The sequence below is a fragment of the Chiloscyllium punctatum genome, chromosome 12, assembly GCF_047496795.1.
Source record: "Chiloscyllium punctatum isolate Juve2018m chromosome 12, sChiPun1.3, whole genome shotgun sequence".
Lineage (NCBI taxonomy): Eukaryota > Metazoa > Chordata > Chondrichthyes > Orectolobiformes > Hemiscylliidae > Chiloscyllium > Chiloscyllium punctatum.
Window position 1 is genome coordinate 34,484,535 of NC_092750.1, and position 72,089 is coordinate 34,556,623.

At 40.4% G+C, this 72,089-nt stretch overlaps 1 protein-coding gene across 1 annotated transcript; it reads right to left on the reverse strand.

Moving 5' to 3' along the window:
• Positions 1-1,051: 1,051 nt before the first annotated feature.
• On the reverse strand, positions 1,052-29,477 carry wnt5a (wingless-type MMTV integration site family, member 5a). The gene is made up of 5 exons (XM_072582311.1): positions 28,517-29,477; positions 19,022-19,152; positions 17,380-17,627; positions 14,025-14,317; positions 1,052-3,284 (listed from the first exon to the last, which is right to left on the reverse strand). Exons 1-5 carry the CDS (start codon positions 28,520-28,522, stop codon positions 2,826-2,828), a joined length of 1,137 nt encoding a protein of 378 aa, XP_072438412.1. The 5' UTR covers positions 28,523-29,477; the 3' UTR covers positions 1,052-2,825.
• Between the last annotated feature and the right edge of the window lie 42,612 nt (positions 29,478-72,089).

A 72,089-nucleotide genomic window follows, 5' to 3' on the forward strand; every position in this document is an offset into this window, starting at 1 on the left:
TTACAATATCTGCTTTATAAATCTATGTTAATGGATATTTCAAGACCAGATGCAAGTACCTTCTTCCAAAATGCAGCAGATCAAATTGAAAATACAACTGATAGTGTAAGCTAGAAATATTGCAGCTTAATAGAATTAAAAATCACACAACATCTGATTATAGTCCAACAGGTTTATTTGGAAGCACTAGCTTTCGAAGCACTGCATCTTCATCACCTGAAGGAGCAGCCCTCTGAAAGCTAGTGCTTCCAAATAAACCTGTTGGACTAACCTGGTGTGTGTGATTTTTAACTTCGTACACCTCAATCCAACTCCTCCAAATCAACTTTAATAGAGCTAAGACCCAACTCAGGCAGATCGATACGTCGGCGGGCTTTGCTTTTGATCGGGCTACTTGAGGTGAAAATCTAGTAACGCAAGTAAGAATGGAAATAGATGGACAGATGGCTGTGAATCCAGCCTCCTGCACCCGGGACACCGCCCTATTTTGAAGGATCAGAACATAAAGGAGGTCTTTAATAGTGTTATCCTTCATTCAGTTCATGTCTCCCTATCTCCAAATCAGTGAAAGGGAAACAACTTTCAAATACAATGACAAACACATTCCGTTTCTTCCTCAAAATTGACAAAGTATATTAAAAATAAATCAAGACAGGCTTTGTGAGGTACTATCAGGACAGATGCTGGATACTCACATTCTTACTGTATCAGTTGTATATTGTAGAAATGACAAATAAAAGCTATTCTACCTCTAAAACCGACAGAAATTGTGACTCCCCCTCTCCCAAATAACATCCTAAAAGATGACACGTGTGACCACCCAGTCCTGCAACTAATGGCATTTCCCATCGACAGGTGAGAGGATTCATTTCCTCTGAATCTCGAACATTATACTAATGATTTAACTGGAAAGGTGAAAATCAATTGAAAAGCGTGTTTAGGTGAATTAACATGGATAACCCTTGGAAACAGTTAAGAACAATACTGAGTTCGTGAAAGGATTTTTTGAAACAAACACAACTTACTGCATGGGAATAGACAAACAATAACATTTGGAACTATAGCAGTTTTATTTCCAACATTGAAAATAACTCTCCTCATAAATAGCCATTAAACATTAAGGGGTGGTATAACGATTAAGGTTATTCAATGAACTATAATCAAGTACTGTTCCATAGTCAGACCACCAAAAGCATACAACATAATACACTAGATTAAAGTTATCCACGGTTAAATTAATTGCAATGACATTTTTGTTACTGGCCTGGATTATATCTATTTTTGCAACATTGTACCGTTATAATTGAAAAAAATCCACTTTGAAATGTACAGCACTTAAGAGATGTTCAATGCATCGCTATAAAGACACGCTGCCAGAAACTGTGGTACCACAGAGACAAATATTGCCCTAACAAGATAGTCACCAAGTTACCATATTTCCCACGTATGCAAGTTCTACGCTAACCCAACACGACAAAAAAAAGTCTCCTGTTTCTTGGGAACGAACGCAACACAAACTATAAACCAATTCAACCCCCAAAAAATACCCTAACGTTTTATGACATGGGAATGGTGCGGTGCACAAGTGCTGTTTGTAACAATTTTACAACTTAGGTCAGTGCAACATTCCAGGGAACTGAACCACCTCCCTCCCCCGTCCACTCCCAAACTGTTCGGGGGTTGGAGGAAGACACACATCCTACAAACATTAGCAATGTCCACTTTGCGTGACATTCCACGGATTTACAAAAGGAAAACAAATTGGACATGTTAGATGACTACAATTGCAGCAAATCCATTAAAATGCAGATTTAGACAAATCTAATCTAAATATAACTTGTAATAAATACAATTTAAATCGCTGATTGTAGACGTATATACAAAGTTGGAATATTAGACACCAATAAACCTTAGTTTGCCCGTAATATATAGTTACCATACCAGCAAGTCCTCCCATTTTCGACCTGCAGTTATATATCTTTTATTTTGGAGACTAAAATATTGCAATGAAAGACGTTCTCTATGTTAATGTCCATCTGTGCTACAACTCTCCCAGTCTGTGCATTGTGTGGACTTAACTGGTTTAAACACACAGAAACCAGACTGCCACCACAGCGAATATTTTCTGCAAAATAAATACATGGCAAGCCAGGAATTAAACAATGCTTTTAAATATTAGAAGGCGACACAGGAACCCAGGAAACTTCTGTCAAGTTTAAGTCTCGGGGTAGCCAATGAGTGATCGTCAGCAGAGTTGCCTTTTTAGTGAAATTTCTGAAGTGTAAAACTAGATTGACACATTTATATCCAAAATTAGTTCACTTCCAGGTTAGGTTAGGTTGGGTTGGGCTGGGGGGGGAGCGGTGCAGTCCCTCTCTTTAAAGATCAAGAGTGTTAAGAGCGTTCACGTTGTTTCCATGTTCAGATCTCAGGGAAAATTTTATCTCGTAAATAGTCAACACCAATCATTCCCTCTGGGCCAGTCTGCACTTGGAGAGATATCAAGGCGGGGCCACTCTTGAGTGCACGTTGAGTGTTGATCCTAGTCTCTAGATATTTGACAATTGAACAGACCCGTCTCCCATTACTTTCTAATTCCATATTAGTCAGTGTTTGGCGTTAAATGCATTTTAAATGGATCTTCTGTAAAGCTTAAAATGTACGTAGTTTTGCAGTTGTCATTTGATTTGATCAATTTGCTTTCCATTGGCTGAAATATTAAAAGGCAGTTTGTGCTTTGCAGCCCATTCCTAGGATTCTCGAATTTCTCAAGGTTTCGCTTTCCCTCTGTAGCTACAGGTTTTCTGTGTTTGGAGGGGTACCGGTTATTTGCAGACAAACTGATCGACAACCTCTGTGCACTTTTTGCACTTGACATAGCAGCACCAGTGGAATTTGCAGTGGCAGCGCTCAGTGCGAACCGTCTTGAATTGGTCATAGCCCCGACCACAACACATCAGCGCACAGCCGTCCATGCCCTCCGAGGTCTTGTTGCACAGGCGGCCTTGCGTGCCCAGGGAGCCGGTACTTTCGTTGCGGACACAGTAATCGGGGCTCTGGTCGACATAGACCAGGTCCAGGGTGGTGGGTGGGTTGAAGCGGCTGTTCACCTGTACCAGTTTGCCGCGGCCATTCAACCTCATGGCTGTGGCGCTGTCATATTTCTCCTTGAGCGCATCGCCAACCTTGCGGAAGTCAGCTAACTGTAACCAGCAGGTCTTCAGGCTGCAAGAACCCGACACGCCGTGGCATTTACAGGCCACATCCGCTAAGTTATAGACCATCTGGAAGAAACAGCAGAGAGGAAGGTGTTAACGTAAAGGGGAAAGCAGAGTTCAAGAAACAGTTCCTTTCCACCGCTTCACAACCCAGGGACTGTGACAGGACTGGCCAGACTCTGTCCCCACCAAACTCCACACACTTTCAGTAGCCCCAACCCTCACCCGGCTGAAAGACTCTGAAACACCTCTACTCCACATCCCTTAGATTCTCACCCCCACCTACCCACTCATTCAAGGGTATCCACTCTATCAACACCACATGCTCCGCAGGTCAATTCATGCTGAATATTGATTGGGGGTGGTGGTGAGACACCACCCCCACCCACCCCAGAAACATAATGAGATGTTGATTGACATCCATTAAACAAAATCACAGATCTATATAGCAATTCCAAATGGGAGGTGTTGTCAGTACAGAGAGTGGGACTTGTGCCCCTCAGTTGGAAGGGATCACATTCCCAGGAGCTACTAGACAAACCACTTGGTCAGCAGCTGGAGCAGTCCCAAAAGCTCCAAAACTGCACCCCCTCCCCCACAAAACCTGAAGCCCTGACACCATGACCCAAGTAAGTAATTGGTTTTGTGTGGGGAAACATCAGCTAGCCCAGCAGCAAGGGGTGTGAGGGAGGCAAGTTTTGGTGAAAAAGGTGGGTCAGTATCTGGAGGTAATGTCCTCAACACATACAGTACAGGGCAGCCCTTGAAGCACACATGCATGTTCTTTTCCATTTTTTAAAGCAATCTAGTTAAAAGGACACACCCAGTCCAGCCAGAGCCCAGGCAAAAAGACAGTTGATTTAAGAATGCAAACATAATATCTGGTTTCTTAACATTCCTCAACTGGCCATTAATAGCTTTTCAAAAATGATGTGTGTCAATTGCTTTATGGGGAAGGGGTCAGGGGCGAGCTGAAAAGTAGTGGACTAATCACCCATCATATTTTATGTACTGCACCTCCACCCCCTGGCCAAAAACAGACCGGGCGGAGGACTGCAAAATTCAGACCCTAAGAAACATACTTCCTACGTAAAATTTCTACCTAGTCTCTGTCACCTCAATCCTACTGACTTTCAGACAGACCCAGTCCTACAGACTTTGACACTCAGGAGATAGGTATTTAAAATTCCCAGAATCTTCTGAAAACTGAATTCAAACTGCAATTCTGACTGACACAACTCATACTGTCATAGGTTTTATATACGGCTCAGTATTTGGCACCGTCAAGATGTCTAATGTCTCATTCAGTCTTCGCAGAGCAAAAGATTATGAAAATCCAAAAATGCACTTCTTTATTGCAGTAATATTGATTGCGTTTTTAAAAATACTTTGATTAGTATTCTAGAAACTTGACTAAACCAATTTGTCACAATTACTGTCATAGATTAAAATAGTTCACGCACCAACCTAAAATAATTTTTTTTACATAATAATGAATGAACTTTAAATTCAAAAGGAAGAAAGTCAATTAATACTAGCTCTTCAAATTAGAAGTTAGTTGACCAATGCCTCTACTGAATCTCCTTCCAGCTCCTCAACATGTTTTAACACTTCGACAGAATCTACTTTCCCTGGGTGGATTATTTCAGAACTTGGCCATCAACTCAAGATTCAAATAGGTCCAAATGGGAGATTACCTAAAGTTACTGCAGTGAACAGCATCTGGAAATATAAATCCAGTAGTTTGAAATCTGTTAGGAATCTACATTTTAACAATCAGTGTTAAAACAGACAAGGTGCTGCATGAATGCATACACCAGTCAAATCATGTTGCATTACATTCGAAAGTAAGTGCATAGTATTGAACTGATGCTGTGTTAATCACAAGGTTAACTTCCATTATTACATGATGTCCCTGAAATTCACATTCAACAGAGGAGAGTGGTGCCAAAACATGAAAACAAGTACATCTCTCAGGAGGGAGCAAGGAAGAGTGATGTTATTAATGATTTCTTTAAAGCAGAGGCCTGATTAATTGACTAGTCAGTGATAAATTCCAAGGGGAACTGCAATTGCACTTTTAGCTCGACAACAATACGGTTTTAAAGCTGCAATACTGCTGGGTCGAAAAGTGACTGAAACAGAAACAGTTGCCAAGAGCTGAATGACAAAAACACTGCTGCCTGCATCTATATTAGCTGAATGAGCTTTGCTTCTACTGACATATATGGTCATTTTTTCAGTTATTCCCAGCCAACAGAAGTCATTTACAACAATAGTGATGTTGTTGTTCAAGGGACAACTTTAAAACAGTTGCATATGCACAATTCTGTACATTTAATACAAAAAAACGCACATTACAAATAACTATTGCATAAATTGATTTTAGAAATTAAGCTCTTGTGGAAATATTTAGATAGCATAGATTTCTGGTGGTCCTTTGGTCAACATACCTCCCACTACCAATGACATGAAACACTTCATTTATTTGCTGTTTGTGAGATTTGGCTATCTGTGAGCTGGTTGTTATGTTTACTATGATTAGACATCAAAAGTAATTTATTTATTGTGAAACACTTTGCAGCATCCTGAGGGAAACGTTAAAATGGTCGATTAATACAGGTTTTCAACAGCAATGGGAATAATAGTCAGCACCAGAGAACCACTTCAGCAAACTGCTCGTGAAAAGAAATGGGCCTCAAAGTTTTCAAACCTAAGATTAAAACATTTCAGGAAAATATTAGCTGTATCTAGATAATGCACTTGCCTGCATGTTTAGAAAAAAAATTGATTTGATTAGTAAACTAGCTGGAACTTTCTTGAATGGAAATTGAACCAGAATTAATATAAACAATGATTCACAGTGTGGTACTACAGAGGTAGATGAGCTGCTGCAGGACCAATTTTTTGCAAATCAAGGGAATAGTTATACTTTACTCTCATTCATTCTACATGTTTTGCATAGCTGTACTCCTAAGTCTAGGAAGACACTAGGAGGTCCAGTGACAAAAAAGTGCAAAGTTTTCTTGAATATTGTATCCCCAGGATATAACTTCTATGAGGAAAGAGTAAACAATGGAAATGGTCTTAACCATAATTAAAATAAAATTAGAAAGTTCAGTATTCATAGACTCAGAGCATGGAAAAATACAAAATTAAGGTGCTTAGTGGATACATCAAGCACTGTCTTTCAGTCAAATGATACCCAGTCTGGAATGATATTTAAAACATTTGAAAACTGAATTAACTTTCAGGTTGTCTCCCTTCTCCTTGTTGGAGAATCTGTGGAAAGGCTGGACTCACACAATTCATTGCTCAAATTAAGGTGGACAAGGAGGAAATTATTTTATGCCTGATTGTTTTATATGCTATTACTTTATTTCTATTCTATTACTTATCACTTTGTGCAATTCTTTTTTGCCATAGCACGGACATACCTAAATTTCAATTGCCCCAAGTCACAGTGAAAAGAACAAATGTGGCTCACTTCAAAATTATATATTATTCTCAAAATAAGAAGAGAATTTACAAAGGAACAAAAGACTAAACAAGTGGCAGCTAGAGTTAAACATTGGAAAGCGTGAGACAAATTGTAATAATTTCTTAAGGATCAAAAAATATGATTTATGAAGGAGAAAAAAGGAGCTCAGTATGTATATACACAAATCATGAAAGCTAGTGCACAGGTACTGAAATACCAATTAAACTTGGCCTTTATTTCATGTGAATTGGAAGACAAAAATAATGAATCAATGCTTCAGTTTTCTCGAACTTTGGTCATACCCCACCTTGACCACTGATTTTAGTTATCATATATGTTAGGTCAGGCTTTGCTATAGTGATGCATCTCACAGACCTGTTACTTTGACCTGATTTTTTCTGGGTTTTTTGCCTGCAGATTTCTGGAAAGACTAACTGATAATAGTGGAACAAAAAGAACCAAGTACCTTAATGAATAATAGGATGATTGCTGAACCTCTTTAACCAATGAGATTTAAAGACTGATGTAAAAACAAAGGAAGGGACTGAGAAGGAGGGTGAATTAGACTGGGAGAATTCCATGTCAGGAATTTTAAAAAAAACAAAGAAAAATTTCATTGGAAGAGAGGAAAAAGAGATTAAAATGAAAAATTAAAAGTAATACAATGTTTAACATACCTTAAAAGTTAAAACAAATTGTAGCTTCAGTAAATGACATTCCATGCTTATAACTGTTTAGCTCCTTGGTAAGAGGTTGACTTGGCAATCATTAACAATTATGACAACATTATGAGGCTGCTTTGCTATGAATTATTAGGCTTAAATTTCTCTGATGAGTTATTAGGCAATTAACAGAGAAATGCAGAAAATTTATCAAAAGCATCATCCAAAATATGCTATTTTTGAAATACTGTGGTGCAGTGCAAATCATGCAATAAATAGTTCTCCAGGAATCACTTACTAGTTCAACCCCCATTATAGTTTAAGCAAAACCTGACCCATTGATTTTGGAGGACAGCAGCACAGATTCACTGAAATGAAAGCCAGACTTAAAGGATTAAATTATAAGGACAGGTTGTATAAACTTGCTTGAGGTTTGATGGTTGAATTATGGCCTAAGAAAAGTTTTGAATTATAAGCAAGTTCAATAAGTTTATATTTTGGATAGTAAATTGGCACCATATCCATTCCTCGTCCCAACATATAAAATTATATTATCAAGGCCTAAATCTTTAATTATTAACCAATTTAGCTGTGTTATGAAAAACTGAAGAACAAAATTTAAAGCAATTGTTCCCTGAACTTCAAACAGGTTGTAATCATTGCAGGACAAACCTGCTTATATTGTAAGTAGATCACATCTTGCCCAAATGTGAAAATGCTCAGATCGATCTGGCGGTCTTTGTGACATAAATTTGCCAATCTTAACCTATGCTATTCATTAGACTTCAGAGGGTTTATTTTCACAGAGCTATATTTCCAAATATAAACAGTTGTTATTACAAAGTTTAAATATTTATTTCATTTGTCGAAAGTCTAAGTCTCAATAAAATTGCACTTCAGATTCAAGTATTCAAGCATTACTGAGTGAACTGATTTTTTTTAAGTGGTTAGCCTCTGTAGACTGAAACATCCTCAGATCTACTGATTAAAGACCGACACTTTAAAAATAATATCTTGCCCAGTTTCTCTACTGGACATGGAATAATTACTAACAGTACAGCTGTGAGTCAAACATCTAATGAAGCTGCAATTTTTTACTTTTGTGAAAATTCTAAATACCCAAGCTGCCTTCTGCACCTTCCAAAATGTCTGTATAACTCTCTGGGGACACAATTAATGCTGCTTCACAATCCGTCATGAGAAGTTGCACTTCTGAAAAGATGTAACATAACTTAATCATTTTTTAAAATTCTGAAACACCAGTCAATTTGCCAATTGGGGCTACATGTTTGCAAGTGGTGATTTTAGCTAATGTATGAACTTAGTACCTCTCCTTTGCTAGGTCAACACAACTGTTGTAACTATTAAGCTTGCAAGTTTAATAATTTCCAATAGGTACAAATTATTACATTTCTTGAAAAAAGAGCTGCACATGGAGCATTTATGTCCTTGTGCTTGGATAGTTGATGAGAATGGATTCCAAATGCTTGATTTATGAACACTGCATTACATCCCTGGGAATACTACAGGGAATTAAAAAGAAGCAGATTGTTTCCATTGCTCCTGGAGTTCATATTTACTGTGCTACCATAGTTCCCATTTATCATTTAAAAGTTTCATTAAACTGAGTTTTGTACCCAGATAAAGCACCTCAGTTTGATCAAATTGCAGTATCCAACAACCAATATGTAAAAATTCAACATCCATCACTTGTGTCAATCATTAGAAATTTGGAACTGCAAAATGTCCACATTAATAGAGAGCAGATTTGTGTTCTCTTTTGCATGCAGCAAAGTTGAATTAATGCTGTAATTTTATATTCAATACAGAAGCGGTCTCATCATACTGGATTGAAAAGGTTATAATAATAGCTTTCATATAATACATGTAAATCAAACATTGTCTTCTGTCACTTATCACATTTATGAGTACTTTGCCAAACTTGTGTTATTGAAGGCAGAAATTTGGTATTAATGCAAGTATTCACTTCTATTTGCAAGTAAAGAGTCCTGAATATCGATCAATGTGATATCATACTGAGTTACAATGCATTCACCATCTATTCAGGTATCTCCAGATTTTGGTGAGAACGTTTTGGCTGTGGTGCTCAATCATTGAGTGTATTCAAGAGAGAGATTGAAAGATTGTTAGATACTAATGACATTATGGGGTACAGTGATGGCAGAGGAAAAAATGATGAGGAGGTATATGATCAGCTATGAACTAGAATGGCAGATCAGGCTTGAAAGCTGCATGGCTTACTTCTGCCCCTTTATTTCTATGTCCATTGGAAGTCAATGACCCCTGATGAAGTGCTTTGTCAGGGTCCTTGAGAGAAGAAAATTGAATATAGCTGCAATATATCCATACTGTGAAATTTCTCAAAGAGATTTATTATCTAAAATAATATATTATGCATTATTAATTGCGTAAAGAATGGGTGTAGGCCAGAACCCACTAGACTCTAATCAAACATTAATCATTATCCTCAGGAAAGGAGAAACTGGAGATAATTCAAGAATATTCTACTAGTTCATGTTTTAATTTCTTATTTATTTTATACACAGATCTTAGCTAGCTTTGATTTATTTCTTAAATGCTTCTAAAATAGCGCTCAATATTGTGTATATTGAATTTTGAAGATGTAAGGAAACCGAATTTGAAATAATAATTTCTGCCTTAAGTGATGGATCACATGGAAAGTAGCTTATTCAGATTTTGTTTGGAACTGCAAGGGGTTCTTAAAAACGATGACATTTCTTTTGACAAATTTCATTCTATTTGAAGATTGGACATGTAACTTTAGATTTTTTTGTGAATTAGTAATCTTTCAATAATCAGGGGTTTCATTCCCATTCCCCAAACTCCACCCCCAGATACTTCCGGAAGCTCATAAACAGCAATAAGAAAGAAATTACAATAGTTACTGCTATATATTCATTGTTTGGAAGAGCAAACAAAACGCTCTTTTGCTATTTTCCAATGCCTCATTGAAAAGGAGCTCAGGTTATTTCATTTACAGGAACATTGAAATGTTTATATATTTTATATATGTATGAGATATAAAGCATATATAACATACATTCTATTAAAGCTACCATTATCCAGAATGGATGAACTCTCTTATGTCCCAGATAGAACACTACAACAACCTTGCTGTAGTTTGTACCGAATAGAAAATTAATTAAACTCAAGGAATCTAAGAAAATAATCCAATTAAAGGGTTGAGATGACCTAAACCATGAAAGAAAAACTCAAACCATCTTAGTCTTTTAAAGCAATCTTAAATTTTAACTCTTACAAAACCTTACTTATTTGCATATTTCAAATGACTACAACTAGGAGATAGTGAGGACTGCAGATGCTGGAGAAGTCAGAATCGATAAAATGTGGTGCTGGATAAAGCACAGCAGATCAGGTAGCATCTGAGGAGCAAGACAGTCAATGTTTCAGGCCCAGTCCTGATGAAGAGTTATGCCGAAACATCACTCTCCCACTCCTCAGATGCTGCCTGACCTGCTGTGCTTTATCCAGCACCATACTTTATCGACAAATAGCTACAAATGCCAAGTAGGTTATTTGTCAGTTACAAACATCTTTTTTTTAAATTGTAGTTACAAAGCAACTAAAAGAAATCTATACATGAGCCATTTCTACTCATTGGCTGAAAATGCAATTTTCAATTGACTCTGTATCTCTGTTACACTATTGGAGAAAGGGACTTCACACAAACTTTTATGTTATTATACAACTATCATACAATACAATTTCACTCCACCAGTCCCAAAAGCAATATCAACTTTAGCAATAATAACTTATTGATTAACTGAATATACTAGTAAGTTTGGGCTGCTTTGAAAAAAATACTTAAAATGACTGTCTGAAGTTTCAGATAAAGGCTAACTCCTATAAATACTCAAGACATTATTATACTTTAGTGTGTTATATTATTCAATAGAGAAGCATTTTGCCACTTAATGATAGATAGTAAAAATTACATATCTGGAATATAGGGGTTAATTTTGCAAATGTTTGCTTCAAGCAGGAATCATCAACACTTCAGGATGAGAGAATCGCTGGCGTGACATTTATTGCTCTTCCCTAGATAGCTTGATAAAGGTGGCAGTTGATCACTTTCTTGAGCCTGTGGTGAAAATATATTTTGTAGTAATTGGTGCAATTGAGTGACTTGGTAGACAACTTCAAAAAATAAGGTGTCAACCAAGTTGGTATGGGACAGAACTTACAGGCAAACCAGATGAGAATTGTGGGTTCTCTTGCCTAAAGAATATTAGTGAGTCAGTCCACCATATTAAACTATTTTTTTTTCTGATTTGCAGATGTTAAAAATCCCAATTCTCAAATGGCATGCTGGATGTTCTTTGAATCATTACTCCAGACTCCTGGATTGCTAATCTGTAACTCTGCAGGGTTACATTTTATGCAGGGAGAAAATCTTATGTAGGAAATCTTATGCATGCTCACTATGATTTCCATCCAGAATGGTCATGACATCATTGAGCTTATATCCATAATATCCCAATAAGCATTCCTGATCATTGACACTCCCTTTTCACATGCTCAATGTTTTACAATTAACATTTTGTGCATATCTTTATTTTTAAATTATTATTTTGTTCAAAATCATATCTCCCAACCTATTAGAAATCAGGGGCCTAAGAAGTTTAATTATGATATAGTGATACAAATAGGCACAGAAATGAGAAATACTAGTCTTTTGTCACTGACAAGTTTCTAATCATTGGCCTTGCCAGTGTAATAAAACTTTGAATAAGTACTAGAATAGGAAGAAAAGCATGATGTCAATGGATATAGTTTTTTGAAAAAAAGTGACTATTATGACAACTTACTCAAGTAAGCCTAGAGTTTACTTTATTAGCATTGGAGCATATCTCACTACCAAGGATTATGCCTGTCATTGTCAGCTTCAGACTGTATTTTTTGACAGCTGGCTATATGCATTAGTGCCCATGGAGACAAACTATAAACTATTTGCAACAGATGACAGGGAAATGTAAAAACATTTGTAATGTTCCATATGTTTAAATTTGAGCAAATTCTGTTCCTGCCAAAATCAATTCATGTTTCTCTACTTTTAAGAGCAATCAAAGCAGTGAGCTCAAGCCAGTGAAGAAGCTGTTGCATTTTAATAGTCTGCTACGCTTTTGCTCATTAGAAATTAACAACCTACAGGGCTGTATTAATTTCTATGGTTAGGTCTTGCAATCCATAGAACACTGCTGTACCTTTTATGGAATGTGCAGGCTTGTTTTATAATTTATCCTGTTGAACCTTTTTCTTCTATATTCCAACCCTAAGTTGTATATTAACCATTATTGGGAATAGCTGAACCAGAATTCTGAGTATAAGAATGTAGATAAAGTCATTTACATTATGACCTTTGTGAAATTATAAAAATCTCTTAGATTATTTAAATTAGTATTATTTAATTAAAGGCCCACAACTGAGCATACTTTATACTTAAATTGGCAAAAACTTTCATTTATACAATGGCCTGAAAATGTGAATGCTGAAAACCAACAAGAGATGCAAATTACTTACTTCCATAAAAGAATCCTGTCTCAACACAGGAAAAAGCAAGTTTCAAGGAGGGGCAGAGTAGATGAAGTTTTACTCTGCATCTGGCTGTGCTAAGCTGACCTAAGAGGGTCCAGTAGCAAAGTTGTTATGTTACTGAATTAGTAAACCAGAGACCTGAACTAATGATCCAGAACATGATCTCAGGTCCTACACAGAAGCTGGGGAGTTTAATTTTAATTAAATAAATCCAGTCTAAAAAGCCAACCTTAGGAATGGTGACAATTAAGCTACCAAATTAGTAAAAATCCATCTAGTTTGCTCATGTCTCTTTAGAGAAGAAAATCTGCCATCCTCACCTGAACAAATCCAGACCCAAAAAAATTTGTTGACTTTTTAATTGTTCATACAAACAAATTCTGCTGCTACATAAGTTAGCAGCATAATAGAAGGCCAATTATAAAAGTTTATTAGAGGTACTTACCACGTTATGGACATAATAAAACATTTATTCAAAATTTATGAATATCATTTGTTGTTATTTTTCTCCCATTATCCACATATTCTAACCTACAAGCAAGATATTCCTTGATTTGATGTGCAGCTTCTAATATGGGGGCAACAGTGACAGCAAATTTGCAGACAGCAAGATGCATCAACCTGTTAGTGAGACCTGTTTCAGGTGGTGTTACTTCTGGGAGAGATTTTAGCCAAAGAACTGGAGAAATCACTGTTCTTTGGCTAATGCTATGTGATCTCATGCAACTACTTTCATCTCTAAAATTAACAGGAGGACAATGTCTAACTTCTCATCTGAAGGACAGAACATCTGACAATGTAGCATTACCTCAATATCTCACTAAAGTCTCACCCCACAAATGGGGAATGAACTTTTTAATCTCTTGACTCACAGGCTATACATGGAGTTTAATTGATACTTTGAGATATTGTAAAATTGGTCACAAGTAATTGTGGAAAAAAAGTTATTTACAGCTAATTTTAAAAATGAAATCGCAAAGGGAAAGAAAAACTATATGAATATCTCTTCAATCTACTAATATATATTAATGTTCAATAAATTCAAAGAAGATAATATCACTTTACCCTTCTTCCAGCCTCGTTGTTATGAAGATTCATGAATGTCCTGGCACTATCATACGTTCCTTTCTGATAGATCTTCTCCCTCTCCCTGGCATCCACAAACTCCTTTGCAAACCGGTAGCCATATTCTACATTATCTCCACAGCCACCCCATAGCCAATCACGTGGTAAATCCTTGGGCCGTGCAGCACGACTGCAGCCACATGTAGCCAGCTCCCCTTCACGACAAGCACGGCTGATTGCATGCACCACTCCAGCTGCTGAGATCCCATAGGTGAACGCAGTCTCTCGGCTTCCTAGTGGGAATTATAAAAGGCTTCAATACAGCAGGGTAAATCAATCAACATTTCTTTTTAAAAACACGCACATTCAAAATCAGTCTGGTAATAATTCTTGCATATTATCATGGTTTATTGTGGAAGACCCAGAAGGCCCTCAGTTGTTGGGAAAATGAAATAATTGTGTTTAATACATGCTATACAAACAAAGGTGAAAACTCTTTCCATGTCAAAGCTATGCGACACAGATGACTGTCTCAAATAATTACAGTATGTCCCTGCGTTATATTAAAGAATATGTAGATTATTTCTATAGAATTAGCACATAATATTCGAACCTAGATCTTCTTGGTGAATTAAAGAAAAACAAATTGAAAATAAAACCTTAACAGAGCTTCTTGCAACTTTGCTCTAAAATTAATTTGAAAACTCCAACCATTGTATATATAGTTTGAGCTACATCATGAATAGTCAACTATGCCACGTGTTTCTCTTTTGAATACAACCAGAGGGCCAGACATAAATTGTGTTCAAAATGGTACCACTGTTAAGCAGTATTTTTTCATTTCAAATCAACACAGTCAATGCAGTAGGAAACATATTAGAATTTTGTTTTAAAAAATATTTGCTGTGATGAATATTTCCTTACATACATAAGAGTAATAATCTAATGTAGTTTTACTGGTGCAGGTGAAAATCAATCTAACACCAAGTAAAAATTTTAATCATAGTGATTTAGACTATCTGTCAGTAGCCTGATCTTAAAAACTGAAATTGACTTTTCAAAAGTCTACACAGAGCCAGTTACAAATTATATTACAGTACAGCAGTCAGTTTCTGAGAAAGTTAACAAAAACAAACTTGTAAAAGGTGCCTTAATTTTAAGAGGTTCTTTGAAGGCCTGCAAACAGGAGTAATTAGAAATTCACAATAGTGATTAATCTGATTTGGGGTGTGACCAATCTTGAAGATTTGGGGCTGCCTTCCAAATAGTATGTATGTAACACAAGTGCAAACAATTGCAGAAATTTGATTTGTACAGGATACAATTTGTATTTAAGATTCTTTGATCTTCCATTCAATTTCAATTGAGTTGCACAGGAGAGAACAGCATAACCTAGTGAAATCTCCTGCCTTCTGTTCAACGCTGTACCAAAAGTCCAATAAGAAATATATATGTCCAAATAACTGCTTAAGATTGATACAAGAATACATTCCATTTGTTACTAAAAAAAATTGTAAAGATTACTTGCCATTTTTCTTAATAAAGGTCTGGATTAGGTTTTCACTTGTCATTTTAAGAAGAAGGAACTTTGAATAAAGTGCTGATTTAAAGCAGGCAAGGAGCTTGTATGGTAGTTAAAGAAATACTTCAAGAGGCCACATAGAATCAGATACAGAAGAAATACAAAACAACTATGTAACTTAACACAAGCTAGTTTCTTTGCTTTTCACCCCAAGGCTCTTTGCCAGTGATTCTACACAATAGTCAAAGCTAAATTAAGAAAGAAAAGCAACAAAAATATAATATCAAAAAGTGTACAGAAGTAGACAGAAAATGATTCTAAGTCATTATATCATTACTTGCAAAAGAAATGAGCAATGGGCAATATATGTTCAGGTTTGTCATCAGGTCATGGTTTTCAGATTGACTTGCAATTTGTAGTAACATGCAAACAGGAATTGCAATTATTGCAGTTTCCAATATTTCAGTAAACTAGAACTATGGTGTCACTGGACACTGGCCAAGATTGGATAAGTGTACAATGGTTGAACGAGTGAAGAATACAATCCCTGCCCATAATGAAAAATGCTATTAAACCAATTTTACATAGGTTTGACTATGCTAAGGTTAATTAAGAAGAAAAAAATTGTGAACATTCAACTTAGTTCCATGACAGTTCTTTGAGCCTAGAAGTCAAGCCTGTCATAGTTTATAAAAGAAAGACATGTATTTATATTGTGCCTTTCATACCCTCAAGCCATCCCAAAGCAATTTACAGTCAATGAATTTCCCTTTCTGAAGCTGTGTCACTGAATGTATTAATATAGAAAATGCAGCAGGCAGTTAACTCACAGCAAGGTCCAAAAAAAAATGTGATAATGACCAGATAATCCTTAGTTTATGTGATGTTGTTGAGGGATAAATATTGAATGGAATTATAAAAAAAAGTGAGCAGACTTGAAAAATTAATAAATGTATTTGTTTGCTTCTAAGATTAAAAAATATTATATTCAAACATAAATAGTTTAAACTTTTGGCATTTTAGCATGGTTCTTCTCTTGATGTGGGTTATCCAAGGCCAACCCAAAACCAGAAGATGTAGCTGTCATTACCACATGTGTCATCCACGTCAACTTCTAAAAATTAAAAGTGCTTCTCTCAAATTGTGCAAAACATGTAGAATTAAAATGCTTGATGAGGTCAAACCCATTAAATGCATTGGGTTTTTAAACAATTAAATCATGAAGTGCATATCCCTGTTTGTTTTAGCTAACCAGTAACCAGTAACCAACTACGAGCAAAAGAGATTATTTCATCCAGATTTTACAAACATTAATACTTTTTCTAGCTACAAGGTGTACTTTGTACATATGGTCTTAGAATGTAACAGTGTCCTACTATTGGTGAGGTTTCTGACTGAACGAAATATTTCAATATGGCTGATGATATCTAATTAATTTGTTTATTATAAATATGATGGTAGATTACTTGTAGTTTACGTATTTACCAGTTCAAAATGTAGTTTTGTTTTAATAATGAGTTGCTGTCATTAAGATTTTTCTCATATGTGACTTCATGGAAAGATTAGTGATGATACAAATGCATCAGATTATTTAAAAGGAAATATAAAAGGCAAACTATCAAATAAAAATGAACAGGCTTTAGGTCATTCAAGCAGAAAAATAGTAAGGAGGTCTATTCAACAGGAATTGTATGAACAAAGGCAGATTTGTCACAAATTATATATTTCTGTAAAGCTATTAGAAAATGCAAAAATACTTGTACAAATGTATACATGGGTACACACAAACTACAATTTCTAATACAATATGCATAATTTTGGGGGAAAATGTACCTATCTGCATGACCCTGCCGAAGACAGATGTGTTATCAACAGTGCTGCAATTCCACCGCCGGTGTCTGAATTGATGTTGGCATTCCTTGATGCCAGTTTTAGCGCCCTCTCCAATATACTGCATGTGATCCCGGTACAACTGGCAAAGCTTCTTTTGGCCTTGAGAAAGCCCAGCCAGTTGGCTACACAAAGGCTGGGCTCCTATAATGTACACTTCTGGTATTTGAATGGGATTCATGGCTAAAGACCTGAAGTGGGGAAAAGAAAAAGTTTAGGAAAAGATGTCTTCTCCAAACACAATTGCCAAGAATTTGTCATTTAAGGGAAGATTTTGGTGAGGGAACTTGAGGATAGACAAAAACAAAACTCAGAATCTACCAAGCATAGTCTACAAGGAAGAGATAGAAAATGGAGAAGACAAAGTACAAAAATAATTCATAACTCTGAAGTGTTAGTGCAGCAAGAAAGTCTATGTGAAATTTAACTCAATTAAGGTATAAATCAACTGTAAGACATTAGGACAATTATAGGTATATATTAAACATTTGAAAATTAAATATTTTAATAATTTGAAAGTACTGGTGAACCGTTCCTTTCGCAAATACCGTTGCTAACAACCATCCAAGAAAGAAAACAATAGTAATATTTAAAAGTAGATTTGGTGTAACAGTAAACAGCATTAATTAACACGAAAAAAAAACTCAGTACTTCCTTCACAACTCTGGTTGAATTATTTTAAATTCGGTTGACTTAAATACAGATTATTGTAGCCAGCCAGATTTATTCAGGTGTTGGGATTGCCCAGTTACGAGCAATAGAAACAACCCTTGCAGAATATTTCAGATGATTGTCATGAATTAATTCTTAACAAAGCACTGCATGTGAGTTATCAGCTAAGTTAAGTGATAGATATTTTTACATTTATCAGCTTAAAAAGTACTCATTTTGACAATTACAACTACAACATTTAAACGCATCTGGCTGGGTATATGCATTGGAAGGGTTGAGAGGAATAATAATAGCCAAATGCTGGCAAATGTGACTGGATATCTGGTCTGCACGGACGAGTTAGACCGAAGGGTCTGTTTCTGTGCCGTACAGCTCTATGTCTCTAAATACAGTTGTGAGGAAAATATCGTGAAAATACAAACAGCATGATTATCCCAGCACAGAAAGAACTTAGTTCCCAGATGATGCAGAATTCTTAAAAGTAAAGACACCAATTGGGGTAAAGTCATCTGTACAAGGGACGTTCTTTAATTCTGCCAATTACTTGGATCGGTCTAATACACGATTTTAATAATGGTAAGAGGGCCACATTGCATAACGTGACGCCGTGAGGCAGCATTTACCTCAGAGCCGACGGTTTGGTTTTCACAGTTTACCGCTTTGATAAACATTTTGAGGAAATGGACTCTGCATTTCAGATATGTTAAGCATATGTCACGGTATTAATGTCGTTTGCAGTTTAAAAAAAACACATGAAGGGATCACATGTGCGGACTTTGTACTGGGATGATGTCTACACCACGGAATTTCAACGGGTTTACCCCATAACCATGCAACTCAGACACAAAGTTGCACCGTTAACGCTTCATAAGGATCACACCTATTAATTAGACTTTTCCAAAGTGGAACTCACCACCAGGAGCTTGCTTCTACCAGGACCTGTTTGCAGCCCGATAAGAGAGTGGCAGTAACCAGCAGGTACCTCCAGGCCATGGCACTTTTCAAAGCTGAGTAAACCGCCCTTTGCACTGTCTCTCCTCCACCCTGCACAACATAAATCAGAAACCATACACATCAAGGAAGTCGATGAAAATAGGATAAGACGTTCTCAAGAATAATGACTGGTAACGCAGTCATGTTAAGTACCTTTAGGTGAAAAGATAGCTCCTTTTGTTCAAGTACCATTTCTAACCTTCATTGGCTGACCATCAATTACACTAACTCACGCACATCTGGGACAATTTACCAGATGTATCTGAATCATTGTCATTGGCGAACAGTTGCAGCCCGGACCAGATCAGTCTCAAGAACCACAATTTGAATATAACTTTGCTATTCTGCCTCAAGTGGGATATTCAGGGGCGCAACAGATAAACTGAACACAACAGATAGACTGAAGTGTAACCTAATCAGTGTTTTTTAGCTTAGCTTCTTCATTGAACCAAAATTGGACAAACCAAGATCTATGACTTTGGACGGTTAATGGCAATATTGAAAAGTCCATAGAAATGAACATTTGACGCTTTTTAACATCCTCTGACCTGTTGGCAAAGGCTGAATTCAACTAATCCTGCACAGGCCTGTTTCTGATAGTTTTGAAATATAGCCAAAGTAACCAAAGGAAAGGGGAGAAGTCTCCTTAATTATTCTCAACGGAGGTGATAATTTACGTGTAAATATTTGCCAAGAGGTGGTAACCCCTAGTTTGCGTTTGAGTATAAAAACGCAACAGATAATTATCGGAAGAAATGTGTCCATATTCTGAAGTGGCAGCCTCTAAAGTCGTTCTAATCTTCGGGAAGCAATACATATTAAACATTAGCGACTTTCAACGGTCCGTTTCCACATCTTGGTCCTAACAGATTCGATAGGCTATGAGAAATGGTCTAACATTACAGGGCAGTCTGAGCCTTCAGACAGGTTCATAGGCACAAGGAGTGAAACATATTCCCGTTTCGTGCAAGAAACATGACTGCTGTCAGGAAACAAAAAAAAACCGCTTGATTTTAGAGCAAGAGATCAAATAACTGGTTCTTTAAAGATAATTTTCTCTATTATTTACTGAAGCCATTGTACCGCCCTTTAAATATAGGAATACCAATCCAAGTCATATTTCCTCGACTTTATAATTCCTGACAAGCACAGAATTTTCGGGAAGGACGCCATCCGGCCCTTAGTAACTGCATTGATGACTGTAACCTCGAGCTAATGTCACTGTTGAGCTCTGATTGAGGATCTAACTAGATTTTTATTTTTGCAGGGCAGAAGTCGATGAATTACACATGAAAAACGGTTCTGTCACACCTCAATTCCGTTTCTACTTCCCAGCTTTGGCTAATTAAGTGGGACGGAAGACTTGAATTGACACCTCCACTGATACGGGATGTTTCCCCCGGGAAATAACACTTCGCCAACAGGTGGCAACTACTTAGGAAACCCGAACACGTTCTTCCGAACGATTTAAAACAAGTCAAATGTAGGAAAGCTCAGCCAGCATCACTTTCTATCCAGGTCAAGATTTACGTATGGAAAAAGAAATTCGTTTTCAGCAATGCAACTTCACGTTAAAAGGCAGAGATTGAAAAGTGATTATACCAAAAAGAAAGTTATTTTATTAACTTTGTAATGTGCACACACGTCACATCCTAGACACCCCACCACCACCCTCGATGTACAAGGAGAGAGCGGTATAGCAAGAACACGTCGATCTGAGGACCATCCTAGAGACCATGTTTCCTTTGCATGGAGAGAACATGATATTTAAATTCAAATCTAACCCCTCAACCTGAAAACTCGCAACAAGTATACATATTATTGCTGCGAATTAGTGTTATGTCCAGTCTTCACTTTTGGAAATATTAGGGGCTCAGCCTCACACAAGGAAGAGTTTCTGTTAACAGTCCTCTAAACCTCTCAGTCGAATCAACTGAATAAATCGTTACAGCTAAACTGTGTGCTTCCAATCCAAGGCATGCACCCGATCCAAAACTCAAACGTTACATCAAACGCAATTCTCTAAATGATTCCTTACATTTGGAAACGTTGAAACAAAAAAAAAGACTCACCCAAAATGAAGTTAAGCCAAAACTTGAAGGAGTTTGGTTTATTTAATAATTAGTTTATTCCCTGCACTTTGTCGACCTCCAGTTAACTGTCAAAGTATGAAATTTATAAAGTATTTTATTTTCTACAACGCCATGTAAATGCTTTCGTCACCAATGTTTAATCAAATCCGACCATAGGAACATCTGTTCTCTATGTTACCAAGCTGCGGTGTAGCTAACTTTTTTTTCAAGAAATCTTAAATAGAACTGCACCGCGCCCATAAATTAAAGACCCTTTCCATTTCCAACCTAGTTGGGTCCATATTTCCAATTTCAGACTGCAGTTCTACACCAGTTGCATAATTCGTCCTGCTGCTTTCTATTGGTGAAGCATGATAACAAATTGTTAGACATAAGTTTTCATCAGCCATTTACATATTCTAACATCTCATTCTACTTTTGACAGGCAGCCGAAAGATAATGTTTGGCAATTCTTCCCATCTCAGGACTGGACAAAATCACCTCCGTTTTGCAAGCACATTGAAACCTAAAGGGCTTTTCGCGAATACCTGGGTGACATTTAAAATGTTTGGGTTTCAACTAACACACTCCCACTAAGCAAACAAATGGACAGAAAGAGCAGTGAATTTTGCGATCCGCTTGCAAAGCAAAGCATTCAGATTGCTTGCCAGAACTGTGCATGCGGATATGATTGCATTGATCTACAAGTTGTACTGCTGGCGTGAAAATATGTATGAAAACTTGCTGCCAACCGACTAATAATGCTGAACCACCATGAAACGGTGACAGGGCAAGTTCAGCGAAAAACGAGGCTGTCGACTGGGAAGGGAATTAAGGTGGCTGGACTGAGCTAAAATATGAACACAAAGGTTTCGCTTTCAAATCAAACGTTTCAGATAGTCTTTTTCTCCACTGATGTCTAACAGTTACACTGGGATTTTGAGCAATGAAATTGGTTACAGTCAGTTTGCCTGTGTACCAACATGCTCAAAATTACTACGTTTCCAACAAACTAAAACATAACAGCACTTTGCCAATAGATTTTCATTCTACCAATGTCTAATGATTGATCTGGCACCTTTTAAATGTACCCATCAAGTGGCATAATATTGAAAATTAAGGTACTGCATCACTACCTCGCTTTTAAATGGGCGTCCAACTTCCAGCATCCCCGAAACACCCGACTTCAAATCAGCTTTCGGTTAACCCAAGAAAGATAGAGGCTGGATTTGTTTTACCATTACTAACATGAAACAGTCCACGGATCAAAAAAGGGTAACGCTATGCCCTTTATCCTTAGTTACAATACATCTGAAAATAGATGTATTAAAAATCTATGCAGCGGATTGGTCCGGTGTCCTCAACAGGTACTCTCTGAATATTTCTCAGCATTGAAGTTTTTTTTTAAGAATGGGGATCAGATGCTTTATTAACCTTCAATTACATACAAAGTTTATTGCCGTCCATTTTCGAGCAACTTCCAATTGGAAGAAATAGCAGTCTATTGTCTCAAATAAAACCTATCCAAGAAGAACATGTTGTAATTATCTCCATTAGATTCTGCACTGAGATAAGACTAAAGATGGTAATTTACGCACAAAAAAAAATAGAAATTTACACACCCACTTTTCAGATACTATTGGCAGTTAGTGAAGAGGCGACTACAGTGTGTGAATAGGTTTCTTTCTTATAAGAGGAAGGTTTTGGTATCCTCTGTGCAAAACACGTGGAAAGGTTATTAGTCAGTCAGATTGTTTTTCTTACGTTGTCATATTCACGTGATAAGATTATAAATTGAAGAAATTGAAATATTCACGATGTTAATATAGTCCTTGATGAAAAGGAACAGTGATTATAATATGGAATTGGATCAAAAATTAAAATTTTATCAAGAATTAATTGGGAGACAATGTTTTTCGTAGCAATTAATGTCTGCAATTTAAGCCAAAAGGCATGCAACATGATTCTGCATTTCGAGCTACTACCTGGTACATTGCCACAGAAAGCTCAGTTATTCCAATCTTGAGACGATCTTCGTTTTGAGGAACAAACTATACGCATCAACGTGTATCATAACAAACCCATCTGTAGTTACTAGGTGAAAACAAAGTTTCAAACGCTAGTTCTTGCTTCCAGTAAGAATTCAACGCTCTTGCGATAATTTACAAAAATGCTGAGTTTTAAACCAAAACAGCAACAAGCCTAGTCAATACAAACCCAATTCTGTTGGCCACACGAAAACTCCCATTGTAAATGGTGAGAGTAAGGAAAAGTGCGTTAAAATTAGAGGGCTGATGAATATCTGGATTATATCTAGTCACGTCAGATACATTTTTTATAAGGCAAATACAATACGCCTTTGTTGACAATAACGAAAATCGATGTGACCGTTTGAAATTAAAATAGGCTTGATGCTACGGGGGTGACTATTGCATCCCGTGGCCTCTATAGCCAAGTAGCCGACTCTTTTGAGAGTTACTTCTAACAACAAACCCATTCTGAAAAGCAATTGTTCTATGGGCAAATTGACCTTTTTTATATCAAAGAAGATATAAACTAATAAAATTATTAAGTATGAAACGAAATATTTTGCTTGGTGTCCACAGACAAGTTTGTGGCAACTGAGTTTAAAGACACTATTATGAAAAAAGAAAATTCACTTTCCCAAGGTCTTTAACTTTTTTTTAATGCGCGGTACGATTCACTTCAATTTCCCGAGTCTAAGCCAATTTATAAAACGTTCTATCGGTTCTGGGCTTTTTAAAAATGTTTTATCACTGAAATATTCAGACTGCAATCTGATACACTAACAGATGATAGGATTGTGTGGAGTCAACCGTCCTTCTACGACTGTTTGATGATAATCAATGTGAGATAAGTGCACTACCGCTAGCAGTCACAATATTTGTTTATATAAATTGCACTAAGTGCACTTAGTACATGTTAGGAGATCATCAAAAAGTTATGTAAATATCTTCCTAAGCAGAAATATTTAAACAGGAAACTGTTTCAGTCACATGGGTTGGGTGGAGATTGTACAGCATACTGTAATATACGTGAAAAACTCTTGACTTCTTAATTAGAGCTGGTGACAGAGCAAAATGAGAACAGAGATTGACTAGTTAAGATTCCGAACCAAGAATAATTTACACCTTCAAAAGCAGAACTACAGCACCTCATAAAGATACAGATTATTTCGATAAGCCAAACAATTTCATGTCCTCTTTCTGTTGCTGCTGTTCAGTTAGGAGTGATCTACACTTCTCCCATTCCCGTGACTTTTCTGTTCATTTACATGCTCTTAGAAAACAAATAGTAAGTTAGCTTTTCGCTGGAGGAAGTGGAGAATGCTTTTGTTTTAGGAGAAATGGAGAAGTGGGAAAAGAACTGACAGACAACCGTCCAAACTTCTGCACTGATTTTGTCCCAAGCATGATGAAGCACAGAGCGACTTTACTCGATATCCGCAACCTCACATCTATCACCTAGATGTCACAGCCTGGTCATTTATCATTAAACCTGTCTCCAGATACTCTTACTTATCTGGAAATTCCAATGTCCAAAGCCAAATTGAAAAGCAATATCAAAACCATCGTCTATGCTCGTAAGATATCAGGAAGCTAGAAGCACTCGGCTATTAGTTTATAACAAAGGATTCCAGCTCAATGCAGTTTACAGCCAGCGACTACTTTGCACAGCTCGGACAGATTGCTGCACCGCAAATAGCAGAGAGTGGATGGATGAGGTTTCCTCACAATGCGAACGTTACTTCCGTAATACGATTATATGATAACCATCAAAAAAAAAGAAAAGTGTGTTCATTGGGGGAAGGAGGGGAGTTAGACAGGAGCTTTACAAATAACATCCTGCGGGCTATTTTGTTGATTTGATTTTCCTACGGTCATTTATTTTTCACAATTACCGTCTGTTTTGAAAATAAACTGTCAGAAGAATTTGCATTCGATCTAAAACACTTTATCTATTTAATATGTTCAACCAACGCAGCAGATTTAACTCCCAACCACTTAGAAATCGGTGGCTGTGTGAATTGAAATTGGTTCCGAAACGTAGAAGTTAAATTCCAAACCCGCATCAACCACCCCATCCCCAACCCCCACCCCCGCCCACACACTCAAACTTCCCGTCAAAGTGGCATTAAAGGTATCTTCAAAATCAGCTTAGGGGTTAATGATTTCAGAAATCTTGTGTTCGACACATGGGGGCTCCCTCACCCCTCGAATGATCTAATGGGAGGGAGCCAGGGCACCTCCGAAAACAAAATATTGGGGGCAGTGAGGATATAGCTGTGAGACTTCGAAATAGTTTCCACTCGACGTGAACTGAAAGGTTTACCTGCCTGTGTTCGTCAAAATGGCGAACTGAATGCATTTGCTGCAATTCCAAAAATAACAATCGTTGTGGAATAGATTGAGTTGGTTTAAATTGATATACATCACACCTCTGAAACGGAGGTAGCTTTTTTTATATAGAAATCTGTAAGTTTATTGCTCCTCACTCTTTCCATAGCATACCGCAGTCAGTTTCGACAGGAGCGTCTGTCCAGGTGTTTTAGAAAGCCCTTGAATCATTTGATGTTTTCCACATCTAAGCTATTTCTCGCAAATAAAATTCCAGAAATAGTCATCGGTTGACTTATTTGGACTGCTCAGTGTAAGTTAAGGATTCGGGCTGCGATTAGAAAAAAAAGTCAAGCGTCTAGTATTATAATAGGCCAGGGCACTCATCTTCATTAAAATGAATATGTAAAATGATGGAACTTCGCAAGTAATTAATCGTTAGCAAGAAATACAGCATTGATTTGTTAATCTTAAGACATCTTCTGGAGAAGTTTAGTCTCAGCTATTGAGTTCCTACGAACAAAAACAATACCACTTATTTGACGAGTCGTTTGCAATTTGTTTTCTAACTTCTAGAGTTGAGGTGGGGGGTTGCTGGAGGAAGACAAGGTAGCCAGCACCACCAAAAAAAATCTCAAACACAAGAGTTCATCGTCCCCAATAACACTCACTTCCTCACGCTCCCCCAACAGCAGAGAGCCTGCCACTTCTAGTAAAGTTTTCCAGAACATGCAGACACTGACATGTACCCTCCTGCAAAGGTAGGAACCTTGTACGCCAGGCTCTCATCTCCCCGCCCCCAAGAGAGTGCCTCCTTCTCTTCGGAGAGTTTAGAATCAGAAGCCAATTATACGACGTTATTTCAGCGACTATTATTTCTGCTCAAGGCAGACAGTCTATTGATTCCAATTACAGCCATCGCCCCCCCCCCCCCCCCCCCCCCCACCACCCCATTCCCCTCACAATCAACAGGAATAACAACTTATTGTTTCAGGCCCAGGTTTGAAACTGCGCCATAATAAGACCCCCTTTTCCCCTATCCAAGGGCATCTTTTTCTAAACACACTTCCCTGTCCGATGCCTGGACCCCTTCTAATTTCAGAGAATTCGCTTCTACCCCTCCGATCCCATTAAGTCGGCCGGTTGAACTATTCAGGGAGATTTTTTTTAAAAAAGGGTCGCGTCAAGGCAAACTGTAATAATGCAAGACTTCCTCTGAATATAAAAATATGTAAGTTGGCCTGCAACTGTATGTAAAGCTGGGGAAAGGGAGAGAAAACCCTGCCCCACGACACTATTTCCGTTCGTTGTGCTTAAAGGCATCAGCAGAAAGTTCGTGATCATCCGGAACTGCAAACGCAGTCCCAATTGTTCTCCAAAGTATAGTCTGCCGCTTGCAAAGCACTGTCAACCGTTCTGCTTAGGGTCACCTACTGCTTGAGTGCTTTGAAATAATGGTGCTATCTTCCAGCTAAAAGTGGAATTCGAGCCATACCATGTGTGCAAACTAAGAAAATCCGGCATCTTAATCTTCGCAGTTCTTTCCAAATGATGATGTTACCGGGTAGCCGTGCGAGTGGAGATTCTCCGGCACTGCCAATCCACTAGCTTCAAATGGCCCAAATTTCACTTTCATTTGCACGCTTGAAGTTTGATGCTGCTGAAAATTTCGGGCCTTAGGTTTGTCAACTTTTGTTTTTATATACGGGGACAATCAGCTTTGATTTGTCATTCTGTGACGGAGCCCTGAAACATATTCTTTCAGAAGCTGGCCCTGCCCGGGTCAGTAAACACTACTTTGAGGTTAACAAGCCTTCAACTGGACGACTCTATTTTCTTTGGCACTCCATTAAAATTGTGAATTTAGCAGGTTGTAAATCAAATCATATTCGTTATAGTCACGGATTGTTGCTTTTCTCCCCCCCCCCCCCCCCCCCGCAGCAGTGTGCACGGTGAAAAAACCAGGAATCATTACATGGGAACAACTTCCTGTGGTTGTATTTTTCCACATTCTCGAAGTGGCAGTTCAGCAAACTGACATGGGGCCACTTAAGTGTGATTTAAAATCACCCCTTTGACTTCAACGGTGATGTCTAACGGAAATCAAAATATTTATTTGCACTACGTTATTGGTGTACAAAACCTCGGCATTATTTTGTTCACTGTGACATTTTTAAAAACTGTGATATAGTTTTTTTATTAGCTCCCTTTGGCTGTTCAGCTCGAGCTATGCGTCTTTAAAGAGATTAACCTGAGTTATTTGTTTGGAATGAAACAGACGCTCGAAGGGTCGGTCACTCCACACTAGATGGAGCTACACACCGTTTGGGAAAATACAGTTAGTTACACAGAATTTAGAAAGGATATGTTTGTAATATTTTTACGAATTAAAAGTAATTGTGCACATCGGTGTTTTTTTCATGTCATAAATATCCCGGGGGGTGGGGGGGGGGGCGCGGTGGGGAAGGGCCATATTCACACGGTGTGGGCAGAAATACCTGCACTACCGTCTGAGACAATGTGCATGTTCACCCAAACTGGGGCCACTTCTTGACTTCAGTAATGTCATTGTTATTACATTCCTGTCATGTACAACAGTTAGCATTCAAATAGAGAACCATGGAGATGGTGAGCTCGGAGAAGCTTCAAAGAAACGTTTTAGATGGCATAATAAATCGCAATCTGCCTGGGTGCAATTTATAAACGCCACTTCGTGTAAGGAACAGACTCTGCAGTCTTTACACAGTGCCCAAGTTTAAAAAAATACAATGTTCCCGTCTAAACCTAAGAGCCGATACATACTTGTAGCGACTAATGATAGTTTACTACTGCATCCGATGGTAGAAGTGGTCATGATTCGCACAGCTACCGCACGCTTGTGTTAAAGGTTATTAAGAGCACAGTTCCTTTATAAGAGAACACACTGTACATCTTCGCTTTTTTAAAAAAACCACGAACGATCCTGCAGCCTCATGGCAGACCTACCCCCATACTTCTTTGGCAAAGCGGTCACCAAGTAATCCAAGTTTACAGTATCAAGCAGGTAACTCCTCTGCGGTGATCTGGTGCTTAAGATCTTGATCCCTCCCGCCAAAGCATGAAACGGGTTAGGCACGGGATGTCCTTGGCGTGAGGGCTCCGAGGATCAACACGATGAAAATTGGCTTTCAGACTGAATTATTGAAACCTGGCTCAGCGAGTTAAGCGTCTCAACCGCATTCCCTTTCTTAACTGATCCAAGTGGAGAATATCACCACTATTTCCCCTCCAAGGGATGAGGGCTATTGACATCAATGTCCATCTGCAATAGAAATAATTAGTGCTTCTAACAAACTGTGGGCGTGATGTGCGGAAACACTTTGGAAGGAATAAAATATTCAGGAACAAAATGCCTTTGGCCAGATCGTCAGCAATAAACTGGGAGTGCTTTCCCCAGCAGAACCCCCCCTGCCCCCGCACTCCCTCTCTCTCTCTGTCTTCTGATCTCCGCTGGCACTGGGTTCAAACGGGCAAGATTTCCTTCTCCCAGTCTCGAATCAAGTTTTCGGTCCGTCCTCGGGTTGGGATTTTGCAGCAGCCCACACAGCGTCCGGAGCTGTTAGAGAGCGGAGTCCGCAGACCCTGAGCGGTCCCACACACATGGTTCAAAAGTCCTGGCTGACATTCTGAAGGCTGTGGGCAGAAGCCGGCGCTTTGCGGAGTTGGGTGATCTGGTCTCTAGACAGCCCCAGCGCCCCCCTCTCTCTCTCTCTCTCTCTCTCTCCTTCCCCTCCCCTGCTTGCAGTATTTCCTGAGCTCCTCTGTGCGGCTCAGCCTTCAGGTTTTATATACAATCCACTGGCGTCCGCAACCACAGCAGATCCAGGCTGGGCGATCCACACAGGATCATGATCCACAAGAAGCTCCGTGCTCTGTGCTCCAGCGCCTGGATCTCACCTGTCCTCCCTCTCACCCTCCACCCTCCCCCCCTCCCCCCCCCTTCCCACCCCCTCCCCTCACTCCCTCCACTCTCTCCTCCTCAACTCGGAGCCCTGGCTCCTCCCGCGGGCAAGCGGGTCGACCAGCCGCGCATGCGCCGCTCCCTCCCCAGCCCCAGCTTGAAAGCTGACTGTCCTGTTCCCCACCATCCAGGGGAACCCCCCCCTCGCCATTTCACACAGACTGTTCGACCCACTCACAACCCATTGGCAACTTATGGCTCATGCTTTTTGTTCCACCTAAAACCAGAAGCGATTTATAACTGAACAACAAGACTCACAGCACCGACAGGAGGATAGATTTCCACACCATTACAACTGAGTGTAAACCATGAACCTACAATTAAAGTGTTAGCTGCGAATGGCCTAAGAAAGAATGTTAGTGCTGACTTTTTATTTTAATCTTTTTTAAAATTTTATTTTACAAAGTCATTTGCAATCGTGGGTTTATATTTCTGGTGCAAGGGTCCTCATTACACGGGCAATAGAAGACTATGGAGAATACATAAATTTGAAGAGTGCAAGTTTGTATCTTGCTGTATATTTGCGTGTAACGTATATCTACCGATATTAATTGATATTTGCATCAAGTTCGAGAGATTGATATGATCTGATTTATCCATCAGCGAGGCAATTAGATAAACAAAGAGCCCTTTCCAATGCCCCGGGAGCATAAAATACGAAGCAACTGAAGGGGGCCAACGAGAAATGTGAAAACAGTCAGACTGCGCTTTCTTTTTTTTGGGGGGGGGGGGGCGGGAAGAGCTGGTGGGCCGGATGCTGGCCATCCTACCCATGAGATGTTGTATCATCTCGACCTTGCATCGAAGTTTACAACTGTCCAGCCTGTTCAAGTATCGTAATGTGTCCACACATATACACACACACTCCCAAATGTAGCTGCTTCGATTTCACTCGGGGAAAGATAGGACAACAACAGAAAGAGCCCCTGAGTTTATTATCGGTTTTGTTTTTATTTTCCTGAAGAGAAGAAAGTTTGATTGGATAGTGAAAGGCAGAGCGAAGGGAAACGCAAACTGCCCGCCTCACGGGCTTTCCCAACAACATCCAGCAAAGGTTCACAAAACGCCAGTGAAGTTAATAATGAAAAAGAAAAACAGATTGTTTTTTTTTAAAACGCTGCTTTCGGAGGAGTGTCGGCCTACACATCAAGTGAAGGATTCCATACAGACGTTACAGAAATCCCGACCAGAATCGTTTCCTATAACCAACTCCAATATTAACGCCACGGAATCGTTGGTTTCCTGGTGATCTCTTGATTGGAATAGTCTCTGCCTCATCCTCTAGCCGCTCTCACTGCAGTTCAGTTCCGAACCTTGCTCCAATGCTGTAATTAAAGGCGATCTTACGTCCGGAAAGGGTGGGGAGACACACAGAGGGAGGAATCGCTGCGGTATTTTATACTCCCAGGCTAACATTTTCGTGTTTTCAGCAATAGCATATTACAAAGATCATCTGTTGCACTAAATAGAAGTTTCCCATCTAACTAACGGTTTTAATGGCTGCTAGAGATCTGTTCACCTCAAGAAAACTAAAGGGGACAACCGTTCAGCTGATACTCGGATCTAACCACCTCCCCCCTCCCTCCCCCCTTCATTATTTTGTTTCGCCAAATCCAACTTTTCACGGCATTCCACTTAATTGCGGGATCCACTAAAATCAGCCGGGATCTGCAAAACAGAGTTCATGGAAAATGCGGACAATTGCTCGAAACCAGACGGTGATCATTGCAGGAAAAAGTGCTGGGCTCGCAAACAACACCGGGAGATCGAGCCATTTCGTAACCGCGAGGGAGTGAAATCCAAATCATTATTCACCATCTAACGCATATTTGTCTAGAGAATGTCTATCAAACCCTTCAGTTGCTGCTTTTACAGTGTGTAAAACTCTGAAGTCGGGGTTTTTTATTTGCTTCACTTTTGCAGCTGGGGATTGGAATAGCTGTTCCGAATGGTGGGGCAGAGTTTGTGTGTGTTTAATTGCCGCTCAGGATCTACTGAAGGAACGGGCGGGGCTGGGGGCTCACTTAAAACTCGAGAGAGAGCCCTTTCCTGCGGCCACTCATCCCAACAAGCACACGGGTCCGCTGCGGGATTCCCGTTAACCAGGGGTGGGCTCCACAGGAGACTCATTCACAAACTGATACCCCTTCTCCCAATATCCCCCACTCCCCTCCTCCCACGATGTTCCCTAACCCCAACTCTCATTTAGTGGTGGGTCAGGGATTCAAGAGGAACCATGGTCAGGATTTGCTAGTGGCCTCCCAGTGGATCCCTCACTATCTGCCGCTCTATGCCGACCTGAAGGTACCCATGGGCAGCAGGTGGCTGCAGAAAAACACCCTTCTGCCCTTGCTTCTGACCCCCTCTCTCCCCCCTACTATTACAACTTTCAAGCCACAACTGGCGTTCACTCGCCTTTCACCTCTGGGTGTGTGATGGGCATATCCTGGATGTCTGGTAAGTGCTTCACTAACACTGGGCACTCCTGTTGGTGCTGGGTGACATGAAGAGTTGCCAACTTCTGATTGACCAGCAGCTCCCAGAATATAGAGCATTTGCGCTAGTGACCCTAGTCATTGGTGGCTACTTAAATACCTGAATCGTACTGAGTTCCCTCAGCTCTCTCCCACAGAATTGACATGTGTTCCCCATTAGTCTTCTGACCAGTAGACAGGACACCCCTTAGTCTGACAAAACTCCAGCCTTTAACATTACTCATCCCAGAAGGGATAAAATTGCTGCCTGAATCAGTGCATATACATACTGTTGTTTAGTAAATGATTCACAATAGCCTGCTTATTAATTTCTCTTTCAATGTAATATATTGTGTGACAAGCTGACCAGAGTTTTGGTGGCACTATTATGTGGCGATGGAACACACTACACATTTCAATAACATAGTACCCACATTAGGCAAAAGTGAGGATTGCAGATGCTGGAAACCAGAGTCTAGATCAGAGTGGTGCTGGAAAATCACAGCAGGTCAGGCAGCATCTGAGGAGCAGGAAAATCAACATTTCAGGCAAAAGCCCTTCATCAGTACCCACATTAGCCAATAAAAGGCTTGAGGCCTTTTCAGACTCTGGAAAAGAAATACCAACAACTTATATTTGCATAATGCCTTTAACATAATTAAACATCCCAAGGTGGTTCACCAGAGCATTATAAAACAAACCATAAAGCACAGGAGCCAAAGTAGGCCATTCTGCCCATTGAGTCTGCTCCATCATTCAATGAGATCATGCCTCATCTGATAATCCTCCTCCACTTTTCTGCCTTTTCCCCAGGAGCCTTGATTCACTGACTGATCAAAAGTGTCTTTCTCAGCTCAATGACATTAATTCACATGAACAGATACTAAATCAGATGACCAAAAGCTTGTTTAGAGAGGTAGGTTTCATGAAGTGCTTTACAGGACGAAAACAGAGAGGCAGAAATATGTAGGAAGCGAATTCCACAGCTTAGGGCCAGGATAGTTGAAGGACTGGCCACCAATGGTGGAGAAACTCTAATTGGGAATGTATGAAAGACCAGCAATCACATAACTTCAATAACTCTTGGCACTTACAAATCAATCTCCATACAATAGAAAAGGCAAAGAAAACCACATTGGGATTTCATAAAGGCAAAGACAATAAGAAAAGTTCAGAAGTTATTGTGGTGCACAGTTACTCATTCTAAAATGTGTTTTGTGCAACTTGAATTGTCTAAATCCATTAAAATAAGAGGCATAATGAAAACACTCAAATTTCACTCAAAATTCCACAGATAGAAGTTAAAAGAATGTTCACAATAAATGTGAAATTAGACCAGGTACAGCCCCCAAAATGTTTTGTATCATAATCCAATTTAATGTAATCTTTGAAATAGCAAATAGATTAACAGCAGAGTGACATTTTACTTACTAATTTTGCAATCCTAATTGCAAGATGCAGGACTGCATTGCAATGGTTACCCAACAACTCTTTCCCTGATGGCAGGTTTATCCAAAGTTTTCTTATTGTAGGATCCAGTTATTTTTATGACTGTTCACTTGCTTTCAGCAATTTCTGTATTTAGACTTCTAAATATCTCTCCTCAACCATAGTTCCAATCTTTCATCATTTAGAAAATCCTTTGATCTATTGTTGATATATCCTAAGTAGATGACTTCATGCTTTGCCACACCATTTGTCATAATTTTACACATTCATTATATCTATCAATGCCTCTTGGCTACTTTCTGTTTCAATCTACTCTAGTTGCCATGTGGCTTAATTTAATGTCATCATGAACAAAGATAACAGCTCCCAATTCCTTTATCCAAGTCTCTTGTGAATATAATGATAACCCCAGTACCGACCACTGGGGAGACCACCTGTCACACCTTCTCATCAAGTTTTCCCTCTAAGCATCTACATTTGTTGCTATATATTTTTTCATGACCATTTAGCATTATGACTGCTGTGGAAGAGATTGCTTGTAACCATAATGGAGAAGTAATTAGGAGGATGGGAGATAAATAGGACAGGCCAAACTGGACTTGTACGGAGGATATACTGCCATGCCAAACCTTGCCTCCATTCTGGGAGATGTCTCATACAATAAACAGGGAGACAAAACTGTCCAGTTGTAAGAGGCATTCCCAAAGCCAAATGTTTGAGGTGCAGTGTGCAATGACTCACATATTATAAATGTATAGTGTTATTTAGAGAAGAGCAGAAAGTTATTTCAGTGTCTCACTCTCAGAACTCTTCCTTTAGCTACAGCCCCAAAAAATTAGGGAATTCGTTTTATGTCAAATTACTGTTTGTGGGATCCTGCTGTGTACAAAATTGTTTGCTAAATTTTCCTGCTGAAGAACAACTACTCAATTTCAATTAAATTTATTACATGAAGAATTTTGGAATGTTTTGATTAGTTGTGATAAACACTAAATAAATAAGATCCTGCTCTGTATATGGGATTAACAGTAATAAAACAAGGCTGGAACTGTTTTTTCTTAATATTTTATTCTCAGACCTTTGAGGGTTGGCTCTGTTGGCCTCATTCCTGTTCCTGGAACTCTTTGATTTCCTTAATTCTTCTGTGTTGTAACTGTGTGAAACACATTTCCGCACTATTTGCTTTGCCATTTGCTGATGATCCCACTAGCAAGGTTGTGCTGGATTACTTTTCAGAAGACTAATCAATTGCCTGTGCGAGCAACATGTTCAGTCAATAAAGATATTTTCAATTATTTTTCCAACATAACCTTCAGAGTATTTTGCCATCCAAATCTTATTTGATCTCTTTATGCTTTTCGTCATCCAACCTAGTGACCGTATATTTGAGGTCGGAAAATTTTCGGCCCAACCAATCTACAGTTAAGGGCAATCTATCTATTTGCCTCTTGAAAAATAACATGTTTTCTTTGCTCATCTGTTCCCCAGATGTGTTGCCTAGTCAGACAGGAAGGAGTCTGGTAAATGTCAAACAAAGCAATGAATGTCATACATTGACACCTGCCATAACTGTGTCCCTTCTCCAAGACCACTAGGAATGCATTACAGATGCAATGTCCATCCTCAATACTGAGCTATGAGAAAGTACCTGGGATAATATGTAGTTTGTTGAAAAATTTCCAAAAGATTTATAATATTACAGATATTAAAATCATATTTTTTGGCAGCAAGATTATTCCAAAGAAACTATGGCACAAAGGAAGTTAATTGCCATGAAGCATTCTGCTTGAGACTTAATGAATTATGGGAACTAAAGAACGATGGGAGGCCATTTGGCCCACATCTGTCATCATCAGCTCTTCAAATTTGTCCATCTACTCTAGTTCCATTTCCCTGACTTTTCTCTCATTCAGTTCCTTTCAAAGATGTTGGATTAGTTGTCTGAATATCCCTTTATTAATATTTACTCTTAATTAAATTACTTACATTAGTCAAGCACATCATATTCTTTTTGAAATTCATATTGACTGGGCTCAATCAGCTTAATCCTTTCTAAGCATTCATTCACTTTATTATGGACTCCATTTCTAAATGGCAGTAGTAAGAATGCTCATTAGTGTGAGCAAGTCTCACTAATTAGTTTTGAGCATCAGGAAACTGTGACTACTGCTCCTGATTTTCTGTCTATTCAGAAGACGAATGCATGTTGCCCTTTCTGCATTCGGTATTCAGAAAGTTGTTTCTTAGAAATTTGCCAATATCCACGATAGGTAATGTGAAATAGCTTCTCAACATTTTCTCTTTTTAAATACTATGCCATATTTTCTGAGTTCAGACCTTCTGTACAATCTGTATTTCCAAAACAAATTGGAAAATCCTGATTAAAAGGAGTAAAATTATGCTGAATTGAGGGCAGAGAACAAAGCCGGGTCATTTAGTCAGACAAGATTGCGCTGGTGTTTTTATTCCTTACCTTTAATGTACTTGTCTAATATCTTTTTGAAAGAGTCTAATCTATTTATCTCAATCATTCTTTGTGGTAGTGAGACTCATATTCTAAAGTGTTTCCCTGTATTCTTCATTATTTTGCTCTTCTGCACTATTTAGTTTCTTAATTTCTAAGATATTAAGTGATAGAGTCATTGAGATGTACAGCATGGAAACAGACCCTTCGGTCCAACCCGTCCATGCCGACCAGATATCCCAACCCAATCTTGTCCCATTTGCCAGCACCCGGCCCATATCCCTCCAAACACTTCCTACTCATATACCCTTCCAAATGCCTCTTAAATGCTGTAATTGTACCAGCCTCCACCACATCCTCTGGCAGCTCATTCCATACACATACCACCCTCTGCGTGAAAAAGTTGCTCCTTAGGTCTCTTTTATATCTTTCCCCTCTCACCCTAAACCTATGCCCTCCAGTTCTGGACTCCCCCACCCCAGGGAAAAGACTTTGTCTATCTATCCTATCCATGCCCCTCATAATTTTGTAAACTTCTATAAGGTCACCCCTCAGCCTCCGAAGCTCCAGGGAAAACAGCCCCAGCCTGTTCAGCCTCTCCAAATAGCTCAAATTCTCCAACCCTGGCAACATCCTTATAAATCTTTTCTGAACCCTTTCAAGTTTCACAACATCTTTCTGATAGGAAGGAGACCAGAATTGCACGCAATATTCCAACAGTGGCCTAACCAATGTCCTGTACAGCTGCGACATGACCTCCTAACTCCTGTACTCAATACTCTGACCAATAAAGGAAAGCATACCAAACGCCTTCTTCACTATCCTATCTACCTGCGACTCCACTTTCAAGGAGCTATGAACCTGCACTCCAAGGTCTCTAGGACCTTACCATTAAGTGTATAAGTCCTGCTAAGATTTGCTTTCCCAAAATGCAGCACCTCGCATTTTTCTGAATTAAACTCCATCTGCCACCTCTCAGCCCATTGGCCCATCTGGTCCAGATCTTGTTGTAACCTGAGGTAACCCTCTTCGCTGTCCACTACACCTCCAATTTTGGTGTTATCTGCAACTGTACCTCCTATGCTCGCATCCAAATCATTTATGTAAATGAGAAAAAGTCGAGGACCCAGCACCGATCCTTGTGGCACTCCACTGGTCACAGGCCTCCAGTCTGAAAAACAACCCTCCACCACCACACTCTGTCTTCTACCTTTGAGCCAGTTCTGTATCCAAATTGCTAGTTCTCCTTGTATTCCATGAGATCTAACCTTTTAATCTGTCTCCCATGGGGAACCTTGTTGAATGCCTTACTGAAGTCCATATAGATCACATCTACTGCTCTGTCCTCATCAATCTTTGTTACTTCTTCAAAAAACTCAATAAAGCTGGTGAGACATGATTTCCCATGCACAAAGCCATGTTGACTATCCCTAATCAGTCCTTGCCTTTCCAAATACATGCACATCCTGTCCCTCAGGATTCCCTCCAACAACTTGCCCACCACTGAGGTCAGGCTCACCGGTCTATAGTTCCCTGGCTTGTCTTTACCGCCCTTCTTAAACAGTGGCACCACATTTGCCTACCTCCAATCTTCTGGCACCTCACCTGTGACTATCGATGATACAAATATCTCAGCAAGAGGCCCAGCAATCACTTCTCTAGTTTCCCACAGAGTTCTCGGGTACATCTGATCCGGTCCTGGGGATTTATCCACCTTTAACCTTTTCAAGTCATCCAGCACTTCCTCCTCTGTTATGTGGACATTTTGCAAGATGTCACCATTTATTTCCCTACAGTCTATATCTTCCATATCCTTTTCCACAGTAAATACTGATGCAAGATGTTCATTTAGTATCTCCCCCATTTTCTGTGGTTCTTTTTCCAAACAAAGCCCATTGTGTCACATTTAACTGGGAGTAAAAAATTTTAAAGGAGTCTAAATTACATCGGCAAAAATGAAATTTATGACAGAAATGTGTGAGAACATTTTCCAGGGGTCTACCTTGATGTAGGGGCATCTTTCTTGACAGTGGTGCCCTGAGTTCCTCGCTCGGCAAAAGCAAGTATTTAGTCCAGGAGGATTAGAGGTTGTTAAATGCCTTTTTACTGGTCCAACTCATCTCATTAATATTCAGCTTCCAGATGCACCAATAAACCTCGATATGGAAACCAGAGCAGGTACCTGGTGAATTCTGTTTGTTGCTTATTCCGAAGGGTATCTATGTTGGACACCAGCACCAATAAATCAAAGCATGTTTGATGGACACCAGCCACACACCTTACATTTAGTATCAGTGGTATCTGCTATGTGCTGACCATTAAGAACCTTCATGGCACATCTCCAATCCATTTACGGTACAATTTTATACTGCAATGTTCACCTTGCATTGCACCAGCAAATTACTTTGTAATGTGTCAGTAAGGAAATGTTTCACCCAGCTCATTAACTGGACCACGCTGCATCTCTGGGCTATTTGTTTGCTGTGCCTTTAGCACTTATTCTGTCCAGATGCTTACAGCAGCTCTGCCTTGCCTCACTTTTGTGCACTTTCCCATCAGCCAGAGTGACCAGTCTCATATTACTTCCATTCTGCCATGCTGTTTTACTCAGACACAAAGGAAGGAAGCTTGTTATAGTTGTCAGCAGATTTCCGTCAAGTCAGAAGGGATAGGCTTCACTCAGGTGTTCCTGGCACAGTAAAGCAAGGGCAGCTTCCAATTGCAGGTAAGGGGCTTGAAAATGATCAGTTAGCCTATCACAGCGGTCAGAGTTAGGATGCTGTACACACAAGGGATGAGGAGCCCTGTCTTATATGTCAGGGACAAATGCCAGGAACTGTACAGCTCCAGACTGATAGTTCTTGTCTGGGCACACAGTGAGCATTTAAATGACATATGTGCAAATGATGCTTGTCAATTCTGGATATCATGGTAATATTGAGTTGTTTCAGGAGTGGTGCATGGTAAAATGGAGCTGGAATTGGACAAAAGCAGTGCTATAAATGAAGGATAGGTAGTTAACAAGGTGGGTTTGGTTAGATTAGATTAGATTATTTTATTAGACCTTGGACCAAATATCTCTCCAAAAAACCTGATTCAATTTATCTCTTGGTATTCCTAGACTTGCTACCCCTGGTCCTTTACTCTTCAACAAATATGCCGACCCTGAATTCTCACTACTCTACCTTTAAAAGGTTCCCATTTTAAGACTTATCTGCGAGTAGCTGTTACCAATCTAAGTTTGCCAGCTCCTGCATAATGAAATTGACTCAGCCTTATCCCAATTTAGACATTTAAAATCTTCACTTATCTCTTTCTACAATGACGTTGAAACATTGAGTTGTGGTCATTATTCCCAAAATGTTTGCCCACTGACACTTCAACCAGTTGACTAGCTTCATTACCTAAGTCCAGCACTGGCCCATCCCTAGTAGGACCACCTATATGATGGCATAAAAGATTTGCTTGGATGATCTTTAAAAGTTCCACATTGCCTAATAATTTCACACTAAGGCAATCCCAGTTATTGTTAGGAAAGTTGAAATCCCCTACTATAACCCTATTCCTGTCATACAAGCCTGTGATTTGCCTGCATATTTGCTCTTCTCTTTTCCTCTGATGGTTGGATGGCCTGTAGTATAATCCCAGCAAAGTGATTGCCCCATTATCATTTCTAACCTCTATTCAAATGGCTTCATGTTGATAGCCTTGCAAGATATATCTCTCTCATTACTGTTGTGATGGTCTCCCTTATTAATAATGTAATGACTGCACCTCTATCACACTTGAAACCTCTATATCCTAGAATATTGAGCTGCCAGTTCTTCCCCTCTTTCTAATCCCTCCTTTACGAGACTGATGACAGGACTGACATACGGGGATAGACTGAATATAGCTAGGATTATAATTCTAACAGGATTCACCTGAGTAGATGTAGGGAGGATGTTCTCAATCACTGTGGAGTCCAGAACCAGGCGTCACAGTCTAAGCATAAATGGTTGGCCTTTTAGGACAGAGATGAGGGAGAATTTCTTCACCCAGACCACCGGTGATATTTTCTGACACAGGAAACCATTGAGGCCAAACTATTAAGGCTTTTCAAGAGAGAAGTAGTCACAGTTCTTAGGGCTAAAGAGATCAAAGGATATGGGGCGAAAGTGGGAACAGAGCACTGAGTTGGATGATCATCCAAGTTCATAGTGAATGGCAGAGCAAGCTGAAGGGGCAGAATAGCCTACTCCTGCCTCTATATTACTACTCTCAAAGATGCTGAAACCTGGCAACTGCAGACCTATCAGCTTAAAATCAGATTTAAAAAACAATGAGAAAACTACAGATGCAGGAAATCAGAAATTGCTGGAAAATCTCAGCAGGTCTGCAAGCATCTGTGGAGAAAAGTCAGAGTTAACTCTGATTTCTCTCTACAGATGCTATCTGACCTGCTGAGATTTTCCAGCAATTTCTGTTTTTGCTTTTGGCTTAACATCAGCTCTGGGGTAGTTGGTGCTGCCCAGGGGTTGGGATTGGTGGATGGAGGAAGGTACAGATGGGTGGTGGTAACATTTATGGGTAGCAGTCCAGGACAAAATTAGTTGAGGTTTGGAAATGTTTGGACTAATTAAATAAAGTCAACACAGGTTTGTTAAAGACATTTTACTGCATTTATCAAATTCTTTGATAATGCAGCTGAATGGATTAGCAAAGATAGTATAATTGATGATATTTATGAATTTTTGAAAGCAGTTTGACAGGTTTTTCACTTAATAGACCTGTTAGCAAAGTTGAATGATAAATTTAAGAGCAGTGGAAACAGTTCAAATTTGGATAAGGGACAGAGAGCAGAGTTTGGTGGTGAATTAGTGCCTTTCATGCCAGAATGGGGTGGGGCATTATTGATAGACAGTTTGGTTCCTTGCATTAGGAACATTGCTTTCATGTTAGGGACCTGGACTTGGGTACAAAGAACACAATTTCAAAGTTTACAGATGCCACAAAATGTAGAAATGTAATTGACAATGAGAATGCAGAAACAGGCTCTGCTTAAGTGGAACAGAGTCAACATCATCCATGAAAAAAAAACAGTTACTGTTTAAAGTCAAGTATGTTTACTTTTGGGAATTTCGAGTTAGTCTCTTTATTAAAGCTTAAATGTAACACAAAGGTGCATAAAGTTATCTTGATAGAAAAATTGTGGAGAAGCATTATATATTAAATAGTTCAATTTTGATGGAGATACAGGAGGAGAGAGACTTTAGGGTGTATGTACAGAAATCTTTGAACGTGGTCAGACAAATTGAGCAGGCTGCTAAAAATAGGTGGGAATTTTGGCTTAATTGATAGAGAAACTGAATAATTTGAAAGAACTTATGCCAAACTTTAATAAAACACTTGTTAAGCCTCAGCATGAGCATTGTGTTCAATTTTGGGCACTGTAAGAAGGATATCAAAGCATGAGAAAGTGTTCAGAAGATACTAATGATTTGGAGGAAGGAAGCAAATGTAATATAGCCACATTTACAGATATTACAAGAATAGGTGGAAAGGCAGGATGTGAGAAGGATACAAGCTGCTTACAGAGAGATATTGACACGTTAAGTAAGTGAGTGAAAAGTGGCAAATGGAATATAACATGGGCAAATGCAAATTTGTGCATTTTGGAAGGAAAACAGAAGAATAAAGTATTATTTAATCAGAAAGAACAGCAGAAAACTGAAACACAAGGGTACTGGGGGTACTTGTTAATGAAACGTAGAAAGCTAACATACAAGTACATCACCTTATCAGGAAGGTTAAAGGAATGTTGGGTCTTATTTCAAAGGGATTGGAGTATAAGAATAGTGAAGTCTTACTGCAACTGTTCAGGATGATGGTGAGACCACATTTGGAGTACTGTGAGCAGCTTTGGCTTGTATGTTTTAGGCAAGGCATCGTTTAATTGGTTAAAAATGCCCTCCAACACATCTCGTCCACATCCCACACCTCCGCCCTCAGACCCCACCCCTCTAACCGTAACAAGGACAGAACACCTCCTGATGCTCACCTTCCACCCTACCAACCTTCGCATAAACCAAATCATCCGCCGACATTTCCACCACCTCCAAACAGACCCCACCACCAGGAATATATTTCCCTCCTCACCCCTTTCCACCTTCCGCAAAGACCGTTCCCTCTGTGACTACCTGGTCAGGTCCACGCCCCCCTACAACCCACCCTCCCATCCTGGCACTTTCCCCTGCCACCGCAGGAACTGTAAAACCTGCGCCCACACCTCCTCCCTCACCTCTACCAAAGGCCTAAAGGAGCCTTCCACATCCATCAAAGTTTTACTTGCACATCCACTAATATCATTTATTGTATCCGTTGCTCCCGATGTGGTCTCCTCTACATTGGGGAGACTGGGCACCTCCTAGCAGAGCGCTTTAGGGAACATCTCCGGGACACCCGCACCAATCAACCACACCGCCCCGTGTCCCAACATTTCAACTCCTCCTCCCACTCTGCTGAGGACATGGAGGTCCTGGGCCTCCTTCACCACCGCTCCCTCACCACCAGACGCCTGGAGGAAGAATGCCTCATCTTCCGCCTCGGAACACTTCAACCCCAGGGCATCAATGTGGACTTCAACAGTTTCCTCATTTCCCCTTCCTCCACCTCACCCTAGTTCCAAACTTCCAGCTCAGCACTGTCCCCTTGACTTGTCCGGACTTGTACTACCTGCCTATCTCCTTTTCCACCTATCCACTCCACCCTCTCCTCCCTGACCTATCACCTTCATCCCTTCCCCCACTCACCCATTGTACTCTATGCTACTTTCTCCCCACCCCCACCCTCCTCTAGCTTATCTCTCCACGCTTCAGGCTCACTGCCTTTATTCCTGATGAAGGGCTTTTGCCCGAAACGTCGATTTCGAAGCTCCTTGGATGCTGTCTGAACTGCTGTGCTCTTCCAGCACCACTAATCCAGAATCTGGTTTCCAGCATCTGCAGTCATTCTTTTTACCTCTTTAATTAGAGGCAGTTCAGAGAAAGTTCATGAGGATGTTTCCTGATATGAAGGGATTGTCTTTATACAAAGGTTAAACAAGTGTGAGTTCTTTGGAATTTAAACGAATGAATGGTGATCTCCAAAAACATATAAGATTCTTAAGCAGCTTGACAGGTAAATGCTGAGAGGATAGTTCTAGTTATGGGGGAGTCTTGACCCTTGTCTCAGAATAAACGGAATGCAAATTTTGACTGAGATGGGAAGCAATTTCTTCTCTCACCATTGTGAATCTTTGCAACACCTTGCCACCAAAAGTTTTGGGGTAGAGTCCTTGTGTATATTTGAGAGTGAGGTCGATAGATTGTTGATCAGTAAGGGAAACAAGGACTGTGGGGAAAGGACCAGAAAGTGGATGTGAGGAAAGTTGGATCAGCAATGATTCTATTGAATGGTGGAGCAGGCTCAAGAGCTGAATAACCTACTCCTGTTCCTTTTATCACAATTGAACCTCTTGACCGTCCTTTCACTATTAATATTCTTGTTTAAAAATGCTTGTTTTTTGCTTAATGTTGATTAATACTCTTCTTTCATGCTTCTGCTTGGATCTCCTAATTTCTGCTTTTCTTCCCTTGTGCATTGCTTTTACAACTTTCATTGTTTCCTTCTGTTTATATTTATCAGGTGTCCATTTTTCAAATTTAGTTAAAAGCTAGCTATCCTATGTATCCAAGGAATCTTTTCTATCTTACTTTTGCCTCATTGGTGTGTGTTTTTAGTCTGGGTGTTATACACCTTATGTATGTGAGCTATTCTTGAACTAGTTAATGTGAACTAAATCCATTTCATCTCACTAATATTGTCTAACTTCCAGTCTGACATTTTACTATTGACTAATCCTTTTTATTCACATAACCTAACCTGAATCGAGTAAGATTTTGCAACGAAATTGATTAGACTCAGTAAATAATCTCTACATTGGAATAAGAGTTCACATAGTCTTACCAGACCATAGGGATGCTCTCTCATTAGACAGAGACAACTGGTGGTGATTCAATCTGATGGCCACCATACCTCAAGAGAGCGGAGAGGTTGAGAAGGAGAATCTTTGTGGCAATCTTAGTCAGTAATGGAAATTGAATCCATGCTGTTGGTGTCACACTGCTTCACAAACCAACCATCCAGCCAAATGAGCATAACTGATAGGTAGCCAGAGGCACCCAAAAATGGAGCCTTGGACCTCACTTAATTTACACTGGCAAGCTGAAAATGTGTGCTTTGAATCATCAGGCAACTCACAAGCAAAAGAAATGTATGTTTTGGCCGGTTTTGTTGCTAGTAGGGGCTGTTATACAATTCTGGTGTTGGAGGAAGATGGTTGAGTGCTTTGGAGAAAGGGAATTGGGATGGGGAGGTGATTGAGAAGGAGATTTAGAAGGAGGAAATGATTAGGATGATGGGAGGTAAATGGAACATGTCTTACTAGGTTGGCAATTCATCATATCCCTGCAGTGTAGAACCAGGCCATTCAGCCCTTCAAGTCCACACTGCACTCCCCCCCCCCCACCCCGAAGGGCAGCCCACCTACACAATGTACCATCTCCTCCCCGCCAGCCAATCCCTGCATTTCCCATGGCTGATCCATCTAGCCTGCTCATCTTTGGACTGTGGGAATATTCCACGCACACAACGGGAGAATGTGCAAACTCCACACAGTTGGCTAAAGCTGGAATCAAACCTGGTTCTTGGTGCTGTGAGGCAGCAGTGCTAACCACTGAGTCACCACACCACCTGAGTGTTGTCCTGAATATTTCCACACAGATGGGAAGAGACTCTCGCTCATTCTGGTTCCACATTCTGAGCAGCATTTTAAAAAAAACTTAACCTTGTTTGTAAAAGCCTCCAGTGCTTCCTGTACAGATTAATTGCTAGACTGCATATAGATGCAGTTTTCCTGAATACAACTAGTTTGACACAAGTTGAATTCAGGGCAGCCAAATTTCTGAAAGACAGGTCTAAAACAGGTACAAAACTTTGATTTTGCAGAGTTTCATGCCTGTCTCAGGTGGTATTCCTGGTCACTATACTTCAGCTTTTGGTAATATGACATGTGGCATGCTTCCAATGGGAACTGCATGCACGCTGTCTCCTGTCTGTGAAAGGGGTGAAAGATTAGCTCATTTTGAGGTCAGCGCCTTCATTCCTTCAGTGCCGTCCTACCTGTGTACCATTACGTGTCCTACTCCATTATCCTGAATCAAATTTGCCATTATATTCTTTCTTGTAAGCTATGCTTTATACCAATTGAAAAAGAAATCATTCTATGTGCATTCTAAGATCTCTTCTTTATCTGATTACAAACATTTGTTTTACCCCAGTTTGCTTTGAGATGGTCAAACAAGTCTGGCATTGCTGAAAACCTCTCCAAATCTCAATTCTTTTCCTATTATTCAGTCGTCCATAACATACTCTGAACATGGTAACCAGATTCTTATTAATTTTAACTTAAGCCAGACAGGCTCCATCTGAATACCATCAGCAATAAAAACCTTTTCTTTCTACAGCTGTGAACATGTGCTTCTCCTCTTTTTAATTCTCTGTTTCTACTGAATGACAATAGAAATTACTGCACATTCATGGCAACCTAATCAGTAGTTTTCCTTGTTCTTTTTCTGAGAAATTGGTCTCATCAACCAGTCACCTGGATGGGGCTAGCTTTTTTTCAGTCACGTGTGTATTCCTATCAATGTTAGGCATCAAGTGAGGAATCTGGATTGAAGTGAGTCCAAGGGAAATGCATTGTATTGGTAGCATGTGCCTGTCATTTCTATACAGCTCTTAACTTCTGAGTTGTTGTATGTACTACATCTTTTCTGAGAATACTGCCGTTTCTAAAGCAGGTTCAAAATACAATACTAATCAGCTACAGGCAAGGATAAAAGTCTCTGAAGAGATCATTTATGAACTTTTGGTTGTTGATTTCGGTGCCCTAATGGCCTAGTCAGAATACAACTTCCAACACATCATGATCTATTTTGGATCTGCAGCTTGTGTTTCAATCTTACCAGAAAACAAAACCAGCAACAGTGTTTCATCACATTCCTTGGCAATCAATGTTATGGCAGCAGATAAAACGATCAACCGGTTAGAGAAAAGGAAAAAAGAACTTACATTTATATAGTGCCTTTCATGAACTTGGGACATCCACCAATAATATATTTATAATGTTTGATCATGTTTGCAATGTAAGGAAACTCAACAGCTAGTTAGTGCACAGCAAGGACTCTCAAATAGTACTGAGATGAATGACCATCAGATTTGCTGTTTTAAAATTGGCTGAGGGATAAATGTTTGGCAAGACACCTACTTTAACAGATATTTTGTCTAAACTAATGTTATCAGCATGTGGGCATTGGTGATGGGGGTACATCTTGAATGGCCTGCCATTTCTTCATGTCACGTGTCTGAGAAATCACTTTCTATTGTAAAGAGCGTGTTGGTGCCTGCAAACTTTTCAATCAATGGAAGTGCTACAAAGATGTTTTGAGGATAATTCTGAAACTTTGCAGAATACCAAAAATGAATCAGGAAGAAGCAATTAGTCAAGTTGATGGAGTCACCACTGATAAAAGAGGAAATTTGCTTCAGCAGTAAACTCGTTAAAATTGTCCAATTTTCTCAGAATGCTTGCAATGTTTGGTTCCTCAAATTATGACAATATTTATCCACTCAAAATATTGTGAAAAATTTGAGAAAGGGCCCATTTAAATTATTATTTATATCTAATGACATTGCCTGTTCTGAGATTAAAGAGAACTGAGTGCATGACACCAAGCAGATGGAACAAAAACATCCACGCTTGATTAAGGCCAGACCATTGTTTTCATCATCGTGGCACTGTTGAAGCTTTCCAAGGATCTGCTTATAGTCACATTGAGTCACTGAGATAAGCAATTGTGGATGGAGAACTTTTGTAGGAGAGAGTTCTTCAGTTTGAGAGCAACAAGGGAGAGAAATTCAGAGAAAATAGGATCTGGAAAATTGACAAAAGAGCAAAACAAGAAGGCTATAGTGGAGAAAGAGAGTTAAAGATTAAAAGTCTACTGAATGACAAGCTTTTTCTTGCTTTTACTCAAGAGTGTGAGGGAAATATTTGATAGATCTCCCCATTGAGCCAGGTTTGAGTCTTGGATAAAACTGAGCTTTGCAGAAAATTAGGAATTGTTGAAAGAAAAGGTGTTTGTTAAAGAGGAAAATAAGCCTCTGGAAATCTGTTTTAAAAAAATGAGGATGTCAGAGTTTCATTTGAGATCACAAGTTACAATGTTGACAAGGTAACAGATAAAGATTAATGGCACAACCACCAGAGGTAATAGACGATTTTTGCTCATTCAGCTTGTCAAAGAAACCAGGGAACATGGTTCTTGATGCAGAGCCAGAGAACAAAAGGCAAATGATCCTGACTCTGCCCCAGGAATGAGATAATCATTTGCCCCAAGTCTCACAGAAATAATCTCTTAACTGGCACAGAGACAGATTTTGGCAGCCAATTGTTGGTGCAGGCCAAGTGCTGATTTTAAACAGACCATGGCAGGCATTAGTGCAGCTACCTTTTGCATACTGTTCCTTCAGGTTAGAGGATATTAGAATGAAAACAACTTGAAATGTCTCAGGAAGAGCCAAATACCTGGCACTCAGGCAGGGCAATCTTAAGATTCCCTGATGTGGACTAGGCGACCTCCTGGAGGATAACATGGAGTGGATGGCAAGAAGAGACCAAAAACTCAGATGAAATTGACATGACTGGACAACCAGCAGAAAAAGTGTGAACTGACAAATTTGGATCCAGTGTAGGAAAAGATTCAATCACATATTTCACTCCAACTAGGTGAGAGCAGTACCCTAACTCTTAGGATAGGACAAGGTCTAAATGTTCACCATCCACCGAGCACAGAAACTGTGAAGTCTCAGGGTGCTTGCTGCACATCAGCTGAGAAAGCTTCACAGAGGCCAATATCCGGTCACCAAATCACTCTTTATTTACATGATCCAGTTCTCTCAGAGCCAGCTCTCAGAGTGAACAGGATGTCTGAGATTCCAGTTCTTTTCTGTCAGCCAGGACTCACTGATGGGACCAGATTAACAGCCCCAGTCAGGGAAGCCATATTCTATGAGTTCCACCTGGCTGGTACAATCTCTACATAAGTATAGGAGAAATATGTGCATGGGCTACTTATGACCTCTCCGCAGTATTCAAAGTCAAAGTGTTATTGAAGATCTGTAAGCATGGATTTTTTTTTAGCAGCTTCTAATGAACAGAAACAACTTGCATTGGCCTTAAAGGTGACCAGTGCCATACCATGCATTCCTTTCTTAGGAGAAATGGGTTAAAATATCTAGGAAAGGGCCTATATTAATAGTGGGGACACTGAGCTTCACATGATCACAGCCACATAGGTGGGAGCCATGGAAAGAGCCAAGATAGGGGACCATACCATTGAGGCCCACCATGACAGAGCAGGCACTGACAGTAGATCTAGTGATTTGAGAGAGCAATGCATTCATTGCACTCTGCTGCAGGGGGTGAACTCTGTGGGTGTAATCTTACAGGGACCTGAATGATGCGCGCTAGGGGCAGCACGGTGGCTCAGTGGAGGGCAGCACGGTGGCTCAGTGGTTAGCACTGCTGCCTCAAAGTGCCAGGGACACAGGTTTGATTCCTGCCTTGGGCGACTGTCTGTGTGGAGTTTGCACATTCTCCCTGTAGGGAATCTAATCTAATCATATATGGCAGAATAGCGCATGAAGTTCACTAAGGCCTGCTTTGGCATCAGGAACAACTCACTGTATCTTTTAACTAAATTCTGGGTATTGAGGTGAAGCTGTCATGATGCAGTACCCTACTGAGAAAGACTGTTACTTGTTAATGACCTAATTCTATGCATATCTCATGATCATGCAGCTTTCTATTGTATCACCCGCCATGAACAATCTAGATGCTAAGAATTCTTGATATAGAAGTCAGAATGCACACCTGGCAACTTCAGTTTGCCATTGGCTGTGAAGAAGTTGGTCACCGTGCAACAGCATCCTGGGATATGATCCATGAGCACCAGCTGTGTGCAGACCTGCCACTGGTATTTGATAATGATCGACGACTTATCTTCATGGCACCTCTCTCATCCACTTACAGGAGCACAAACTTCATTGCAGGGCACTCTGATAACTAGCAGGCTTATTCTTCATTCAGGCTGTGTCTCAGGTCTGCTCACTTGCTCTCTTAGTGTGCACACTTCGTACCTACCTGCATGCCCAAACCATCCATGCCTTGTGTATTAGCACAGTCATGCAACCAATCAGTTTGCACTAAGGGGGCATACATCCCTCTATACAGCAGTGTGCTACATCGAACTCATGGTAGACAAGCTGGAAGCTGGAAAAACACAGCAAGCCAGGCAGCATCAGGAGGTGGAGAAGTCAACATTTCAGATGTAACCCTTCTTCAGGACTTGGGGTGGGTGAAAGCAGAGCTGCTGATAAAGGGGGTGGGGGAAGGGTGATGAGGCAGGCTAGGTGAACCCAGGTAGATGGTACAACCTAATTGGTCGACAGGTGGAATGAATCCGGTTGGTAGCTGGAAGGAAGGGCCAGTCAGAGGAATGGAAGGAAAGGGGGGGTGCTGGGAAGGGAGTTGGGGGATGGGAAGGGAGATTATTTGAAATTGGATTATTTGAAATTAAGTCCTCTGGGCTGCAGGCTGCCCAAATGGAAGATGAAGTGTTCTTCCTCCAGTTCGCTATCTGATTCATTGTGGCAATGGTAGGAGGCCGAGGATGGACATGTCGGAAAGGGATTGGGAGGAGGAATTAAAATGGGCTGTGACTGGGAAATCCAGTCAGCCCTTGCAGTCCCGGGTGAGATACTGGGCGAAACATTCTCTTAGTTTACATTTGATCTCCCCGATGTAGAGAAAGCCACATCAAGAGCACAAGATACAGTAAACTAGGTTGGAGGAGATGCAGGTGAACTACTGTCTCACCTGGAAGGACTGTTTGGGGCCCAGCATGGAGGTGAGGGGGATGGTGTTCCAGCAGGTTTTGCATCTTTTCCATTTACAGGGGAAGGTACATGTGGGTTCAGGGGGTTGGTGGCGCAAACCAAGGATTGGTCCTTGTGGAAAGCAGAGACGGGTGAGGAGAGTCTAATTGGAGTTAGCAGAAGTATTGAATGATTATCCATTAAATGCAGAGACTAGTGAGGTAATAGGTGAGGACAAGGAGGACACTCTCTTCATTGTGTTTGGGTGAGTGGCATTGGAACTGTGGAACGGGGAATGGAGGAGGTGCCATCTCACCATACCCCACAGCTCCTTTATCTGCAGCTCTCCTGGCACCCACCCTCAGTCTTACACCTGAAACATTGACTTCCTTACATGCTGATACTGTCTGGCTTGTTGTTTTCTTCCAGCCTCCTGCTTATCTACCTTGGATTCCAGCATCTGCAGTTTTTTTGTCTCTAACTATATTTGTACTACATCCAACTCACAGCTGTACCACGTCCAAGCAGCTTACGTGACCTGCACATGGCACATGGGGCAAGCTGGCAGCCATGTCTCAAAGTCGAAGGAGAGTAGTCCTTACCTAAGTTCATGCCAAGTACCCATCAATCAGGGGTCCCGGCACAACAAGCTAAGGACAGAATCTGATACCAGTCCAGGGGAATGGCCATGGTCATGTATCCAATCAGGGTGATCCTGCTCAGGGAGTCTATGCAGTCCAGGGAGTGAGTCACTGTCAGTTCTGTGGCTCCATAGCAACCAGTCCCAGAGGTGGGGCTAACTTGGCCAGGAACCAAAGCAGAAATTGCTGGAAACACTGCAGGCCTACCTGCAGTTGTGGAGAGAGAAACAGAGTTAATGTTTTGAACCAGCGACTCTTCGTCAGAACTGACCTGAGTCTGAGCATTTCTCGTCTGGGGCTGCCTGATCAAGTTGTTGACCCTAAACTCGAATTCCCAAGGGCGGGAAGAAGGCAAATGGACTGGAAGTGGAGGATCCAGCCACCTGAGTGTCCTGAGAGAAGACGTTAGAAGAATGTCTGTGTGATTCCACGACTGGCTGGTGCCTCCTGGCACTATCTTGTCTCCCAGTGAGGAATGAGCACCTGGGGGTCCACTCCAGGTTCTCCATCACTCTATCGCCATTTCTTCAGTCCTGAGGAACAATGACTGAGTTGCTAGAGTGTAGATGAGTGTACCTCTCCAGCAGGCTGTGAGGTCACTGGGCAGAAGTAGGTACTGCATATGCTGGGCCTGGTTCTCCATGGCATCCACTATCCTGTCCTTGGAGAAGGCAGATGATCACATAATTGCAGCAGCTGTGTCACCATTGTGTAGCTGCATTCTTACAGGCTCTTGGTAATGTGGACTACTATGACTAACATCCCTGTCTGATCCTCCCTGTGCACGTGAACAAAGTCCCTGATTGTGTTCACCACAGGATTCTCTCCTGCCTGGGGCTGAGCAGGTGCCTGATCTCTGGCACATCTCAAAGTGCCAGTAGCTTGGGACATTTCTTCTTCAGTCAGCTGCAGAGGTATCACAGTGGACTGCTCACCTGCTTGGGCTCCCAAACTTCCTAAACCTGACGTTCCCACCAAGGTATTAGTATCTGAGCTGCTGGGAGGTGCAAGAGGCAACCTTGCCAATGATGCCTTTTACTGGTGCTTCCCCGAGACCTCAGAACTCTCTTCCTCAGAATAAAAGTAAATGAGGGAAATATTCTAGACAATAATAACAGTAGCAGGTTGGTAGGAGCTGGGTACAGAAAAAGAGATAGAGAGAAGGGTATGGCACTTACATTGGATAAGTGGAGAAGGATCTGACCTTCTTATGGCACTGCTAGCCATTTCCACAGACTGTGGAGATCATACTGATCGAGGTGGTAACCTCAGACCAGGATACTAAAGTCTGGTGGTATGGCCTCATGTGTCTGCCCTCTGAGAACAGGACTCTTCTCTTTTGCAAAATCCCTTTGACCAAGATGTCCAGGCCCCTGTTCAAGGATCAGAGTGCCATTTTCCACCTTCACATAAAGGACATTAATAAACCAGATGGGAATTTTATACAATCTGATAATAGTGAGTTTTGAGAAGATTTGTAGCTCAGGTTGAGGTTCTGGATGTAGGTTTGCTCGCTGAGCTGGGTGGTTCATTTCCAGACATTTTGTCACCCTACTAGGTAACATCTTCAGTGGGCCTCAGGCGAAGCAATGTCCATGATTCCTGATAGTTTCATGGTGACCATTATGAAAATGAGTTTTACATTTGAAACTTTTTGAATGAAATTAAATTTCAGCAGTTGCTGCAGTAAGTTTTGAAATCAAAAGCACAGAGCATAAGACTGGATTTCTGGATTAGCCGCCCAATGACATTTCGGCTATACTATAAATGTCCTATAAAATATAGCAAACACAATCATGATGAGATAATAGTTCACTGTTCTGTATTATGCTGTTAAAAGAAGGCTATTTAAATTCACTGAACTCACTTCTGCCTGATATCAATAATAATTTCACAGACATCTTTGGAAAGACTGTTCTTTGACAAGCAAGGAAGCTTTGTGGTGCCAAAGCTGGTCAGGGTGCACAGTCTTTTAAAGGTGGAGCTGGCACAGTGAATGCCAATCTTCAGTGAAAAAAAGTGAGTGATGAGTTATTAAAATGGGTGGATATTAAAATGGGGTTGGAATCATTGGGATGGGTTTTGGTGAATAATGAGGCAAGTTTAGCAAGATCTTGTCAGGCCTCACAGAGAGAACCCCTGCTTAAAACTCAGCTAAACTGATACTTAGCTAAAAATATGTAAGATTCAGCCCTGTGTCTCTACTAATGGGCCAACCTATTTTTAAAAAATCAGTTTGAAGAATGGAAGTCAGGATCCTCAGAGGAAGAAAAATGTACTTTGCCAACTGGGCTTCAAACAAAGAGGGTCCACAATGATCTTCAGCATGCTGCTATCATTTCAACATGGCGTGCTTGGAGTTTGCAGGACACTGCTTGAATGAGGAATATAGAATTATTTTCAGGAGTAGGTGTGGCTGAGATGGGGATGTCATTCTCAAAGGCAATAAATCAGCCCAATTTGATTTTTTAAAGCAAAAAAAAGGACTGTTTCCTTACAACCCATTTCTACCTCTAAACATTTTTAATAGTTTAGTCAGCAACAGCTTTTTTGGCTCACTCCACAGTTTCTTTATTAGTTTCTTCTTGCAGCAGATTAATGACAGAACACTCTTAGTTTTTTTTTTGTACATTGGTCAGATTGTACATGAGCACAACATGTCAGAATTTAAAACAAAGGTTCCCATTCTGTTCACTCAAGTCCACCAGCACCCCATTTTGCTAAAGCCCTCGTCTCTGTGTAAACAGATTAGTTTAACTTCATTGTCAGGGTATGAGGTAAAATGCTTTCAGATAAGAAATGTTTTTATTTTAATTTGAAACTGGCAGAATCTCACATTCCTCAGAAAGTGAAACATGGTGGTGGTTTGAACTCTCCTGGCTGTCGGTTTCTGTTGGGCAGCAGTAATGAAACCAGTGGTAGCTATAGCACAGGTAGCCTTTGTACTAGTTTTTATGTGGCATACTACCAGCTCAGATTCAGAGACGACATGAAGAAGAACAGAATAAAGAGAGACAGTTGCTTTAAATTCAAAGCAGACGCTCTGAAGTTTTTCAGCAGGAAAGTTTTCTTGTCATATCAGAGCCAACTCCACATAACTGTACAAATGATCCCATCACAAAATTCCAATGTACAAACCATTTCCTGCTTCACTCTGATCCAACTTTATCCCTTAGGCAAAATATCCTAATCAATTCATGGGTATTCCTCCATTATCTTTCTTTGCACTCAGATGCTTAACACTTTACATTCTAGATGCTCCAGTCTCCACTACATGGAGCTGGAATTTTGCCATGCTAAGTTGCCCATCGTGTCCAGGGATGTGTAGGCTAGGTGGGTTAGCCATGGGAAATGCAGGGTTAGAGGGATAGGGTGGGGAGGAGCGAGTTCTGGGTTGGAGGGTCATGTGGATTTGTTGGGCCGAATGGCCTGCTTAACCACCGTAAGGATTCTATGATTGTATGATTCTATGAATTGGTTAGCTGCTATCCCAAAGCTAATCAAGAAGCTGAGTCATTTCACATACATGATTATTTTGAAGTTATTTTGTACTTTTGGCCTATTGTTTGAAAGCTTGCCGAATGGACATTGTGAAAAAAACTGACATGCTGCCGTGAAAAGGCAGAACTTCAAATATTTGCTAAACATTGCTAAATCTAATAGAATAGAAGTACAGATCAGTGGAACCGCAATTTAGTGACATGAATCTGATTCGTTGGCTAAGCGATGAGATGACACAGTGCACATGCCTGATGACTGGTGAGGTGAATGTGATTCTGCATGAAATGGGTTACAGGCTGAGGAGGTTTGGCAATCCAGAGAAGGCTCCTCAGAGGATAGCAGTGCACCATTCCTGACAGGAGGTGGCAGCCAGGCTCAAAGGTCTGCACAGTGTCTGCTCCTCCTGAAAATATAAGCAGGAGATGATGGGATATTTTAAAGGCCATGAGAAGATAACACTGTACATTGTCCCAATTACAAAGCTGAGTCCAACTTATAACCAAAGCTTTGGGATGGCTAGAGCTATCATGCAGGCATCATTTGGTTGAATGCTTTCACTTGCTTGGGCAGGTCTGGGTATTCTTTGCAGTATCACTCACAGAGAATTGTTTGCATTGTGGTTGTGTGTTGCATCTTCTACAACTTTGGTGTGCATTACAGCCTCATATGAAACTTGCAGAAAAAAAAAACACCCTCCCTGAAATATTGATGATGATCCAGATGCTGGTGAGGATGAAGCTTTTCTGGCTGGTCGAAAGTGAGGTCTGCAGATGCTGGAGATGACAGTCGAGAGTGTGGTGCTGGAAAAGCACAACAGGTCAGGCAGCATCCGAGGAGCAGGAAAACCGACGTTTCAAGCAAAGGTCCTTCATCAGGAATGAGGCTGGCAGCCTCAGGGATGGAAAGGTAAATGGGAGGGGTTAGCACTGGGTGGAAGTGTGCAATAGGTAGATGGAGGTGGGGTAATGGTGATAGCTCAGAGTGGACGGTGGAGCAGATAGGTGGGAAGGACAGGTCATGAGGGTGGTGCTGAACTGGAAGGTTGGAACTGGGATAAGGTGGGGAGAGGGGAAATGAGGAAACTGGTGAAATCCACATTGATGCCATGGAGGCGGAAGATGATGCATTCTCCCTCCAGGCATCAGCTGGTATGGGAGTGGTGATAGAGGAGGCCCAGGGCCTGCATGTCCTCGGTGGAGTGGGAGGGGAAGTTGGAGTGTTCGGCCACGATGTTCTCTGAAGCGCTGTGCGAGTTGGTGTCCATCTTCCATGTTTCATAATTTGAAGTCCATCTAAAATACTGCTACCTGTAACCTAAGTTACAACAAGGCAAGACTGGATGTTACAGAGATAACGAAAGACAAAACTAGTCTCTTGTACTTGAAGGTATGTAGCATTCATTCAAGTACAAGAGACTATTTTTGTCTTTTTGTAGCATACAATACAAAGTAAACGAATTGACAGCACACATTGAAGTAAATAAATATAAATATGATAGCCATTACAGAGATGCAACTGCAAGATGTCAGAGCTTTGAATATTGTGAGTTATGTGATATTTAAGAAGAATAGGAAGCTAGGTAAAGATGGGGGTCTAGCACTGTTAATTAGTGCAATAGTTAGAGATAACCTTGATTCAGGAGGTCAGGATATAGAATTGGTTTTCGTGCGGATGAGGAATTGTAAGAGAAAGAAGTCACTGACGCAAATGGTCTACAGGCTTCCTGATGGCAATCACAAAGTAAAACAAAGTGTATAAGAAATCAATGCTTGTGAGAAAGGGAAAAGAAAGAACTGCAAATACTGGAAATCAGATATTAAAACAGAAATTGCTGGAGAAGTTCAGCAGGTTCGGTAGAACTTCTGAAGAAGGGTCACTGGACCCAAAATGTTAACTCTGTTTTCTCTCCACAGATGCTGCCAGACCTGTTGAGTTTTTTTTTTAGCAATTGCCATACTTGTGTTAAAGGGATGCATTAGTCATTGGTGCCTTGTATCCAAATATAAACTGAAAATATCAGATTATTGTAACAGCTTGGATGAGGAATTTATGGAAAGCCTTTGAGATAATTCCTTTGAGCAGTACATTCTGGAGTCCAGGGAATTTTATGATAGACTTGATATTGTGAAATGTGACAGGATTCAACAATGATCTCAGGGTTAAAGGGACCCCATGGAGCAGCAATCACAATATGAACTAATTTTACATCCAATTTGAAAGGGAAATGTTTTGGACTAAGAATAATACTTGTGGTTAATCTATAGAAATGATATACTTGGATTTCATGAAGGTACTTAATAAGATGTCACATCAAAGGAAGTTATAGAAAATAGAAGCTCGTGGTGAACAGTGTAATATATTAGCATGGATAGAAGATTGACTGGTTGGAAGAAAACAGAGACTACATATAAATAGGTCTTTGTCTAATTGGAAGGACAATTGGAGTCCACAAGGGTTTGTGCCAAGGCCTCAGCTTTTTACAATTTACATCAATGGTTTAGATGAGAAAACTGAAGGCATGGTACCAAAATTCACAGATTGCACAAAGATAGATAATCAATAAAAGTCCATAAACATGCTTCAAATGTCCAGAGAAAGCAACATAGTCAATCTGGTAATCTGGCTGGTAAAAGTCTTGATTTTTGTAGTTCTTTAGAATGTCATCAAGTTATCATGAGGATAAAACCATTTCTCCTGAGCTTTGATGATAAACCCTTGAATTCAATATAACTGAGTTTAGTCTTATCAAGCATCGGAGACACCAAAGTTTGTACTTAGCTGTGTCTATGCATTTTCCAGCAATGAACCTCCTTCAAACTTGACCATGACATCAACAACCACCACTTCACCTCATTTTGTAAATATTATCTCAGGTTTCCACAGTTTCCATCATTGATACTAAAAGATGGTTCAGCCAGTGCATTCCATCCATATTACATGGCTTTTCTTTTGCAAGTACTCAACAATCTTATTATGTCGACCGATCTTGACATTTTTGGCAACATATAACTGCCCAAAATATGAGTAAGATTTTTATTCTTAAATCTACAACATTTACAGAAAATATCAGAACCAGATCTTCTGAGAGAAAGTGAGTATTTAGCAGTAAATATATTTGTGGGAAGTTGTAGCATCTTTATTCAGGAGGATTGTTTGAGCATATTAAAAATGTTGGATCATTATAAAAGTAATCTATTTACACAGTTTGAAAGCTTAAGGCAGATATAAATAGGTCTTTGTCTAATTGGAAGGACAAGTGGAGTCCACAAGGGGTTGTGCCAAGGCCTCAGCTTTTTACAATTTACATCAATGGTTTAGATGAGAAGACTGAAGGCATGGTACCAAAATTTACTACTTATCAAAGTAGTAAAGATAAAGTCACCATAACCTCACCAGACCACAATGCTGCTCTGTCATTAGAGAGCGATGACTGCTGGTGGTTCAAACTAAGAGTCACCATGCCTCAGGCCAGGGGAGAGATTGAGAAGAAAGTCTTTCATCGTAACCTCAACCAGACCAGGGATTGAACCCACTCTATTGGTGTCACTCTGCAATGCAAATCAACTGCCCAGTCAACTGAGCTAACTGACAATAGATTGTCATCAAAATGGACAGATTGTGGATGAGACTGATAGTGTTGACAAACGTACCAGCTCCCATCTTTATCTCTTTGACAACACAGTGAACCATTGCCTCTGGGGCCAAGCAGCGGGTTTTGGTTCTTCATTTGGGAAGTGAAACTGGGCTGTAAGTATCAGAGTTTGGAGCAGAAGATAAACCACATGTGTTGGAGTCTACAACCTTTGGACAGCAGCATTCATTTATTTTCAATTACATCTGGTGGCATCCAGCTATAGGCAGGTCCTGTAATTTTGTTTTGTGAGAGACCTTGGCATTACAAATTCCCAGTTAACAACATCTGTAATAAAGAATCTCAGACCACATTTTGTGCACGCACACCTGACATTGCTGCTCCAATTAGTACATCACATCATTGCAGTCAAAGGTGCGCAGTCAAGACTTGATCTGCTTTAATGGTTAACACAATAGCCTCAATATTATATTGACACATTAACCAAAGTGACATTTAACACTTCCATGAGATGTATCCCCAGTAACTTTTGTCTGGGTGGTGGAATGCTGCTTATCCATTCACCAGATGTGGCCATTGCTGGGTTGGCCAGCATGAATTTCCCATCCAAAATAGCCTTGAGAAACTGGTAGTGAGCTGTTTTCTTGTTCTGGTGCCATCTATGTAGTGTAGCTAGACCCACATTGTTGTCCAAGGGAGTTCCAGGATTTTGCTGATGTTCAGATGACTGCGATTGAGAGACTTTAGAAATCTATACCTGAGTGGTATGGATTTAGAATGACAACACAACAAGGTAGACAGGAAGGAACTTTCCCCTGTTTGGGAGGATCAATAATCAGACAGTATAGAGTTAAGGTATGGGCAGGACATTTAGAGGGGAAATGAGGATTTATTTATCAGGTAGAGGGTGGTAGGAATCTAGAACTCACTGTCTGTAAGGGTGTTAGAGACAGAAACCCTCATAACATGCAAGAAATATTTAAGTGTACACTTGCAATGGCAATGCGTACAAGTCTATGGGCCAAGTGCTGGAAAATGAGATTAGAATAGTTAGGTGGTTATTTTTGGTTGTCATAGATTCAATGGGTCAACGGGCCTTTTTCTGTGCTGTAGATCTCTTTAACTCCATAACTTTACACCAGACATTCAGCTGGATTGCCTTATCAACTACCCATCTGTAAAACAGCTTCTACTAAAATTGGTCCAAAACCCCTTTTGAAGTAAACTATGATAACCAATTTTCTAACATTTATACTGTTTAAGTATGCATGCTTTCATTTTCTGTGTATGCCTACTTGTATTTTTGTGTGTGGCCACCTGGGTTCACAACTTATGTTTAGATGGGCTTTCACCTTTGTACATATGGCGTGCTGATTTATTTGTATCAAGATTGCTACTTATTTCTGCAAGAGGCTTATATTGTTTTGTGTACACTTCTTCAGGTCAACTCCTAAGAAACCAAAATGAAAACAGAGGCGAATGGAAGAGATTATGGTATGGTACTGGCAAATAGAGAAGTGGGCAAACTCATTACCAATGAAGTTCCAGACAGTTTAAAACAAATTCAGAGGATTTGGGGATCATTGGCTAGGCCAGTATTTTTTGCTCATCCCTAACTGATCTTGACAAGGTGGTGGTAAGCTGTCTTCTTGATTGCCTGCAGTCCATCTGATGCAGGTACTCCCACAGTGCTGATGGAAAGGGAATGTTGGGATTTTGACCTACTGACAGTGGAAGAATAGTGATATAGTTCCAAGTCGGGATAACGTGTGACTTGGAGAGGAACCTACAGGTTTATAATTTCTATGATCTGTTGCCCTTCTAGGTGATAGGACCTGTTGAAGGATCCTTGATGACTTGTTACAGTTCACCATATATATAGTACACATTGCTACCACTGTGCATTGACACTTGAGGGAATGAATATTTACAATGGTGAATGGAATGACAATAAAATAGGTTAGCTTGTCCTGGATGGTGTGAGCTTCTTGAGCATAGTTGAAGATTCACTCATCCAGGCCAGTTGAGAGTATTTCATCACACTCCTGACTTGTGAGATGTAAATGATGGACAGGAAGTCAGAAAGTGAGTTACTCATCACAGAGTTCTCAACCTCTGACCTAATTTTCCAACAGCAGTGTTTTGATGGTTAGTCCAGATAAGTTTCTAGTCAATATAACTCTTAGGATATTGATGGTAGGAAATTCAATAACGTCATTGTTTTGGTTAAAATTTCTTTTGTTAAGATCGCAATTAGAAATCATTTATGTTGAACAAATGTTACTTGTTATTTAATTCACACAAGATTGAACATTGTCTTGATCTTGCTGCTTGCAAGTAATTATTTCAGGTTTTGAAAATTGAACACCACGCAAGCATCAATTAACATTTCTACTTCTAGAAAAGATCTTTTGAAGTATCTGAAGATCTTTGGGTGTTGAGCCCAAGATGCTATGCTGAGGAACTCCTGTCGTGATGTCTTGGGCTGAGATGATTGGACTATGAAAATCAAAACCATCTTCTTTTGTACTTGGTAAGTGATTCTAGTTATTGAAGATGCTTCCTTGCAACCCAACCCCTTCCCCTAACAATTCCAATTAGGCTCAATTCCCAGGGTTACCAATGCTGATTTGATGTCAAGGGCTTTGACTCTCTGTGAAAATTCTGCATTCTGGACCAAGCCTGGTCTAGATATTAGGAACTGGAACTAGATGATTGGCAAACTGAGCATCAGTAAGTGCTGCTTGAGGGCAGCTTTGGTGATACATTCTCTCACTTTGCAAATGATTGCCAATAGACTGGTGAAGCAATGATGGTCACATTGGATTTGTCTTGTTCTTTGTTATCAGTGCTTACCTGATATTGTCAAAGTTAAAAATCACACAACACCAGGTTATAGTCCAACAGATTTACTTAGAAGCACTAGCTTTCGGAGTGCAGCTCCTTCATCAGGTATGTGTGGAGGTAAAAAGATCATGCTCACAGAAGTTATAGCCAAAGGAGTCCAGTGTCATGTGAGTGTGTGCATGTGGGTGTGAAATGTGATAAAGAATCTAAGGTTAAAACTTTCATCTTTTACGATGGGATATGTTGGTTTCTGTTCTTTGATATGTAAATTCCAGAAGTTCTTTTAAATTACATTCTCAAGATAGCTCAGCTTTTTAAACAATAGGTGTGAAGTCTGTCTGTGACCCAATGCTATGACAGACTGACAAACCCTCTGTATAGTTTTCCAGCGTTTTACATGGATTTATGCAGCAAAATAAAATGTCATTCTGCAGAATCAAATTCACCCCATAGGTTTATATGTGTGCGCATGTAGGAGCAACAGATTGTGTATGTGAGTGTGTGCATGTGGGTGTGAGTGCAGGTGATATGCATGTATGTAAGCTTGGTTAAGTGTGTGTATGAGTGTGATGGGGTGTGCATGAGAGGGTGCATGTGTTGGTCTGAGTGTGGAGGATTATGTGTGTGCTCATGAGAGAGAGAGTTTATGTATGAGGGAGGGTCTGTGTGGGCGTGAGTATATAGGAGTGTGTGTATGTGTGAGAGAGTGTGTTTCGTGCAGTGGGGTCACCTGTAGTGTGCTCTGTAGTGTGCACAATACACTCTCTCACACCCACATGTACAGACTCACATGTAAACTCAATCTGTCACTCCTACATGCGCACACATATAAATTTATGGATGAATTTGTGTTTGCAGAATTCAATTTTATTTTGCTCAAAAACAGCATGAATCCATGCAAAACTCTGCAAAACTCTCCAGACGATTTTTGTTGTTTAAAAAGCTGAGCTATCTTGAGAATATAATTTAAAAGAAATTCTGGGAATTACATATCAAATAACAGAGACCAGCATATCCCATTATAAAAGGTGGAAGTTTTAATCTAAGATTGTCTACTGTATCACATCTCCATGACATTGGACTCCTTTGGCTATAAATTCTGTGAGCATGATCTTAACCTCCACAACAGCCTGGTGAAGGAGCAGCGCACTGAAAGCTAGTGCTTCCAAGTAAACCTGTTGGACTATAACCTGGTGTTGTGTAATTTTTAACTTTGTCCATCCCTGTCCAACACTGGCACGTTCAAGTCATGGTTGATATTGTCAGATTGTGACATTGTCAGACTGTTAGCAATGTTACAGAGTGATATATTTGTTAAAGTTTTATTGCAACTGCTGACCTAGAGATATGGCTAATTTCAAAGACAGGTCATCAGCACTGCAGCAAGGATGTTGTTGGATCCAACAGGTATTGCTGTATTCAGGTAGTCAACTTTTGCTTTATAGGACAGAGTGAATTCTGGAGTGAGCTTTGCCTCCAACAAGATGTTTTACCTCTTATGGCAGTGCTTTGATAATCTCCCATAACAGAATAAATTAAGCATGCACATCATGGTATTGAATAAGGCAACAGATATTTAATTACAACTAACCATTACATTGCTCAGGTATATAATTGTGAAATGTGATAAACAATCTTAGATTAAAACTTTCATCTCAACTTTCATGATGGGATATGTTGGTTTCTGTTCTTTGATATGTAAATTCCAGAAGTTCTTTTAAATTACATTCTCAAGATAGCTCAGCTTTTTAAACAATAGGTGTGAAGTCTGTCTGTGACCCAATGCTATGACAGACTGACAAACCCTCTGTATAGTTTTCCAGCGTTTTACATGGATTTATGCAGCAAAATAAAATGTCATTCTGCAGAATCAAATTCACCCCATAGGTTTATATGTGTGCGCTTGTAGGAGCAACAGATTGTGCATGTCAGTGTGTGCATGTGGGTGTGAGTGCATGTGATAGAGTGTGTGTGTGTATATATGCGTGTGTGTAAGCTTGGTTAAGTGTGTGTATGAGTGTGATGGGGTGTGCGTGAGAGGGTGCATGTGTTGGTCTGAGTGTGGAGGATGTATGTGTGTGCTCATGAGAGAGAGAGTTTATGTATGAGGGAGGGTCTGTGTGGGTGTGAGTATATAGGAGTGTGTGTATGTGAGAGAGAGAGTGTTTCGTGCAGTGGGGTCACCTGTAGTGTGCTCTGTAGTGTGCACAATACACTCTCTCTCACACCCACATGTACAGACTCACATGTAAACTCAATCTGTCACTCCTACATGCGCACACATATAAATTTATGGATGAATTTGTGTTTGCAGAATTCAATTTTATTTTGCTCAAAAACAGCATGAATCCATGCAAAACTCTGCAAAACTCTCCAGACGATTTTTCAGCCTGACATAGCATTGGGACACAGACAGACTTCACACCTATTGTTTAAAAAGCTGAGCTATTTTGAGAATATAAATTAAAAGAAGTTCTGGGATTTACATATCAAAGAACAGAGACCAGCATATCTCATTATAAAAGGTGGAAGTTTTAATCTAAGATTGTTTACTGTATCACATCTCCATGACATTGGACTCCTTTGGCTATAAATTCTGTGAGCATGATCTTAACCTCCACAACAGCCTGGTGAAGGAGCAGCGCACTGAAAGCTGGTGCTTCCAATTAAACCTGTTGGACTATAACCTGGTGTTGTGTAATTTTTAACTTTGTCCATCCCTGTCCAACACTGGCACGTCCAAGTCATGGTTGATATTGTCAGATTGTGACATTGTCAGACTGTTAGCAATGTTACAGGGTGATATATTTGTTAAAGTTTTATTGCAACTGCTGACCTAGAGATATGGCTAATTTCAAAGACAGGTCATCAGCACTGCAGCCAGGATGTTGTTGGATCCAACAGGTATTGCTGTATTCAGGTAGTCAACTTTTGCTTTATAGGACAGAGTGAATTCTGGAGTGAGCTTTGCCTCCAACAAGATGTTTTACCTGTTATGGCAGTGCTTTGATAATCTCCCATAACAGAATAAACTAGGCATGCACATCATGGTATTGAATAAGGCAACAGATATTTAATTACAACTAACCATTATATTGCTCAGGTATATAATTGTTTGGGCTAACAGTTAGCTATTAAGTTATCACCAGGGAGTATGCTTCGAGTAGACTTTCATGCTTCTTGTGACCTGAGGTAAGGAGGAGTATGAGATCTTCATATCCTCAGGTCCCATGCTATGACCCACCGTTGGTATCATAACATGGCTCATAAAGGTGTACTGACACACAGACCATGAAAAATAACACAACAAATTTAATTGGCTGAAGTACTTGATCAGATCCATTGGTTGGGTGATTGCTTAGCTTTGACTACAGCAGTCTGCTACCATTGTCTAGCATGTCTGTCATCTTATGTTGTGGTTTCCCCACGTTGGCAACACCTCATGATTTGGATTAGTGGTGCTGGAAAAGCACAACAGTTCAGGCAGCATCCGAGGAGCAGGAAAATCGACGTTTCAGGCAAAGGCACTTCATCAGGAATACAGACAGAGTGCCTGAAGGGTGGAGAGATAAATGAGAGGAGGGTGGGAGTGGGGAGAAAGTAGCATAGAGTACAATAGGTGAATGGGGTGGGAATGGAGTTGATAGGTCAGAGAGGAGGGTGGAAAGGAAGATAGGCAGGTAGGACAAGTCATGGGGACAGTGCTGAGCTTGAAGTTTGGAACTGTGGTGAGGTGGGGGAAGGGGAAATGAGGAAACTAGTGAAGTCCACATTGAGGCCCTGGGTTTGAAGTGTTCCGAGGCGGAAGATGAGGCGTTTTTCTTCCAGGCGTTGGGTGGTGAGGGAGTGGCGGTGAAGGAGGCCCAGGACCTCCATGTCCTCGGCTGAGCGGGAGGGGGAGTTGAAATGTTGGGACACAGGGTGGTGTGGTTGATTGGTGCGGGTGTCCCAGAGATGTTCCTTAAAGCACTCTGCTAGGAGGCGCCCAGTCTCCCCAATTTAGAGGAGACTACATCAGGAGCAACTGATACAATAAATGATATTGGTGGATGTGCAGGTAAAACTTTGATGGATGTGGAAGGCTCCTTTGGGGCCTTGGATGGAGGTGAGGGAGGAGGTGTGGACGCTCCTTGGATGCTGCCTGAACTGCTGTGCTTTTCCAGCACCACTCTAATCCAGAATCAGGTTTCCAGCATCTGCAGTCATTGTTTTCACCTCATGATTTGGTATGCCTCATGTTTTTCCTAGCCCATTCTCTTACTTTCCTTATTGAACCATGATCAATTTGTTGACTGGATGATAAAGATTGGAGGATATGCCAGACCATGAGCTTACAAATTATGTATTATTCAAAAGAAAGATCATGGATTGTGATTGAATATAATGCTACTGCCATTAATGTAACATCATGTCTCATGGATTTTTCAATTTTCAGTTGCTAAATTTCTGAACCTATCTTATTTGGCATGAATCACATAAATTGGACAACATCCTCAGTCTGAAGTCAAGATTTCATTTCAACAAGGACTATGTGGTGGTCACTCCCACCAATATTGCAGTTGACAGATACATATGCAATACGTAGATTAGTGAGGACAAAGCTATTCCTTCCACAGAAGGTCAAATTATATTCAAAGGAATCACCACATATAAGTGTATAAAGAAATATATATGACAGAAGTACTTTTTGTCCAAAGAATGAAAATAAGCTGCTGTATGTCTTTGTTCCCAAGTTAATCAACCATTAAAATACAGCTGTGTTTTCCAATTATTTCAGATTTTCTGAAACAGACTATAAGGTTGTTTGGAAATTTCAGTTCGGATCTTTCCCTCTGAAGTATTAAAAATGGTTAATGTTTTGGAGTCCAGTGATCTATAATAAATTAGTTGGTCTTCAAAGGAAAAGTTAACTCATGACAAGCTTTTTTTTGGACAGAATCTTGCTTTCTCATGGAGTCAGTATAGAAACTCAGGATGTAATGTTGTCCCAGGGTCACTATCAGAAATTGTTATATATAAATTAAAAATCACAAGAATTTTGAGTTCATTTTCATTTTTAAAGTATGCTCGATAGCGTTATGTTAGTGTAACTTACTTGGTCTGCAGTTAAATCCAATTGAGTAGTGCCTCGAGATACTGGTGTGTTTTTTTCCTCTGGCAGAAGTTCAGTGCATTCCTTCATTGTTTGGTAAACTTGTTGATGGTAATCAATGCATGGATAATCAAATCACAGCTTCACCACAGGCACGTTCTGCATGTATGGGAACTGTAGTCTAACTTGAATATAAGACAAAATATTGAGGATGAAGTACTGCAAAATAAGTTGCTTTGACATTCCTGATGAAGGGCTTATGCCCAAAACCTCGACTCTCCTGCTCCTCGGATGCTGTCTGACCAGCTGTGCTTTTCCAGCGCCACACCTTTTGATTCTGATCTCCAGCATCTACTGTCTTCACTTTCTCCATATTGTCTTTGTCAAATTACTATTTGCTTGAGTCCTATTCTCCAAAACATAATGCTTTATCTTTCTTAATCAGATTTCAAGACATGATTCACATTGGCAAGATGATCTCCATTACCTTTCCCTTTGTAAAATCAGAATGTTGTTTTGCTATGAACATCTTGGATCATGACGCATGACATTCCAACATCAGGAGCGCACACAAAATTACATATAATAAAAAATGTTCTCAAGGCAATTAGAGTCTTGGAGTCATAGAGATGTACAGCATGGAAACAGGCCCTTCAGTCCAACCTGTCCATGCCGACCAGATATCCCAACGCAATCTAGTCCCACCTGCCAGCACCCAGCCCATATCCCTCCAAACACTTCCTATTCATATACCCATCCAAATGCCTCTTAAATGTTGCAATTGTACCAGACTCCACCACTTCCTTTGGCAGCTCATTCCATACATGTACCACCCTCTGTGTGAAAAGTTGCCCTTAGGTCTCTTTTATATCTTTCACCTCTCACCCTAAAACTATACCCTCTAGGTCTGGATGCCCCAGCCCCAGAGAAAAGACTTTGCTTATTTACCCGATCCATGCCCCTCATAATTTTGTTAACCTCTATAAGGTCACCCCTCAGCCTCTGACACTCCAGGCAAAACAGCCCCAGCCTGTTCAGCCTCTCCCTGTAGCTCAAATCCTCCAACCCTGGCAACATCCTTGTAAATCTTTTCTGAACCCTTTCAAGTTTCACAACATGTTTCCAATAGGAAGGAGACCAGAATTGTATGCAATATTCCAACAGTGGCCTAACCAATGTCCTGTACAGCCGCAATATGACCTCCCAACTCCTGTACTCAATACGCTAACCAATAAAGGAAAGCATACCAAATGCCGCCTTCACTATCCTGTCTACCTGCTATGAACCTACACTCCAAGGTCTCTTTGTTCAGCAACACTCCCTAGAACCTTACCATTAAGTGTATAAGTCCTGCTAAGATTTGCTTTCCCAAAATGCAGCACCTTGCATTTATCTGAATTAAGCTCCATCTGCCACTTCTCAGCCGATTGGCCCATCTGGTAAAGATCCTGTTGTAATCTGAGGTAACCTTCTTTGTTGTCCACTACACCTCCAATTTTGGTGTCATCTGCAAACTTACTAACTGTACCTCTTATGCTTGCATCCAAATCGTTTATGTAAATGACAAAAAGTAGAGGACCCAGCACCAATCTTGTGGCACTCCACTGGTCACAGGCCTCCAGTCTGAAAAACAACCCTCCACCACCACCCTCTGTCTTCTACCTTTGAGCCAGCTCTGTATCCAAATGGCTAGTTATCCCTGTATTCTATTCGATCTAACCTTGCTAAACAGTCTCCCATGGGGAACCTTGTCGAACGCCTTACTGAAGTCCATATAGATCACATCTACTGCTCTGCCCTCATCAATCTTCTTTGTTACTTCATCAAAAAACTCAATCAAGTTTGTGAGACATGAGTTCCCATGCACAAAGCCATGTTAACCATCCCTAATCAGTCCTTGCCTTTCCAAATACATGTACATCCTGTCCCTCAGGATTCCCTCCAACAACTTGCCCACCACCGAGGTTAGGATCACTGGTCTATAGTTCCCTGACTTGTCCTTACCGCCCTTCTTAAATAGCGGCACCACGTTTGCCAACCTCCAGTCTTCCGGCACCTTACCTGTGACTATCGATGATACAAATATCTCAGCAAGTGGTCCAGCAATCACTTCTCTAGCTTCCCACAGAGTTCTAGGGTACACCTGATCAGGTCCTGGGGGTTTATCCATCTTTACCCATTTCAAGACATCCAGCATTTTCTCCTCTGTAATCTGGACATTTTGCAAGATGTCACCATCTATTTCCCTACAGTCTATATCTTCCATATCCTTTTCCACAGTAAATACTGATGCAAAATATTCATTTAATATCTCCCCCATTTTCTGTGGCTCCACACAAAGACCACCTTACTGATCTTTGAGGAGCCCCTATTCTCTCCCTGGTTACCCTTTTTTCCTTAATGTATTTGTAAAACCCTTTGGATTCTCCTTAATTCTATTTTCCAAAGCTATCTCATGTCCCCATTTTGCCCTCCTGATTTCCCTCTTAAGTATACTCCTACCTCCTTTATAATCTTCTCAGGATTCACTCAATCTATCCTGCCTATACCTTACATATGCTTCCTTGTTTTTCTTAACCAAAACCTCAATTGCTTTAGTCATCCGGCATTCCCTATACCTACCAGCCTTTCCTTTCATCCTGACAGGAATATACTCTTTCTGGATTCTCGTTATCTCATTTCTGAAGGCTTCCCATTTTCCAGCCGTCCCTTTACCTGCGAACATCTGCCTCCAATCAGCTTTCGAAAGTTATTGCCTAATACCATCAAAGTTGGCCTTTCTCCAATTTAGAACTTCAACTTTTAGATCTGGTCTATCCTTTTCCATCACTATTTTAAAACTAATAGAATTATGGTCGCTGGCCCCAAAGTGCTCCCCCACTGATACCTCAGTCACCTGCCCTGCTTTATTTCCCAAGAGTAGGTCAAGTTTTGCACCTTCTCGAGTAGGTACATCCACATACTGAATTAGAAAATTGTCTTGTACGCACTTAATAAATTCCTCTCCATCTAAACCTTTAACACTCTGGCAGTCCCAGTCTATGTTTGGAAAGTTAAAATCCCCTACCATAACTACCCTATTATTCTTACAGATAGCTGAGATCTCCTCACAAGTTTGTTTTCAATTTCCCTCTGACTATTAGAGGGTCTATAATACAATCCCAATAAGGTGATCATCCCTTTCTTATTTCTCAGTTCCACCCAAATAACTTCCTTGAATGTATTTTTGTGAATATCCTCCCTCAGCACAGCTGTAATGCTATCCCTTATCAAAAATGCCACTCCCCCTCCTCCCTTGCCTCCCTTTCTATCCTTCCTGTAACATTTGTATCCTGGAACATTAAGCTGCCAGTCTTGCCCATCCCTGAGCCATGTTTCTGTAATTGCTATGATATCCCAGTCCCATTTTCCTAACCATGCCCTGAGTTCATCTCCCTTCCCTGTTAGGCCCCTTGCATTGAAATAAATGCAGTTTAATTTATTAGTCCTACCTTGTCCCTGCCTGCCCTGACTGTTTGACTCACTTCTGTTATCAACTGTACCAGTCTCAAATTGATCTCTCTCCTCACTATACCCCTGGGTCCCACCCCCCTTACTACTATAAATCCTCCCAAGCAGCTCTAGCAAATTTTCCTGCCAGTATATTAGTCCCCTTCCAATTTAGGTGCAATCTGTCCATCTTGTACAGGTTACTTCTACCCCAAAAGAGATTCCAATGATCCAAAAATGTGAATCCTTCTCCCATACACCAGCTCCTCAGCCATGCATTCATCTGCTCTATCCCCCTTTTCCTGCCCTCACTAGCTCATAGCACTGGGACTAATCCAGATATTACTACCCTTGAGGACCTCCTTTTTTAATTTCTGCCTAACTCTCTGTAATGTCCCTTCAGAATCTCAACCTTTTCCCTTCCTATATCATTGGTTCCAATGTGGACAATGACCTCTTGCTGGCCCCTCTCCCCCATGAGAACATTTTGCACCCTCTCTGAGACATCCTTGATCCTGGCACCAGGGAAGCAACATACCGTTCTGTGTTTTCACTGCTGGCCACAGAAACGTCTGTCTGTACCTCAGACTATACAATTCATCTCTTGGAACCCGACGTAGCCCTCGTTGCATTTGAGCCAGTCTCAATACCAGAAACTTGACTGTTCGTGCTATGTTCCCCTGAGAATCCACCACCCCCTGCATTTTCCAAAACAGCATACCTGCTTCAAATGGGTATATCCACAAAAGATTCCTGCACTAGGTGCCTACCTCCCTTACCTTTCCTGGAGTTAACCCATCTATGTGACTGTATCTGAGACTTTTCCCCCTTCCTATAACTGCCAACAACTGTTGCTGTTGCAAATTCCTCATCGCTTCTAACTGTCTCTCCAACCAATCCATTCGATCTGATACGATTCGTATCCAACAGCATTTATGGCAGATATAATCCGCAGTAACCCTTAAACTCTCTTTCAACTCCCACATCTGACAAGAAGTACATATCACTGCAAAGGCCATTTTTGCTCCTTCACAATCTACAGACCCAGAAAATAACACCGTCTTATTCCTCTACAAAACACTGCCCCAGGCTAATTAATAGTTATGGCTTATATTTTAAGTTTAATCAAGAGACATATCTCCAAAAACATATGATCAAGAAAGAATCCACTATACTCACTACTGCAGCCTTTCTCTTGGACAGACTTAAAACAACAATTAACTTATCTGATTCTGTGCTGTGAACTTCGCCCAAACAGTTCCTCCAAGATCAGTTGTGAAATTCACGGTTTGTTAATTTTCCCAGATGCACTCCGATGTCCAGCGATACATGAATTCAAAACAGCAAAAGCAGTAACTTTGCAGGTTCTCTCTCTCCCGCACTGACCTCACCATGTGATTCCTTTGCATGTTCTTCTCCCTTTTAAAACTGCTGTTGTTTTGACTTTCTTTTTTCAAAGTTCCAAAACAATGCAACACCAAATAAAACAGTAATTGCTGCTCCTGGAATTCGAGGAAATCACCTCCAGCACCTAAAATACCTCAAAAAAGGAGCAGCTGTTACAGCCAGAAATTTTTCCCATCCTCCATTTTATGACTGGTGTCACACTGTAGGAAGTTTGCTGCCTGCTATTTGTTGGACTCCATCTCACTCAGTCGTGACACCCCAAATTACTCTTTAAATTCCACATTATTGGAGACTGAGTACTGAAAATAACCACTAATCTTTGGACCACTTCGCCAACAGCAACAAGGACCTGGTCCTCATCTTCCACATCACTAATTTCTGGATACAACACATTATTCTCCACTATTTCCACCACCTACAATCAAACCCCATCACCAAAGATACATTCCCTCCTCATCCCTATCTGTGTTCCACAGAGACCATTCCCTCTGTGACTCCCTCGTTAGGTCCACGCCGCCTACCAAACCACCCTCCACATCCAGCACCTTCTCTTGCTGCCATAGGAGGTGTTAAACCTGTGCCCACACCTCCCCCCTCACCCCCACCCAAGGCCCCAAAGAATCTTTTCACATCCAGCAGAGATTTTCCTGCACATCCACCTCATCTACTGTTACTGCAGCTTTCAATGTCGTCTCCTCTACATCGGGGAGACAGGACGCCAACTTGTGGAACATTTCAGGGAACATCTCTGGGACATGCATACCAAACAACCCCACCGCCCTGTGACCAACCACTACAACTCCCCCTCCCACTCCACCAAGAACATGCAAGTCCTGGGCCTCCTCCACCACCAAATCGAAGCCACCCAGCAACTGGAGGAAGAACACCTCATCTCCTGCCTTGGGACTCTTCAACGACAAAAAACTTCACTCATTTCCAAATTTCCCCTCTCCCCACCTCATACCAGATACTACCCTCCAACTTGGCACCGTCCTCTTGACCTGTCCTTTCTGCCCATCTTCTTTTCCACCTATCCGCTCCACCCTCACCGCCAATTTATCACTATTACTCCCCACCTGCATTCACCCCTTCCCCCCAGATCCATACCTCACCTCCTATCTATCTCTCAGCCCCCTTCCCCTTCCTCATTCCTGATGAAAGGCTTTTGCCTGAAGCATCAACTCTCCTGCTCCTTGGTTGTTGCCTGACTTGCTGTGCCTTTCCAGTATTATACTTTTCGATACTGAAAATAAAATCCAAAGTATAGTCAGCGGTCCTTAAAATTTACTTGTATGACAAGATTTGTATCTGTACTAACTTCTGAAATGCTACATTAACATGTTGTCTGTTACAGTCAGGAGTTGATAAGACTTACTGCAGTGAAACTCAATTAATTTTGTACATGACAATTCAAAGATTAAGACCGTCAGTATAGAGTTTGCTCCCTTTCAGATCTCCACTGAATAACTTTAACACTCGATGAAATTGAATGGAATTGTTTTTTTTTTGCAACATCAGTTATCCTATTCAGTTGGTGAGACATATATTGAAATATTTCAGTACTAATTTCTTTCTCTCTCTCC

Coding starts and splice junctions, on each gene's coding strand:
- wnt5a (XM_072582311.1), bottom strand. Junction 17,628..19,021: donor GTAGAAGCAAGCTCCTGGTG/GTGAGTTCCACT, acceptor TCCCCACTTCAG/GTCTTTAGCCATGAATCCCA. Junction 3,285..14,024: donor ACAACGAGGCTGGAAGAAGG/GTAAAGTGATAT, acceptor TGTTTCTTCCAG/ATGGTCTATAACTTAGCGGA.